A 72,089-nucleotide genomic window follows, 5' to 3' on the forward strand; every position below is an offset into this window, starting at 1 on the left:
ACTGTTGGCTTGAATTGTTTCAGCTCTGTAAGATAATGACGAATCTTTTTTTTTGTTTTTTGACGTTGAATCTTAAACGTGAGAAAAGTGGAGAAGAGTTAAAGGAGACATAAAAAAAGAGGTTAAAAGTTAAGAAAATGGTAACTGTGAGAAAGGTATATCAGTTAGTGCCACTTAACAAACTCCAAAACTCCATGACATAAAATGGCAACCATTTTTTTAACTCCTGTATTTGTAAGTCAGCTGAGGTTGAGCTGATCTGGTCTGGGGTTAGTGAGGCTTGATTGCAAGCTATAGTGAGGCTTGATTGCAAGTTCATGCCTCTTCTGTGTATTTCTCATCCTTTTTGGATTGGCTGCCTAGCTTAGGTATGTTCTCATGATGACACCAGAAGCTTAGCATGTAAAAGAGAATTGTCACTTCTACCCACGTTCCATTGGCCAAAGCAAGTCATATGACTGAGCTCAAAGTCATAAAGTATGAAAATACTGTGCCTTTAGTGGGAGCAGCTGCAAAGTTGCATGCCAAAGTGTGTCAATTAGGGAGGTCAGAAATATTGGGGCCAATAATTCATCTACCATTAAATGTTAACTGGGAGTCTGATTATAAAGCTTGGGGAAGAAAGTGTCATGGGCAACTGAGTTCAAATTCAGCTAACCCTTAATCCTAGACAAATTTCTTAAAAATTTACTGAGAATTAGGTAAACTGACCAAGTCATATTTGATTATGTAGGTTACCATGGCAGACTTACATCCTTGAGCTTTCTTGTTGTTAGATGAAAGGTATCTAAACTTTCCAAAATTTTATCTAAGCAGAGGACTCATCTGGAAATGAGTATCTCATCTTTATATCTTGTCATCAGGGGAGTAGGAAGAGGGAGAATAAGAGTAGTAGGCAAGTAGAACTTTACAAAGTTAAATACATCAGCTTTTAAGGATCTTATTTCCAATTATAAGTGCTTGCCCTCAGGCCTGTCCTTTATAAGGGCCCAGAAAAAAATCTCATATTTCAAATAACTGCCAGTTATTAAGGTAAAATGCATTCTCTTGCTGTTTATGGTCTATTCATGTAACTACCATCACAGAAGGGCAGAACTGGGATCAAGGATTCTTCTCATATTCTGGAATATCTGCTGGTTGTGCCTCTTCCTCCCATTCTCAAGGCCCCAAAACTTGTACTGGTCACTCATTCAGTCTAAATCTGGAGCCCAGAAAAAAATCACCCATAGTCTCCAAAATTGCTTATTTTGGCCACTGAAAATCAGAATTGTGGATATGTGTAATAAACCAGAACTAATCTGGCTTGCAAATAAAGGGTTTTTATTGATATATCACATGCTTGAACATCTGGAGGAGAAAACAAAGGCAACCACAGAGGCAAAAGAAGTTAAGCTTCTATACTATCATCCAAGGCAGAATTCTTTTTCCTTTCATGATGCTTCAGTGCTTATTTTTACTTGGAAGTTGAGAATTGAAAACTTCTTTCTATATGTAACTTCACCAAGATTCTTTCTAATTATCCATTACTCATATTTTGAGTAAAGATAAAAAGAAGGAAGAGTAATAGTTGTAGTAACAGTAGTAGTTCTTACCTGAGATTAGCTTAGGCTTGGATTACACACTTGAGGTGCATTTCATTTTTCTGACATCTAAACCTGTATTTTAGGGGAAAAATTAAAATTAGTGATAAACATTATTCATGGTATCTAATGTTTTCTTGTGTTAAACTGGAATCTATAGTTTGGAGGAGAGATTAAATAGATTGATTGCATTTTAATTTGTTAATAGATAAGAATATTATATAGAAAGATGTGTTAGAATAGCCTCACTTTATCCATCAGTGACAAATACTCCTGTATTTATTATAGCAGTGCTACTTACTCAATTTCATTAGGTCAGGACCTATTTGTTTACATATCAGTAGTGTGTGACTGACTTCCCTAGTCATGCTTAAATGGAGCTGAGATGCTGTACTTAAAGATCCAGCCCCATTCAGTTCTTGAGATAAATCTAACCAGAGAAGAAAGGAATAGTAATAAAATAATAATAGTAATAACAACACATTTTGTTTATTATGTGACAGGAACTGTGCTGAGTGCTTTTCATTCATTCAGTCTTCATTATCATCCTGGGTTAGGCCTGGACATTATGCCCATTGTCCATTTTACAGATGAGAAGATTGGATCTCAGATAAATGATCTAATTTGCTCAACATCACATAGTTAACAGGTGGTGAGGCACTGAGCCTTCAGAATTATGCTCCCAACCATTACACTATCCTGCCTCCTAGAAGATAAGAGTCTTAGATTAGTTTTGCTAGAGTATAGGTTGTCTTCAGATATACTATTGCTCAGTGCATACAGCTGGATCCACACTTTAGTTTCATGGTAGGTGTTTACAGTTCCTTTTTTGTTCTAAACCTCAAACTAATATTTGAGATCTGAAAAGCTACCTATTCCAGACTACCTGTCCATTTGCCTTGGAGTCCCACTCTCAGTAGACGTTGCATTCCTGAGCACTGGCCTGAAAGGAGCTCAAGTTAGCCTCCTCTTCTCATATGCCACTCCCATAGGAGCAAGCTCTACATTCTGGCCTGTGTCCCATGGTTTCTTCCCTTTTCTAAGATAACCATTTAAGTTTCATAACATCTCACAACTGAGTCCATCTGAATTGTGAAAGAAATGTATCTGCCATGAGTCATGTACTTTCTTAATATAGCTTATCATCAGTAAGAAGCATCTTAACAGAGATGATTGGAATAACTGTCCTCAGTTCTATCCTGGACTGAATCTGTGACATCTTTCTTACCATGATAATATATCCCAAAGTTCTAAAATCATTACCCAAAACACTAGCAGGTCCTGATCATTTCTTAGGTGTCACAAGTTGTTACCCATAATAAAATACTGAACGTTGTGAACAACTTGCTTTTTATCTTATAAATTAGGACATAGTCAATATTTCAGTACACCAACATTATTTTTATTCATTTGAATTCCAATATGTTTTCTTAAATTGGAGGAAAAAATGATGGTGTGACAGCTAGCAGACCAGAAATTATATCTCACTGTTGCCTTCTTTATTGTATCTTCTGAAGAACACTGTCATTCATATTATATGGTATATTATCTCTAGGTTAGGTGCACATTTCTATCAGTTGATCATGTCTGCTTATTTTCCCTTGGAAAATGGATCAAGGAGATAGTGTATTAGCTGATACACTAAATTGGAAATTTAGTAAATTTACAATTTAGAAATTGATAAATTTCCCAACATTTTGCAAAGTAGTTGACCAACTTTTCTTTGTGATGCTAGATGGCACTACTAGTCAAGACTTTGTTTTGTTTAAGAAAGCTGACTTTCTTATTCTAAAACTTGTAAATAGGCATACAAAATAAAATTTCAATGAGTAAATATTATGATATTGAAATTTGATGAGTAAATATTATGATAAAATTTCAGAGTAAAATTTCCCTTTAAAGTTAAAAGTGTTTCAAATGAAGGAAATCACAAAGTCACATGTAAAAGAAAATAAGAGGAAAAGAGCAATAGAATAAACATTTTGGGTTTCATAATTCAATCTAAAAATTAAGGTGCATTTACTTGATTGGCAGTTGACAAAAAAACCCTCAATGTCCAGGAAGCAGTTATTAGTCTGTAGAATTCAATGCTCTTAGACACAATGCTAGTATTGCTAGTATTTTAACAACACTGAAATTATTTCTTAAAAGAGTGTTGTCAAGTACCCTTTCTCCTAAATCCTTTAGTTGGTAATAAAAGCTGCAACTTTCTCTTATTTTATTGAGATTTCCCTGTATGAAAGAATTACCATGTTTTCAGGTAACTTATATTGTTAGATATTTCTGTATATGAGTATGATTTTTGGTAAATGGTGATAGGTTTACAACCAAGGACAATGAAAAATCTGTGCTAAAGAAATGTAGGACCCTGAAGTTTTTCCTATGCCACATAAAGATTTGTGTCTTGAATACATTCATCCAGTGTTATCGTCTGTTCCTTCTCTATGTTTAGTTAGTATCAAATACCAGTCTTTTGTTTATTGTATAGTAAGCTTACAAAGAAAAGGCAAATTCTCAGCCATTTATGCAGACATTTGAATACCATGTCTGAATGTTTGGATCATCCAAACGGAACCTACGGCATTCTGACCATTAGCTGGGTGACTAGTTACGGGCTGAGGGCCTCACCTGAGTAACTCGAGAATCCCTTCAATCTGGCTCTTTGATTTGGCTTTCACAGGCCAGTACTTTTTATTTCTTCTCATCTGTCTGCTATCATGTTAACAAGACAAGGCAAATCTCTGCAGCTCATTGACAACGTAATAAGATGAGATTAGAATTTCACCAGCGAAAGAATGGCTTCTTTTAGGGCTTTAGGCTTGAGGCTAATGTTTGTATGTGCCTTGGTGATCAAAAAAGAAAAAAAAAAGCAAGCCAAACAAACAAACAAGTAAAACCATAACAGCTGCCTACAAGGGCTTCTTAGTCAAATCTGCTGAGCCTGATTGAAACACAGATAAGTTCCAAACCAAAACGGTGCAGCATCTTTCATGTCACTGACATAACACTGTCAGGAAGCTTACCCCAATGTTGTTTTTGTACCGCTACTAACTGTTATCCCATTTACATTTTGTTAATATAAACCCTGGTTCAAGGAGAGTCAATTGGTGCTGGAAGCTACTGGAAAACGGCTACTTCATTTAAGGCGTTTAGAACAAATAGGTGGAATGTGTGATATTGTATTAAATACTGAAGATTTTGGCAACTTCTAAAGGCATTTTGAACTAACATAAATAAAACTTTCCAAAACATTGGGAGGGAGACAGTGTTGTTTATTGTGCAAGAACAATCAAGCACACTTAATGGAATATTGTGACAAAGAGCCACAAATTAATATCTAATCTCAATATATGCAAGGCTTTTATCTTCCTAAGGCTGACCAAAAAGACTAAAACAAATTGTCTTGTGTTTATATTTTCAAGCCACATTTTCCACATACAATTAAGTTATTTAAAACTCTGCAATGGAAGTACTTGTCTTTAATAATAAGGTCTGGGTTTATTTGATTAACATGTGATTTAGCATGGTTACACATCTAACATTTTAATTAAGGAAATTGCATTTGCTTTTTTGATATTGGTCTATACTCTAACCAGTTGTTTTATCAGTTACACATGACATATAAACACATTTTGCAAATTAGTTCACTGGTTATTCCATATCCTGTGAAATTTAGATAGTGGAAAGATATATAGAATATGTAAATAATATGTGTGTATTAGCTTGCATGCAATAGAAAGTTAGGTAAATAAAACTACTTTAGGGCTTCCCTGTTGACGCAGTTGTTAAGAATCCGCCTGCCAATGCAGGGGACACGGGTTCGAGCCCTGGTCCAGGAAGATCCCACATTCCGTAGAGCGTGTGCCACTACTGAGCCTGCACTCTAGAGCCCTTGAGCCACAACTACTGAGCCTGTGTGCCACAACTACTGAAGCCTGCACGCCTAGAGCCCCTGTTTCACAACAGGGGAAGCCACCGCAATGAGAAGCCCACCACTGCAACTAAGGGTAACCCCCGCTCGCTGCAACTAGAGAAAGCCTGCCCGTAGGAACAAAGACCCAACGCAGCCATAAACAAACAAACAAACAAACAAATAAATAAAACTAATATGCTCTATTCATTATTAAATGGGGCAACTCAAGAACTTAAATAGCCCTGGCCATTTTAGCAAGATTAAAGATGTTTTTAAAAGAGCAGCAGTCCTGTAACAAATCCTGTTTCTCAGCTCTACTAATTGCTTTCTTTGCATTAAAATCCTTGCTAGTGCTGAAAGGTAAAAGCAAGCTAGGAAGCTGCAAGACTGAGAAACCCAAACAACTCTTTAAAAAATTTTCTTTTCCAGTCCTGTGCCTTGAGAATTTGCCATCTGGATTGCATACCGTATTCAATGATTTAGCTCTAGACGTTTTTAAACAATAGCCCTGTAGCATTTCAGCATGTTGTCTCATGATAAAATAAATGTTCTGTGCATCAAATTATACTGGTATATATTTAACACTCCCCATGTGACCAACGGACAGTGAGGACAGGTACTTACCAATTTGGTTTTGATATATCAAAATTTTGATAATGTATTATGCATGTATTATCAGCTCTGCATTCATTGATATTTAGGGGAAAATATTTCAGAGATAAATTCATCTAATTTTGTATTGCTTTGGGCTTTCTCAAGGTTAATTAGTATCCAAGTGACTAAAATATTTTATTCTTCTTTAGTACTTTCATCCCAGGGTGATATTTGCCTGAGGTTGCACTGTTTTTGATTAACTGTATGTGATAATGAAAACCATGAGAATGGCCTCGTGTAGGAGTTCCTTTTTTTCTGATGTTACATATAAAACTGCGGAAGTCTTCCGATATTTAACACTAAACTTTTGTCCCTTTCTGCACCTAGACCTCAAACTAATTATGAAAGTGTGAGGAATGATTTTGTCTAAAGTCATTACTGTTTTCTAAGGTATGCCTAAGTGAAGAGTTCAACTATTTTTATTGGGGGGAAAAAACCACGTACTAATGAGGGCTCGAAGCAATTTTTGTGCTCTCCAAGGACAGACAGGGAGTCAGATCGGCAACTGTACATAGAAGATAGAGACACATGGACTGATGCCTTTTCTATTGTGATAAAGAGTGTATTTTGAGCTAATCTGCAATGACTACTGGTATTTCCTCCATGACCTGAATTGAAAATAGAAAAACAACCAACTAGATAAAATTGTCAAAGTTGTTCGAGGAAAAACCTAAAAATGTAATAATTTTTTTCTTCCAGCAACTATACAGGTTGTGAAAAAAGGAAATTCCCTTCTCTTTTATCTTACTCCTGTTTTGGTGAGCACATTTTGGTGCTGCTTTTTATTAAATGAAATATGTAATGGGCTCAGTGTGCATTGTTAATCTACAGACATAATTACAATGAGAAATGGACTTATTTAGAGACAACTGTAATCTCTCCACCTTTCAGTTTACTCTTTACCAAGTTATGTCTGAATCCAAAAGGGAAAGATAATTCATAAACCAAGTTGTACCATTATTACACTTTCAAGAAGTCAACACTTTATACTACACCTTTGCTTCTACTCAATTTTCTTCACCATTAACTGAAACAATTAAAAAATTTAATTGAGATATAATTGACATAGAACATTATGCTATTAGTTTTAGGTGTACAATATAACAATGATTCGATATCTGTATATATGTATTATGAAATGATTACCACAAGAAGTCTAGTTAACATCCATCACCACAGAGTTACAAAAAAGCAATTTTAATTGATGAAAATATTTATATCCAATGGGCTTGGGTTAATAACCTATGTGTTGTTTGATGTTTTTCAGGTTGTAAGAATAAATTCAATTTGCCTCAGTAAATGGAGGGTTTGTTGGAAAGTTAGCTAGGGAAGATGCAGAAAAATGTCTCAACTGTCTCAATGAGGTATCACAAACATCTTTCTGTGCCATTTAGTTAAAAAAATTAGGTTTCATAGCTTAGGAGCAGGTCTAATGACTCAGTGGCAATTCTGGTAGCTATTGCACAAGCACTGGGTCACTTTTCCATCTTTATTCATTCTGTTCACTCTATTGCCAACTAACTGATATGTCTCTCTTTTTCTCTCTGTCTTTTATAAATGGGAAAAAAGAGGTTCCAGTTGGTCTGGCTAGTCACCTCCAGAGTAGGTACACATCGGTCAGAGTCTACCTCACAGCCTCCTTGCAGGATGATTGCTTTATTTCCCATGTCCATTCCAATTAGCTCTCATCCAGGCAGGCCACACATGGTAAATTAAAAAAAAAAAAAAGCAATTCAAGTATAACAAACACATAAGACTGGGGTTATGAACATGGCAGTGAGTCTGAGGCTTCTCGCAAGACTGCTATATAACTAGCAGATAATTGGTGTGGCCTGGCCATGCATTTATATCCAGAGAAAAGAAATGCTTGTTTTATATTATTAAAAATTTACTATTTGAGTAGCTCAAAGTACATAAGTTTATTAACTGATAACTTTAAAAAAGAGCTATTTGAAAGAGAAATGATATGTAATAAATGAAAGTATATAAGAAATGCTAAACTGGTTTCATATTGAAAGGCAATTGAAATAGTCAGCCACCTCTTCTCATCAGCTGAGTGCTGTTCAGTACTTATTCATTAATTGCTAAGAGCTTCTAATGAATATTGACATAGGCCTGCATGGTTAGATCTTTTAATTTCCTTAAAGAAATACATTTGAAAGAAATTGAATCATGATTGAAGGAGCTAATTCTAGCAATTAAGTGGTTATTTAATGGACTATTTCCTACATAGCACAACAAATGGAACATTTTTCAAAGGGAAGAAAAGTCATGAAAATGCTTGCAGGCACAAAAGAATAATAAATTTTTAAACTACAAAGCTAATAAACTAGATAAACTGGTGTCATGCTAAGGAAACCCATCCTGGTTCATTAAAGTGTAACATCTGAAACCACTAAGCGATCTGTCCCTTTCCACTATCGCAGTACAAAGGTGCTAAATTACAGGCATCAGATTAACTCCTCATACATTTAGGTTAAGCTTTGCTTGAAATGCTACCATACATGTTCAAAAAAAGAGTGTTTTTTTTAACAGTGTTTATGAGGACTCTGATTTTATGTATAGGTATATATGTATGCATATAAACTTATGTACAGATTTTCTCTTTTTTAAATTGAAATATAGTTGATTTATACTATATTGTGTTAGTTTCAGGTATACAGTAAAGTGATTCAGATATATATATATATATATATATATATATATATACAGATTCTTTTCCATTATAGATTATTACAAGATATTGAATATAGTTCCATAGAGTTTCTTTTAATAAGGCTATCCTAAGAGAGAAATCAGACCTACTAGCCTTTGACAAATAAAAGTTGCACTTACTGAAATCATTCATGAAACCAGGATTCAGTAAATGTATTACTGCTAATACTTTTGTTAGTGATACTGAAAACTCTTAATTCTTAGAGATCAAATTGACTAGTTTATCTTTGGCTTCTTCTATGTAAGAACACATTGTAAGAATTAGTTTTTTGAGACATCTGCCTTCAATTTAGTACTGATATTAAAAAAATTGAAATACTCAAAACAATACTTTAGTACATATTCAATTTTTCCATAATATCAATCATGTGATTAATAAGTGGCTGCTTCTATTTTATACACATAGCATAGGTAATTTAATCTTATTATTATAAAAACATTACACTTTAGAATAGTCTGGCTAAAGAGTCTGAGCTTTTGTTGCATTGTTGAATTTAAATGTTACTTTAAAGCTGTACTGGATGTGTCATTTTACATGAATTGATTACTTTATATTTTAATCTTTGGACCATAAGCATATAAAATGAAGAAGCTACACAGATAGTATAGTATACAATGTTATTAACATAGTATACAATGTTAATCTGGGGAATACTCTCTTTAAAGAATACTTATTGTTTAAAAAAAATCTTTGAAAATAATGACAAAGAGAAGAAGTGTGTTTTTCTATTTATTGGAATTATTTTTTTTCTACAAATATAGTTCTCTGAGCTGTTTTGACTTGCTATACAGCATTGCCCAATAGAATTTTTTGCAGTGATGGAAATGCTTCATGTCTACATGGCCCTAAACATTAGCTACTAGCCACATGTGGCTTTGGGGCACTTCAAATAGGACTAGTTCCACTGAGGAACTGAATTTTTCATTTCTTTATTTTAATTAATTTAAATTTGAATGATATGTGGCTAGTGGCTACCCTATTGGACATTATAGTATAAAGTGTTTGCTTAATGAAATGCATAATGTCCTTAGCATTTACTTTGATTATCACCAGGAAAAGCGAGATTCTAAGTTATTTTCCAAATCAAAGAAACCTTTGGAAATCAAAAAATTAAGTGTGAGGAAACAGTTGTGTCTAGGTAATGTAAGAGACTCTTCAACCAACTATTTTGGCCATTTTGTGTCTTTTTGTCTCAAAGACAAAATCGTAAGTCCTGAAGAAGAAAATGATATCTGTAATTCCCATGGTGTTTCTCTAAGGTATTGCCATGTGCACTTTAATTTGCTCTTTGAATATGTGAGCAATGCCTTTGGAAACAAATAAATATGCAAAATAGGTTATTATGAGCTGACTGTGTAACTTGAAATCTGATACCCAGAGGAAGATTATTCAGTGACGCATGCACTTCTAAACAACAAACTATGTTTTGAAAAAGAAGAAACAAAACAGAAATCTACTTATATCTGTATAAAATCATGTGAAATTAAAGTAGGTGTTTCTAAGTGTTATGACTTTAATCTGGTGTGTTAATTCACTAACTTCAGAATAATAATTCAGTGTCATTACTTTACAGCCAGTTTTCAAATTGCTGTATTAATGCTAACTCCTATACTTGATTGCCTCTCTTTTTTTTTTTCTCTCTTTTCTTTCCAGAATGCTTATTTTGTGTGCAGGCCCTTATTAGCCTTTCTCTCTGAATACGTTATTGCTCCCTGGTTTCCAGTTAAGGCTCCTAGCTTCTGTGTTTCTAATCAGGGCCTCCATTAAACAGTCACAGAGGTTATTGTTTGGTTATGTTTGTAGTTAGTAGCTCTTAGCTTTATCTACTTGGTGGTGGTTTACAAATTCCTGCTAATGCTAAATTAAAACAGTAATTTCTGGTGGCTTCTACTCTTATTTTCCCTTTCTCCTGCCCCTGTTGCAAATCAGAGATGGAAGAGGAGGGGAAGACACTGCTAGATGTAAAGCTTTACCATATTCACACTGTAGGACGGTGGATAAGGAAGATCACAGTTGTTTGGCCTGGGATCTGGATCTTATTAATGTCACCAGGCTTCCCCAATACTCAGTGGCAGAAATCTGGATTCTCCCTGCTGTTAACAGGCCTTAACATGAACTGAAGTTCACTAAACTTTCTGTAACTAAATAAACTCAGGGCTGCTGAAACTTTCCTCCTTCCTTTAATAGACTAGCGAAGAGGATAGTGTTGGTATCACAACACCATGCAGTTGCCTGACATCCCCAAACTGACATGTGCTAAAACATGTCATTTGGGCTGCCCCTTCTTTCAGCCATAATCTGCCTTCCTAAATTTGGAGTTTAAAATGTGCGGCTTTTAAAGCACTGGAAGAGAATGTGCAGGAATATATTTTCTGCATTGCGCTCTCCCTTGCAGTCTGAAATAGAGCAAATTTCTGCTTCTGCAATATAGCTGATACCCCATATATTCCAAGGACAAATAAATCAGAAGAAAAAGATAGAAGGAATGTTAAATATTGCATACGAGGAATGAACTTTTAGTTATTCTCTCATAAAGCATTTAGAGTATTAATAAAAATACAGTTGACCCTTAAATATCCTGGGAGTTAGGGTTCCAACCCTCCAGGCTGTGGAAATCCCTGTTCAATTTATAGTCCGCCCTCAGTCTCCATGATTACTCTGTATCTGAGGTTCTGCATCCTCAGAGTCAACCAATGCAAATTGTGTAGTACTGCAGTATTTACTATTATATTTATACATTTTATTTACTTTATGTTTATTTATTTATTTTTCTTATTTTTCTTTTTTTTTTTTGCGGTACGCGGGTCTCTCACTGTTGTGGCCTATCCCATTGCGGAGCACAGGCTCCAGACGTGCAAGCTCAGCAGCCATGGCTCACGGGCCTAGCCACTCCGTGGCACATGGGATCTTCCAGGACCGGGGCACGAACCCGTGTCCCCTGCATTGGCAGGCAGACTCACAACCACTGCACCACCAGGGAAGCCCAATATATTTATATTTATATTACATTTATAGCCCAGAGCTGAAATAGCATCCAAACTGGGTTTGTATACACACACACACACACACACACACACACACACACACACACACAATGGAATGCAATATATTATGATCTCAAGCAGTACTTATGGGAAATGAGCAATTTGAATCAATCCTTTTAAGTGAGAAACTAGAACAAAGTGTAGGCAGAGAAAAATTATTAAATGCTCTGTTGGTTACTGAAATTCCATTGCCATAGCAGATTTGGGGCCTTAGAGAATTATTGTTCATACTGTTTTAGTGTGTTACTGCAACTGATAACAATTACTTAAAGAAAAAAAATCTGCCTTGCTATTTGCCAATTTGGCCCTAATCCAGTCTTGTGAAAATGCTGGCTCTACAAAAACATAAGTTTAGGGAAGAAGGGTCAATCTATCTTTCTCCCTTTTTAAATGATCCTTGATAAAAAAAGAGTTGGCTCCCTAAATTCACAAAAATGTAAACGAGGATAAAGTACCTCATGTTCCTGGAGCATCAAATTGCGAGAGGCCAGCAGCCATGTAGCTGATAAGGTCTTGGTGCTCCAGCCAGGTGTCAGGCCTGTGCGTCTGAGGTGGGAGAGCTGAGTTCAGGACACTGGTCCACCAGAGACTTCCCGGCTCCATGTAATATCAAACGGCAAAAGCTCTCCCAGTGATCTCCATCTCAACGCTAAGACCCAGCTCCACTCAACAACCAGCAAGCTACAGTGCTGGACACCCTATGCCAAATAACTACAAAGACAGGAAGACAACCTCACCCATTAGCAGAGAGGCTGCCTAAAATCATAATCAGGTCACATACACCCCAAAACACAACACCGGATACGGTCCTGCCCACCAGAAAGACAAGATCCAGCCTCATCCACCAGAACACAGGCACCAGTCACCTCCACCAAGAAGCCTACACAACCCACTGAACCGACCTTAACCACTGAGGGCAGACACCAAAAACTACAGGAACTAGGAACCTGCAGCCAGCAAAAAGGAGACCTCAAACAGAGTAAGTTAAGCAAAATGAGAAGATGGAGGAACACACAGCAAATGAAGGAGCAAGGTAAAAACCCACCAGACCAAACAAATGAAGAAGAAATAAGCAGTCTACCTGAAAAAGATTTCAGAATAATGATAATAAACATGATCCAAAATCTTGGAAATAAAATGGAGAATATACAAGAAACGTTTAACAAGGACCTAGAAGAACTAAAGAGCAAGAAAACAATGATGGACAACACAATAAATGAAATTAAAAATTCTCTAGAAGGGGTCAGTAGTAGAATAACTGAGGCAGAAGAACTAATAAGTGACCTGGAAGATAAAATAGTGGAAATAACTACTGTAGAGCAGAATAAAGAAAAAAGAATGAAAGGAATTGAGGACAGTCTCAGATACATCTGGGACAACATTAATCATACCAACGTTCTAATTATAGGGGTCCCAGAAGAAGAAGAGAAAAAGAAAGGGACTGAGAAAATATTTGAAGAGATTATAGTTGAAAACTTCCCTAATATGGGAAGGGAAATAATCAGTCAAGTCCAGGAAGCACAGAGAGTCCCATACAGGATAAATCCAAGGAGAAACATACCAAGACACATATTAATCAAACTATCAAAAATAAATACAAAGAAAAAATATTAAAAGCAGCAAGGGAAAAACAACAAATAGCACACAAGGGAATCTCCATAAGGTTAACAGCTGATCTTTCAGCAGAAACTCTGCAAGCCAGAAGGGAAAGGTAGGACATAAGGGAAAAACCTACAACCAAGATTACTCTACCCAGCAAGGATCTCATTCAGATTCAACAGAGAAATTAAAACTTTTACAGACAAGCAAAAGTTAAGAGAATTCAGCACCACCAAACCAGGCCTACAACAAATGCTGAAGGAACCTTCCTAGGCAAGAAACACAAGAGAAGGAAAAGACCTATGATAATAAACCCAAAACAATTAAGAAAATGGTAATAGGAACATACGTATTGATAATTACCTTAAATGTAAATGGATTAAATGCTCGCACCAAAAAACACAGACTGGCTGAATGGATACAAAACCAAGACCCATATATATGCTGTCTACAAGAGACCCACTTCAGACCTAGGGACACATACAGACTAAAAGGGAGGGGATGGAAAAAGATATTCCATGCAAATGGAAATCAAAAGAAAGCTTGAGTAGCAATTCTCATATCAGACAAAATAGACTTTAAAATAAAGACTATTACAAGACACAAAGAAGGACACTACATAATGATCAAGGGATCAATCTAAGAAGAAGATATAACATTTGTAAATATTTAAGCACCCAACGTAGAAGCACCACAATACATAAGGCAAATGCTAACAGCCATAAAAGGGGAAATCAACAGTACCACATTCATAGTAGGGGACTTTAACACCCCACTTTGACCAATGGAGATCATCCAAAATGAAAATAAATAAGGAAACACAAGCTTTAAATGATACATTAAACAAGATGGACTTAATTGATATTTATAGGACATTCCATCCAAAAACAACAGAATACACTTCTCAAGTGCTCATGGAACATTCACTAGGATAGATCATATCTTGGGTCACAAATCAAGCCTTGGTTAATTTAAGAAAGTTGAAATTGTATCAAGTATCTTTTCCAACCACAATGTTATGGGACTAGATATCAATTACAGGAAAAAATCTGTAAAAAATACAAACACATGGAGGCTGAACAACACACTACTTAATAATGAACAGATCACTGAGGAAATCAAGAGGAAATCAAAAAATACCAAGAAAAAAATGACAATGAAAACACCATGCCTCAAAACCTATGGAATGCATCAAAAGCAGTTCTAAGAGGGAAGTTTATAACAATACAGTCCTACCTCAAGAAGCAAGAAATATCGCAAATAAACAACCTAACCTTACACCTAAAGCAATTAGAGAAAGAAGAACAAAAAAACCCCTAAAGTTAGCAGAAGCAAAGAAATGATAAACATCAGATCAGAAATAAATGAAAAAGAAATGCAGGAAACAATAGCAAAGATCAATAAAACTAAAAGTTCGTTCCTTGAGAAGATAAAAAAAATTGATAAACCATTATCCAGCCTCATCAAAAAAAAAAAGGGGGGCGGGGGAGAAGACTCAATAGAATTAGAAATAAAAAAGGAGAAGTAACAACCGACACTGAAGAAATACAAAGGATCATGAGAGGTTACTACAAGCAACTATATACCAATAAAATGGACAAACTAGAGAAATGGACAAATTCTTAGAAAAGCACAGCCTGCCAATACTGAACCGGGAAGAAATAAAAAGTAAGAACCATCCAATCACAAGCACTGAAATTGAAACTGTGATTAAAAATCTTCCAACAAACAAAAGCCCAGGACCAGATGGCTTCACAGGCGAATTCTATCAAACATTTAGAGAAGAGCTAACACCTATCCTTCTCAAACTCTTCCAAAATGCAGCACAGGGAGGAATACTCCCAAACTCATGCTACGAGGACACCAACACCCTGATACCAAAACCAGACAAAGATGTCACAAAGAAAGAAAACTACAAGCCAGTATCACTGATGAATATAGATGCAAAAATCTTCAACAAAATCCTAGCAAACAGAATCCAACAGCACGGTAAAAGGAAGGTGATCGTACACCATGATCAAGTGGGGTTTATCCCAGGAATGCAAGGATTTTTCAATATGTGCAAATCAATAAATGTGATACACCATATTAACAAACTGAAGGAGAAAAGCCATATGATCATCTCAATAGATGCAGCAAAAGCTTTTGACAAAATTCAACACCTATTTATGATAAAAACCCTCCAGAAAGTAGGTATAGAGGGAACTTACCTCAACATAATAAAGGCCATATATGACAAACCCACAGCCAACGTCATTCTAAATGGTGAAAAACTGAAACCATTTCCTCCAAGATCAGGAACAAGACAAGGTTGCCCATTCTCACCACTCTTATTCAACTTAGTTTTGGAAGTTTTAGCCACAGCGATCAGAGAAGAAGAAGAAATAAAAGGAATCCAAATCGGAAAAGAAGTAAAGCTGTCACTGTTTGCAGATGACATGGTACTATACATAGAGAATCCTAAAGATGCTACCAGAAAACTACTAGAGCTAATCAATGAATTTGGTAAAGTAGCAGGATACAAAATTAATGCACAGAAATCTCTGGCATTCCTATACACTAATGATGAAAAATCTGAAAGTGAAATTAAGAAAACACTCCCATTTACTGTTGCAACAAAAAGAATAAAATATCTAGGAATAAACCTACCTACGGAGACAAAAGACCTGTATGCAGAAAATTATAAGACACTGATGAAAGAAATTAAGAATGATACAAACAGACGGAGAGATATACAATGTCTTGGATAGGAAGAATCATCAGTGTGAAAATGACTCTACTACCCAAAGCAATCTACAGATTCAATGCAATCCTTATCAAACCACTGGAATTTGTCACAGAACTAGAACAAAAATATTTCACAATTTGTATAGAAACACAAAAGACCCTGAATAGCCAAAGCAATCTTTTTTTTTTTTTGCCGTACACGGGCCTCTCACTATTGCGGCCTCTCCCATTGTGGAGCACAGGCTCCGGACACGCAGGCTCAGCAGCCATGGCTCATGGGCCTAGCTGCTCCGTGGCATGTGGGATCTGGACTGGGGCACGAGCCTGTGTCCCCTGCATCAGCAGATGGACTCTCAACCACTGTGCCACCAGGGAAGCCCAACCAAAGCAATCTTGAGAAAGAAAAATGGAACTGGAGGAGTCAGGCTCCCAGACTTCAGGCTATACTACAAAGTGACAATATCAAGACAGTATGGTACTGGCACAAAAACAGAAATATAGATCAATGGAACAGGGTAGAAAGCCCAGAGATAAACCCACGCACATATGGTCACCTTATTTTTGATAAAGGAGGCAAGAATATACAATGGAGAAAAGATAGCCTCTTCAATAAGTGGTGCTGGGTATACTGGGCAGCTACATGTAAAAGAATGAAATTAGAAAACTCCTTAACACCATACACAAAAATAAACTCAAAATGGATTAAAGACCGAAATGTAAGGCCAGACACTACAAAACTCTTAGAGGAAAACATAGACAGAACACTCTATGACATAAATCACAGCAAGATCCTTTTTGACCCACCTCCTACAGAAATGGAAATAAAAACGAAAATAAACAAATGGGACCTAATGAATCTTAAAAGCTTTTGCACAGCAAAGGAAACCATAAACAAGACCAAAAGACAACCCTCAGAATGGGAGAAAATATTTGCAAATGAAGCAACTGACAAAGGATTAATCTCCAAAATTTACAAACAGCTCATGCAGCTCAACATCAAAAAAACAAACAACCCAATCCAAAAATGGGCACAAGACCTAAATAGACATTTCTCCAAAGAAGATATACAGATTGCCCACAAACACATGAAAGAATGCTCAACATCACTAATCATTAGAGAATTGCAAATCAAAACTACAATGAGGTATCACCTCACACCAGTCAGAATGGCCATCATCAAAAAATCTACAAACAATAAATGCTGGAGAGAGTGTGGAGAAAAGGGAACCCTCTTGCACTTTTGGTGGGAATGTAAATTGATACAGCCACTATGGAGAGCAGTATGGATGTTCCTTAAAAAACTAAAAGTAGAACTACAATATGACCCAGCAATCCCACTACTGGGCATATATACTGAGAAAACAATATCTCAGAAAGAGACATGTACCACAATGTTTATTGCAGCTCTATTTACGGTAGCCAGGACATGAAAGCAACCTAAGTGTCCATCAACAGATGAATGGATAAAGAAGATGTGGCACATATATACAATGGAATATTACTCATCCATAAAAAGAAACGAAATTGAGTTATTTGTAGTGAGGTGGATGGACCTAGAGACTGTCGTATAGAGTGAGGTAAGTCAGAAAGAGGAAAACAAATGCCATATACTAACACATATATATGGAATCTTAAAAAAAAAAAAAGGTTCTGTAGAAGCTATGGGCAGGACACGAATAAAGACACAGAAGTAGAGAATGGACTTGAGAACACGGGGAGGGGGAAGGGTAAGCTGGGACAAAGTGAGAGAGTGGCATGGACATATATACACTACCAAATATAAAACAGATAGCTAGTGGGAAGCAGCCGCAGAGCACAGGGAGCTCAGCTCGATGCTTTGTGACCTCCTAGAGGGGTGGGATAGGGAGTGTGGGAGGGAGATGCAAGAGGGAGAAGATATGGGGATATATGAATATGTATAGCTGTTTCACTTTGTTATAAAGCAGAAACTAACACACCGTTGTAAAGCAATTATACTCCAATAAAGATGTTAAAAAAAAAACTCTATTTGATGGCAAGCATCACTTCCTGTTATCAAAACAAAACAATCCTGATTTCTTTCACTCAGTTTAGGTAAGCCCCATTATATAAAATAAATCATTTTAACATTTTAAGGTACAGTTCAGTGAATTTAAGTGCATTCACTTTGTTGTGTAGTCATCATCACCATCCATCCCCAGAACTTATTTTATCTTCCCAACTGGAACACTGTACTGATTAAACACTAACTTTCCATGCAGCCCTCCCTCCAGCCCCTGGCAAGCACCATTCTTCTTTCTGTTTCTATGAATTTGACTTCTCTAGGTATCTGATATAAGTGGAATTGTACAGTTTTTGTCTTTTTGTGAATGGATATTTCACTTAGCACAGTATCTTTCTTTTTTTTTTTTAGCTGTGCTGTGAGGCACGTGGGATCTCAGTTCCCTGACCGGGGATCCCGCATTCCCTGCAGTGGACGCACAGAGTCTTAACCACTGGATCACCAGGGAATTCCCTAGCATAGTATCTTTAAGGTTCATCCATATTGTAGCATGTGTCAGAATTTCCTTCCTTTTTAAAGGATGAATAATATTCCATTGGAGGTCTATACCACATTTTGTTTTTCCATTCATTAGTTGATGGACACTTCTGTTGCTTGCATCTTTTGGCTAATGTCAATGATGCTGCTATGAAATGGGTGTACACATACCTGTTTACATTCTTGTTTTCAATTCTTTTACATATATACCCAAATGTGGAATTGCTGGATCTTATGATAATTCTATTCTTAAATTTTTTCAGGAATTACCATGCTGTTTCTGTAGCAGCTGCACCATTTTGCATTCCACTAGCAATCCACAAATATTTCAGTTTCTTCACAGCTTCATCAATATTTGTTAATTTTATTGTAGCCATCCTAATGGAAGTGGTATCTTCTTATGGTTTTGATTTATATTTTCCTAATTATTAGTGATGTTGAGTATCTTTTCATGTTGATTGGCCATTTGTATATCTTTTTATGAAGAAATGTATATTCAAGTCCTTTGTCCATTTTTAAATTGGTTTACTTGTTTCTTCTTGTTGTTGAGTTGTAGGAGTTTATATATTCTGGACATTAACCCCTCATCAGGTATATGATTTTCAAATATATTCTCCCATTCCATGGGTTGCCTTTTCACTCTGTCAGTAGTGTTCTTTAATACACAAAGATTTTTTATTAATTTTAATGAAGTCAAATTTATCAATTTTTTTCTTTTGTTGCCCATGCTTTTGGTGTCATATCCAAGAAATCATTGCCATATCCGAAGCCATTAAGTTTTCCCCTTGTTTTCTTCTAAGAGTTTGTATAGTTTTAGTTCTTGGTTTTAAGTCTTTGATACATTTTGAGTTAATTTTTGTATATGGTATAAGGTAAGTGTCCAACTATTTTCTTTCACCTATGGATATCCAGTTTTCCCAACATCATTTTTTGAAAAGATCGTCCTTTACCCATTGGTTTGTAGTTTGAAGTGCACAAATTAGGCTTGAGGTATACAAAGTGTACCTACTTGGTTAAGTTTATTGCTAAGTATTAATACTTTATTCTTTTTGATGCTATTGTAAATTGAATTGTTTTCTTAATTTTTATGTTGTTCATTGTTAGTGTATAGAAATGCAGATGATTTTTGTGTGTGGATTTTGTATGCTGCAACTTTGCTGAATTCATTTTAGTTCTAATGGTTTTTTTGCATGTGGAATTTTGAGAGTTTTCTACATATCACTGGAACAGTGAAAATTTCTCTTCTTCCTTTTCAATTTGGATGCCTTTTACTTGTTTATCTTGACTAATTGCTAGGACTTCTAATACTATGTTGAATGGAAATGACAGAAGTGGGTATCCTTGCCTTGATCGTGATCTTAGAGGAAAAGCTTTTAGTCTTTCACCACTGAATATAGTGTTAGCTGAAACCTTTAGTTATTTTTAAATATTATTATTTCATGGCTCAATTTCCTTCAAATATGAGATCATGCTGTGGTATTTTCATTTCCATTAAGACATTCTTCTGTTCAAAAAGTGACTTGTTAGAATGTATTCTCTCTCTTGGTTAGTAGATATCTAACAAGATATGGTATGAGTGCATCCGACTGTGTGCACTTCATTGCTATTCCTCTTGTTGTTGTCTTGTTGTTGATATTCCCTATACTACCTTCCCAAGCTTAATTCATCCCCAGATACCCTTGGTTTACCAACATTCCCTCCACTTGGGCTCAAATGGGAGTCTCATTTTCCTCCTTTGGATTATTTCACTCTGTTATTTGGCCACACTTCAGACCTAAATACTCAGTTTATGTGGCATTAATTTGTTCCCATTGGTAGGCAGTAAAAGTAACTTAGCACCTAAGTTCTCTCTCTTCAGTTAGATTAAGTTTTGTTTGTGTGGTGAATCCAGTACTTTGCAAGCAGTAGGTTCCAATAAATGTTGACTGAAGACTGGCTGAGGCCTGCGAAGTAATTTCATTATCACAGCAATCACATCACAACAGTCACCAACAAATGCTGCTACTTAAGACAGTAGCATTTCACAGCTGCTAATAAGTCCTGTGAGAAAGTACAGCTGTTGACTATCATTGAGGATAACAAAAACATTCTGGTAAGAGCTGGAGGCAGGAAAAAGAACAAGTGCACGGAAAAGGAAATATAGATCTGCTTGTAATTTTAGAAGTATTTTAAAGAAGATATAACTGTATAGCACTCTACTATTTTTTTTAAAAAGTAGCTATTGCAACCAAATTGAATTAAAATATAAAAAGTGAATTTTACTTATTTTAATGTCTGAAATTATCTCTCATATATTTATTTTTTAAATCTAAGTTATAAAAATGTCATAAAATGATTTAAGCTAGAACTGAAAAAAAAAGAATTTAAGTGGAACTGAAGTTATATGTTACCTAAGGCTCTAGGACAACCTCAACATATTTTCTAAAAGAAGTCAAAGTTTTTTCAAGTCACCACTGAAAATTAACTCACAGTGGTATATAAAAACTATAGTCTGGATTTCCTTTTGATAATATAGTAACTGATATAATGAATATTTAATTTCTTTAAAAAATAAACTAGCACCTACTTTCAGCCAATTCATTCTAATTTAAAGAAAATCAAGAATCAGTAGCTGTAAAACAATGGCAATTACTTTCTGATATTATTATTGATTTCAGTAAAAACTCCAAACCACATGTTTCTAAGGAAAATAAAAGAAAAAACAGTCTGGAACTAGTAGGCAGGGAGAAATCTAGGGGACCTGAACATTTTTTTCTTCTAGTTTTATTAAGATATAATTGACATACAGTACTGTATAAGTTTAAGGTGTACAGCATAATGATTTGACTTACATCATGAAATGATTATCACAATGTTCAGTGAACATCCATCATCTTATATAGATACAAAGTTAAAGAAATAGAAAACAATTTTTTCCTTGTGATGAGAACTCAAGATTTACTCTCTTAACAACTTTCACATAAAATATACAGAAGTGTTAATTATATTTATCATGTTGTACATCATATCCCTAGTACCTATTTATCTTAAACCTGGGAGTTTGTACCTTTTGGATGCCTTCATCCAATTCACCCTCCCCCCATCCCTCGTCTCTGGTAAAGACAAATCTGATCACTTTTTCTATGGGTTTGTTTGTTTGTTTTTGAAGTATAATCACTCAGTGTAGTGATTTGGTATTTCTATATATTTCAAAATGATTACCACAGTAAGTCTAGTTACAATATGTCACCATACAAAGATGTTACATAGTTATTGACTATATTCCCCATACTGTACTATGCATACTTATGACTCATTTATTTTGCACCTGGAAGCTTGTACCTCTTAATCCCCATTCACCTATTTCTCCCATTCCCTCACATCCCTCTGCTTTAGCAACTACTGGTTTGTTTTCTATATCTATGAGTCCGTTACTGTTTTGTTATGTTTATTTGTTCCTTTTGTTGTTTAGATTCCACATATAATTGGAATCATACAGTATTTGTCTTGTTATGTCTAATTTCACTTAGCATAATGTCCTCTAGGTCCATCCATGTTGTTGCAAATGGCAAGATTTCATTCTTTTTGATGGCTGAGTAGTATTCTATCATTTATACAACATCTTTATTCATTCGTTTGTTAATGGGCACTTAGGTTGCTTCCATATCTTGTCTATTGTAAATAATGCTTCAATGAACATACATATTTTTGAATTAGTGTTTTTATTCTCTTCAAATAAATACCCAGGAGTGGAGTTGCTGGATCATACAGTACTTATATATTTTTTGCGGCATGCAGGCCTCTCACTGTTGTGGCCTGTCCCATTGTGGAGCACAGGCTCTGGACGCACAGGCTAAGCGGCCATGGCTCACGGGCCTAGCTGCTCCGTGGCATATGGGATCTTCCCGGACCGGGTCACGAACCCGCGTCCCCTGCATCAGCAAGAGGACTCTCGACCACTGTGCCACCAGGGAAGCCCAGTAGCTATATTTTTAATTTTTTGAGGAATCTCTGTACTGTTTTCCTTAGTAGATGCACCACTTTACATTTTCAGCAATAATGCAGTTGGTTTCCTTTTCTCCACATTTTCGCCAGCACTTGTTTTTTGTTATCATTTTGATAATAGCCATTTTGACAGGTATGAATTTATATCTCATTGTGGTCTTGATTTTCATTTCCCTGATAAGTAGTGATGTTGAGGATGTTTTCATGTGCCTGTAGGCCATCTGTGTGTCTCTGCCCATTTTTTAATTGGGTTGTTTGCTTTTTGGATGTTGAGTTGTATGAGTTCTTTGTATATTTGGGATATTAACCCCTTGTCAGATATATTCTTTGAAAATATCTTCTCCCATTCTGTAGATGGCCATTTTGTTTTGTTGATTTCCTTCACTGTGCAGAACCTTTTTAGTTTGATGTAGTCCCATTTGTTTAGTTTTTCTTTTGTTTCCCTTGCCTGAGGAGACATATCCAAAAAAATAATTTCTAAGACCGATGTCAAAGAGCTTACTGAACATTTTAATTTACAGTGCATTGTTCTAAAGCAATGGTTTTTAATGTATTTATAGAAATATTTGAGAATGTGTTTGATAATATGTTAAGCTGTAGGACATTTTAAGAGCTTTTTATGTAGCTAAAAAGAGAAATTTGGAAATGTAAGCCCTTTTTATAGTAACATAGGTCATGGATTTCAACATTCTTAGTATTTTTTAAATGGAGCTACGTTATTAACTTTGCCTAGATTTAGAAAGGATATGCTCCATGTCAAACAGGTTGGGGAAAGAGGAATGGAATTTGATGCCTATTAATAGATGGCCATATAAGGGAATATTCCTTAGAGAAGGGGAAGTCGTTCATTCAGCCACATTTCACAGAAAATTCCAAAATGGCCCCAATATTTTTTTCATTATGTCCAGAAAGAAACCAAATAAACAAAGTTGAACTTCATGAGTTGTCACAAAGGTGGAATTCATCTCAACTCTTGTGGTGCCTGGAAAGAGGATATTTGTGAAATGTGATTAAATTATTCACAGCCTAAAATTGGTCACTTATATGATGATCCTCAGAGCATCCTGTACATAAGCAAATGCTTTATTAAGATTTAGCAATTTTAGTCAGTGAGCATTTCAGTCATTTAGAGGCAATTTTTCGGTTTCCTGTTCACTTTCTAAGAATAAATATGGCATGTAAAATGACCACAGGGAGTTTTATTTTTCTGTGTTAGTTTCTTGGGGCACTATCTTTTTGGTCTTTATTTTTAAAAAGGGTGAAAAACAAGGCATAATCTGATTATGAGAGGAACATTGGGCTTTGATTTGTACTCCACCATGTTCCTGTAGGGGTTTCCTTGGACAAGTCACTTAAACTTTCCTGCCTCAGATTTCCTACATAAAAAACAAAGATAAAACCATTTGCTCTGCTTTTTGAAAGCAAAAAATGAGATCACTCTGTAATACCATAAATTAGCATGTAATTACATAGCTTCTTTTTTAAATTTCAAAGATATTGTTTCGGGGTAGAATGGTATATGAACAACAATAATTGCAATTTACACATTTATTATGTATTAGATACCCTACTAAGCACACGATACTAACTACATGAATTGGGGCTATTATCTCTGTTTCTTAGAGGCAGAACTGGGACATAAAAGGCTGAGGAATGTGCTCATAAATGCCTCCTATTACACTATTATGACAATTCTTAATGCTAAATGTACTGTGTGGCCTCATTTTTGGATAAGATAGAAAATATCTGTAACTTGGCTGAACCAGACAGGGGCCGTAACATTTACTTGTCTTGGTTAAGTGAGGGTTTTACTGTGTCACATAAGTGGTAAATCAGAAATGTACAGCTTTTGTCTTCCATAGATATCGTCACAGCAGGCTGTGACAGCCTAATATTCCAGCTCTATTCTTGTCTGTTCATTAATTATCTGCTGTATCTAGGTTTTTTTCCTTCTCCCAAGAATACATGTATGAACAACTACGTAATGGCTTAATACCAGATCTGAATGTTTCATTCTGCTGCCAGTGTGCTTTTTCATAGTTCATTGTGGTTCTCCTCTTGCTGTTGAAGCTTTTACAGGACAGCTCTGGACTACCATTGGATGTTTTGAAAGTTCCATGGAACTTTCTAGATATTTGGGAAAAATATATAAATATCCCTACAGTGCACCTGAGGTATATCCTCTAGAGGAAAGAGAATGGGAACTGCTATCTTGATCCTGGCTTTGCAGGCTGTTCAGCTGCTTATTACTCCAGTTTGATTTTAAAGAGATACCTGAGTACATTCCCTCTAAATGTCCACTCGTTTTTTTCTCACTAGGATGTCTGTCCTAAATTTCTAACTGCTTTTAGTGAGCTATTCTAAATGGCAATAGAAAGTAACATTTTCCTTCAAAACCTAGATTAAGACCAGCTAATCTTTTCACTAGTCCACACAGGTAGCCCATCTAAATTTAAAGTACTTAGAAAAACCCTGAGGGGTCTCATCTATCTACTCAGAGAAGGGATTAGAGGGGAGGATATGAGGGAAGCAAGCTGCCTTTTACAAATTTTTTTTTCTGCAAATCTTCCCCTGATTAGTCATCTCCCAGCCTGACCCAGGTGTTCTCTTGAGGGGTCCTCCCCAATGACACCTGTCCTCCCCGTGGAGACTTGAGCAAATGGAGGCTTTTTTCAGGGTTTTGGGGTTGCAAATGCCATACTCTGCAAGATGGTAGCATGCATGCATGGGTATAAGTACATCTGAAAGCACTGAATGAGTTTGGTGGAGACCTTAGTGATTGAGGTCAAGTTTAAAGGAAGCGGCAGCAACTATTCAGTCCCAGTAGATTTGTGGTAAGGAAATGCAGACTCAGTTATAGAAAATCTGCAGGATTTTTCAGGAGGAAACAGAGATGCAGATTTTTTTTTTAAATTATGAAATCCTCCACTTTTTAAAAACTGTTTCATGTGTTATGTAAAGAAAAAGATGTGGCTAAAGAAAATATGTCTAAGCCCTTAATTTGCCCAGTGGGCTCCAAACTTGTGGCCTCTGCAATAAGAAGTAACAATTATTATGTCTGATGACAGGTCAAGCACAGTGCTCAGTGGTTTACATAACTTGTCTTAAAAAATGTCTTTTCTGTTTGTGTGTATGTGTGTATCCATGCGTCCATGCATCCATGCATGTAGGATGTTACTATATATTTCCCTGAAAACTCTTCCCTTGGCTTAGGCAATGATTCTTATTTTTCAATTTGAGCAATTTGCAATGACTTGGTTTAATTCTTACCTGCTCCACACAGACTTCTGTAACAGTGATCTCCTATTTCTGAATTGATTTACATATGTTTTCATGTAAATTTTCATATGTTTCATAGTGATACATTTATATCACTAAGCTGTAATTTAGCAAATACTATTTTATGGAATCGCTTATAACAACTACTTTATCATTCAGCTTTTCTTGAATCTTATGTCTTGTTTCCCAAGATACATTATAAGCTTTTTTAGGAAAAGGAATAGATAGACTTTTTTCTTTGTCTCTTCTAGTGACTAATAATTAATTGAAATATGTACAAGATAGACTTATTAAACATTTGGATGAGTATGTTCAAAGTCAATAACTCTATGCCAAAATATAACTAGATATTTAATTTCTTAATTAAAATGTAAAAACTTTGTTGGGTGCTTGTTAGGCACTGTGTTAAGTGCTTAAAAATCTTATTAGTTGAGTATTATTGGCTCTATTTTATAGAAGCAAGAAAATAAAAAACAAAAACCCAAAACCTTGAGGTTTTACAAAGCAAATATTTTGTCGTAGTCACGTACATTATAAGTTGCAGAGCTGGTATGTACTTTAATATTAAAAGCACTCATAATAGGCATCAACGTGGGTGTGAAATATGTAACCAAAAAAATAAAAGTGCTCCGAACCAGGAGAGTAATCATCCACAACTCAGCAAATAGTAGCATGAAAAGAATTTAAATACATGTGTTGCAAGTTTCCATCTCAGAGAACTGTAGATACTAATAAATATTTCTTATTCAGAGAACTGACACCAACACTATAGCTATTCTCAACTTTTTAAATAATAAAATGCTCTGTCTTCTCCAGCTATCTATCATGGAAAGATTAATACATTCCATCAAAAGCTAACAGCTTGAGTCATAAAAAATAGAATGTTGGAATTAGAAGGGATTTTAGAAACTGTCTAACCTATTCATTAGCAAATGAGGAATATAGACCCAGGAAGGGATGTACGCACTTGTATCCTACCTAGAAAATAGTAAAACCAGTGCTGTTTTCTTCATAGAAAATAAATTTTTAAAATTTCAATAACCTATATAAGAGTGCTTGGATCTCATCTACTGATTGACAGAGAACAAATGCAAATGAATTGTCAACAGCTAATTCCTTATCCTGATTGATAGCAGTTGTCCTCGATATTGATCTGAGCCAGCTGGATGGAAGAAGTTACTGTAGATGAAGCTTGTAGCAGATAATCAAATAATGCAGAAACTGTCTAGATCCTAGACTCTAATAAATATAACTTAGCTCTTCAAGACCAGGAATTCCATCTTGCCTGTTTCGACTTTCCAGGAAATAGCTGAATGCATAATACTTGTAGCTGAAAGGAATGGTAGATGCTTTCCTTCTGCTTCTGCTCCAATTAATGTTTAATGATTGCTTTCTGTGTGTTAGACATTGTGCCTTGAGCTTTCACCTATATTAATCTCACTTAATCCTCAGCAAAAACAGAGAGAAGGGGAGAGGGGCAAGATAGGAGTAGGGGATTAAGAGATACAAACTACTTTGTATAAAATAAATAAACAACAAGGATATATGTCCAGCACAGGGAAATATAGCCATTATTCTGTAATAACTGTAAATGGAATATAATCTATAAAAATATTGAATCATTATGCTGTATACATGAAACTAATATCGCAAAGCAACTATACTTCAATTAAAAAAAAAAAAAGCTTGTGAGATAAGTATCATCTCCATTTTACAAATAAGGACACAAGTTTAGAAATGGTAATTCTCCCAAAACCTATAATTAGTAAAACTGATGCTAAAACACTTGATTCCAAGTCTAGAGCTCTTTAAGCCATACTTCTCTTTCTCTCACACTGTCTCTTAAAAACATTTGTATCTGAAGCTGTCTGAGCAAACATACCATTTATCAGACTATTGAGTATTCATTACAATGTAAGTAGTGTTCTGAACATCTCAGCTGGAGGTGACTTGATGATGATAACAAGACTAAGAGCTGATTTTTGAACAGACACCCTAGACCTAAGCATCTAAACAAGTATTGCCCCTCACTCGGAGGTGGTACTGTTCAGTCAGGGAAGAGCCATAGAGTTTTTAAGACAGCAACAAGATAAAACATTGTTTTTTCCTTATGAAAAGCCATAGATATTTATAAAGCCCCATCCTAGGAGGACCAAGATACATAATATAACAAAAAACACTCAGGTCAATGTCTAAGGAATTATATAATGCGGAAAGGATAAAATGGTATTCTTGTCTTGACCCTGAACTCCTGGACAGCAGGGACCGAGTTTCCTTTATCACTATAAAACCAGATACATGACAGATGTTCAACATGTTGGTGGCTGAATCTGAAACTAATTGTAAAAATGGTAAAGATAATAATATAAGTTTCTATGTCCTCTCTTCCTGTTCTACAGGCTAAGTGGGTAAAGGTATAACCGGGTAAAAGTATATCAGATGGACAAAGGTTAAAAAAAAATTTAATCTTGGCTTGTAATTATCAGATTTAATGATTATTATGAAAATATCCTTGGTAGAAACAAACAAACTTAATTACAGTTTTATTTAAGAGTATCAGAAAGGTGCATAGAAAAAAAAATGCCTTCTCATCTTCAGTAACCAGTATTTCTAAGACTTTGCAGAAAGCAGTTTGATATTCATTAAAGTATATGGTTAATCTAGCTGTTCTGTCATTTACATTCCTGTGTTTGCAGTGATTACATTCCTGTGTTTGCAGTTAGTGTCATCTTTAAATCACCTAGATATTTAAATAAAATTTAAAAAGATGACTTCATTAGTTAGCTGTAGAGATCTACATGGCGTACTGTGCAGGCCTGACTTTTGAGAGCAGATATAAAAAGCAGCACAAACTGGGTTAATTTAAACTCAAACAAAAGGTCAGCTGGCAAAAAGTAAAGACCTCTCTGACCTCTTGTTCAAATCCTGGAAGCTATAAATCCCACTAAACTACTTAGGGCTTTATTAAGCAAGGCCAACAAAAGATAATCAACATTGTAATCATTGTTCAATTATAGGTGGAATAATAAGCCTGGTTTTTATTTGTCAAAGCAACAGGCCTTATGTCATTTGTAAAACCATTTTAATGAATAGTAGAAAGCTGTAGGTTACATAGCAATTAAAGAAAAATCATAAAACCAAACACTTAAAATTGGTTCAAACCTTGACAGTATCCATTAAGCTTTTTGAAAGTCAAGGTTACAAGGGTAACTAAAATGCAAAATTTAAGGACAAAATCTATTCAGGTTTCACAATCTCCAATGTCTCATTTTTATCAAAAAGTTCAGCCAAAGAGGGAAGGAAAATTGAAAAACCTGTAGGACTCCAAACCGCAAGTTAAGTGACCTTGGTTTTTCCTTGTCAAGTGTCTCAAAAACAAGAAGCAGGATGTTCTGTAAACCAAAAGTTGAAAATCTGGGTAACACTTTATGGTGTATTTTATAAGTACTTAAAACAAAAAAACAATTAATAAATGACTGGAAGAAAATTTTGTTCTTAATTATTTTAAGATGTATTTGTGTTTCATTGCTCATGCAACACATAATGCAATGTGTTTTATAAGGCCCTTAAAACTGATTACTAAATAATTTTAAAGCACTAATTTTCTTGAAAGCCTGCTAAGTTATTACCTCTAAATCATTGAGTGGAAATAATTTTGAAAATAAATTTTTATTGAATTCTTACATATAATATTTTGTAAGTATTGATAGTATGTGTTTCTTTTGTAAATAAAAATTATAGAGAAGTCTGTAGTTAACAATTTCCTTTTCTAAATATATTTCTGTTATTGATTAAGAAGTTAAAAATGGAAAAATAGAATGACACCTTTTGAAAACAATTGGATCTTTCTTGATATATAACTGCTTATTTTTCTGTCAGAATATATGTTTTAAATTTCAAAAATCTGTGTTTTTAGATTTGCATTATAATTGAACAGCTTTTAAGTGAGTAATCCCCAAGGTTATAGAAACCTTGTATAATCAACCTATTGGAGAAACTTCATAAACACAAAGCAAAACTTCAAACCCTTCAGTACATTCCTACATCCTAAATTGAAGAGAAAAAGCATGTCATGATAAAGTGAGAATAGTGTCCTCTGGTCTCTGGGATTTGGGTTGGTTTTGTGTTGGTTGAGAGAAAGAGGAAGCTTTCTGTGGCAAATATGGAAGCCACTGAAACTTCCTGGTTTTGGCATTTCAACCAGGACTCAAACCTCTGGCAAAACATAACATTCTGTTTCTAAGAAAAGAGGTTTACAAAGCTCAGAAAACCTTGGGAATCAAATGGTTCTTACAAAACAACATTTTGATGATTTAACTGTAAATGAATCAGAAACATATGGATTATATTTCTATGAAAATACACATGGGTTGAAAAATTAACAGTGAAAGTGCTTGGCAAGATGAGTTTTTAGTTTTACTGAATCCAAAAGTTTTGAAAATAACTGCTAAGGTGATAACTTAGCAGGCTTTCAAGAAAATTAGTGCTTTAAAATTATTTAATAATCAGTTTTAAGGGCCTTGCAAAACACATTGCATTATGTGTTGCATGAGCAATGAAGCACAAATACATCTTAAAATAATTAAGAACAAAATTTCAAGTTGACAAACCCAAGGCACAGATGGATTCTTCAGCGTTTCATTGGTAGTACCAACCAACTCTGACCTCAGATACTGTGGATATCTACCCCATTCAAAAGGTGAGTCAGATACTGCCTCAGTCTCTTCTGGTTGCTATAACAAAATACCATAGACTGGGTGGCTTATAAACAGCAAACATTTATTTCTCACAGTTCCAAAGGCTAGAACATCCAAGATCCAAGTGTCAGAAGATTCGGTGTCTGGTGAAGGCCTGCTTTCTCATTTATAGACAGCCATTTTCTTGCTGTGTCCTCACATGACAGAAGGCGCAAGGAAGCCCTCTGGGGTCTCTTTTACAAGGGCACTAATACCGTTCATGACAGCTCCACCCATGACTTAATCACCCCCAAAGACCCCACAGCCAAATGCCATCTCATTGGGCGGTAGGATTTAACATATGAACGGAGGGTACACCAACAAGGTACACAGCAAGAGGGTACACCAACAACTCAGGTATAATAGTTTTAATTAAAAATTAAGTTATAGAATGTTCTACTTATTTCTAAATCTTAAAATCATTGTATAATCATTCCAGAAATATAGAAAGAGCTTCCAGGAATTCAAAACCATGTCTAATATCTTCCTACTTATGCAAAACTCAGAAATCCTGGTTATGACAAATGCAAGTGTTTTCTAAACTGTGGAATATAGATCAGCTGTGTCAGAAATACCTAGGTTTTTATTTAAAATGTAGACTCCTGGTTCTTTTTTCAGATCCACCCTATCAAAGGCTTTGGAGGCAGGGCTGGGCATCTCCATATTATTACAAGCTCTGATTTATATGCCCTCCAAACGTTGAGAATCACATCAGTAATACATGAGGCAGGTACTCCTAGGTCTCATGAGGGAAGGGTACCATCATTTTCTGAGTGGCTAACCTGAGTGTCACATTGGTTTGATTTCTATACTGAAAGATCCCCATGGGCAGGAACTGTCGACTCACACTCACCATTGCACGCTCAACACAGTGCCAGTCATAAGGTAGAAAAAAACAAACGTGTCCTAATAAATTCAATGAACCAAAATGTATAATTTTTTCTTTAAAACTTTTGCATGCAAGAATATACTTTGAGGGTTCCCTAGTGGCACAGTGGTTAAGAATTGCCTGCCAATACAGGGGACATTGGTTTGAGCCCTGGTCTGGGAAGATCCCACATGCTGTGGAGCAACTAAGCCCATGTGCCACAACTACTGAACCTGCACTCTAGAGCCCGCGAGCCACAACTACTGAACCCACGTGCTACAACTACTGAAGCCCACGTGCCTAGAGCCCATGAGCAATGAGAAGCTCGTGCACCACAAGGAAGAGTAGCCCCTGCTCACTGCAACTAGAGAAAGCCCGTGTACAGCAACAAAGACCCAATGCAGCCACAAATAAATAAATAAAATAAAAAAATTTAAAGAAAGAAAGAATATGCTTTGAGATAATTCTGAAGGGTCATGATAGTTATTAAATACTCCTCTATTCAGCATTTTATTTTCTATTTTTACTATTGGATCTTAAAATGTAAATGCAAGAATGTGTAGGTAGCTTTGTTTATATACCAGAATTACAGAGAAATGGCTTAAAACATATTGTAGCTTTTCTCTGGGTAATATCAATCCACCTAAATTGATCCTCCTCTGCTAAATCTCATGAATAATTCTGTCAAGGGAGTAAATGTTAAATCCAGGATACAGTATCTTTACAAAGTTACTTGCTTAATGACTCTCTGTCTGTATCTGGTATCGCAGGAACAAGCAGAAAGTTTATCCCTGTAAGGTGATACTATGAAAGAAAAATAAGTGATGAATCACAACCAGTTAAAATATTTATGCCAAAAGGTACAAAGAAATGTAATGACAGGCAAGAAAATATTTTAATACCTGTGATTATTAAAAGCATTATTTTTAGGTACAATAGTTGCAGATATGTTTTTCTCTGTTTATAAAATGAGTCACGTTTATTAATGTTTGGGGGGAAAAAAACCCAATGTATGAATAAGAAATCCTCTCACAACCCAGAATCAATACAAATGCTAACAGTCTGATAACTATCCCCCCATCACACTACCTTGATGTACAAATACATCAAATGTATTTGTATGTCTGTTCACACACACAGATACACACACACACACACATTTTAATTTATTTTAATTTTATATTGGACTATAGTTTATTTACAATGTTGTGTTAGTTTCAGGTGTGCAGCAAGGTGATTCAGTTATACATATACATATGTCTATTCTTTTTCAAATTCATTTCCCATTTAGGTTATTACAGAATATTGAGCAGAGTTCCCTGTGCTATACAGTAGGTCCTTGTTGGTTATCTACTTTAGTGTGTATATGTCCATCCCAAACTCCCAATTTATCCCTCCCCCTCACCTTTCCCCTTTGGTAACCATAGTTTGTTTTCTATGTTTGTGAGTCTGTTCCTGTTTTGTAAAGAAGTTCATTTGTATCATTTTTTTTTTAGATTCCGCATATAAGAGATATCATATGATATTTGTCTTTCTCTGACTTACTTCACTTAGTATGATGATCTCCAGGTCCACCCATGTTGCTGCAAATGGCATTATTTCATTCTTTTTAATGGCTGAGTAATAGTCCATCTTTCTTTATCCATTCCTCTCCTCTGTCAATGGACATTTAGGTTGCTTCCATGTCTTGGCCACAGATTTGTAAAATATCCTAAAATATGGACTTATAATTACAAATGTATTTTAAAATTAATCCAACAGTGATATTTTCCTGCATTCATAAGTATTCCTTATTTTAATGATTACACAATAGCTCATCTAAGTTATTTAACTGTTCCCGGTTTTTGATACATCTAAGTCTCTTGGCAGTTTTACTATTTTAAATATATTCTCTGTTCACTGTTAAAGTGCATTTTAAGGCACATCCTTGATGATCCTAAGATGAACTCAATTTAGAATTGGTAACAATAGTGACTTAAAGCACTTTCTATAGGTCTGACTCTGAGCTTGTAAACATCAGATCATTTATCTCTCACAAGATAGATGTGAGGTAGGTATTAACTTCCAATTTTACATTCTCAGGGTCAAAAAGCTGGTAAGAGGTAAAGTCAGAATAAGAACACAGAACTGGTTTTTTTCCCAAAGCCTGTGTTCTTCATCTTGATAAAATTAATGTGTTAAAGAATGTGCAAAATATTTTTAGGTCAGTAACAAATTGCTCTGCAGAAAGGTGCAACCAGTTTATATATTCTATATATGTATCAACAGTGATAATTTGACACAAAAAATAGAAACATAAATTTTTTTTTAACTTCTGTTTTTTCTCATTAATGAAGCTAAATCTTTTTCTTGTGTTTATTTCCATTTACATTTCTGTGAAAACTGTTCTTTGCCCATTTTCTTACAGTTCTTCTGCAATAGATTTGTGAAAAAATCACTTATATTCTTTTTCTCATTTTAATTTTTATTTTATTTTTCATTTACAGAAGAATTGCATTTTTATGAAACAAAGGAATATTGATTTCCTCTATGCTATTGGTGATATTATGTTTAGCAAGCAGTTCTCTTTTCATATGCACATAAAGTTGTATTTCTATTTTGTTTGCAGTTTTCATATTTAATTTTCTAATTCATCTTGAATTTGTTTTGATATCTAAATACCATTTGTTAAATATTAATTTATTCCTCATTATTTTGGATTAATCCATATATTTTATGAGTTTTCTATGTGAAAGAATATATAACCTGCAAATAAAGAGAGCTTTATTTCCTTCCTTCTAAGTTTTATGGTTTTAATTTCTTTTCCTTTTCAGATTGCACTTGCTAAGACCTCCTCTTATACGATGTACAATTGAAGAAATAGTAGTGAGTATTTTCATCTTATTCCTCAGTTTAATGCTTCTTATTGGGGAGTACTTCTAACAGCAGCAGGCTTCTAATTCTCAATTTATTTGTTTATTCTTTTAATAAATATTTATTGAACACCAATTATTTGCTAGCCCCTATTTTAGATGCTTGGGATACAACTGTGAACATAATTCCTAGTCTTGAGGAACTCATTGGACAATTATTATAGATTATCTTTTTTAGGTTAAGGACATTCTCTTGTATTGTCGGTTTACTAATTTTTTTTTCATGAATGTGTTGCATTTTGTCAAGAGTTTTTTTCTTTTTTCTGTTCTGATTTTATTGAGATGACTTTTTTCCCCCAATCAGTTAAGGCAGTGATCAACATTTATAGATTTTTCTAATATTAAACCTTCCTTGCATTTCGAGGATAAACACAACTTGATTACAATATATTGCTTTATTACACCCAATTTTTTTTTTTTTTTCACGGTACGCGGGCCTGTCACTGTTGTGGCCTCTCCCGTTGCGGAGCACAGGCTCCGGACGTGCAGGCTCAGTGGCCATGGCTCACGGGCCCAGCTGCTCCGTGACATGTGGGATCTTCCCGGACCAGGGCACGAACCCATGTCCCCTGCATCAGCAGGCGGACTCTCAACCACTATGCCACCAGGGAAGCCCTACACACAATTTTTTGGATAATAGTATATTGATGACATTTATTCATGAGTGAAATGGATCCATAATTTTCTTTTCATATTTTAGTTTAGATTCTAATTTTGTTATCAGAATTATATTGACTTTATATAATTGAATAGAGATGATTCCTTCTTATTTTCCATAGACAGTTATGTTAGATTAGAATAATCTGTTTTTGAAAGTTTGCTAGCACTCAATTGTAAAACCATCTGGAAATGATGTTTACTCTGTGAGCAGACTTATAATTATGTTTGTGAGTCTGTTATAATTATACCTATATACTTTTATAGGTATAGGACTACTCAGGGTTTCTGTATTTTTTTAAATCAGTTTTATCCACTTCCTGTGTTTTCAAATCTATTGTTATAGCCTATTAATTTTCAGGAGTTTAATTTATTTTCAAATATACGTATTTGAAGCCATATGATTTTCTTAAAGCACTTATCTTTAATACATCTCATAATTTTCATATGTAGGTTTTTATTACTATTTAGTTCTAATATTTTGAAATGTCTATATAATTTCTTCTTTGAACTGTAGGTATATAGAAGAGTGTTTATCAGTCTCATTGAATTGTGACTAGAAAAAAGTATCTGTAGGCTACCTCCATTAAATTTTTTTGAAAATTTCTTTAATGTCCATTGTGAAATAAATTTTTATAACTCTTCTATATATGCTTGAGATTAATGTATATTTTATACTTGTTAGATGTAGAACTTTCTATATGACCAGCAGATCATTTTAAAATTTATTATTCAAATATTCTATATCTTTGTTGACTTTATCCATTTGACACATAAATGATTAAGAAAAGTTTTTTTTAACCCAGCACTATGAAGATGAATGTATTTGTTTTTCATTATAATTCTATCAATTTTGTTTCATATTTGGATGATATATTATTATGTGGACACATTTAAAATTATTTTATCTTCCTGATGATTGGTTCTTTACTTATATGGAAAGAACCTCCTCTCTACTCCTAATAATGCTTTTTAATACTTTACCTGATAATAATAGTGTATAGTAAAGAATTTGGCTGTGGTCAAGGAGAAGTCTGGCCTTTGTCACCAGCTCCTGTAAGGAAACCTCTAAAACCTTGGAATTTCCCTAATAGTAACAGTGTCTTTGTTGTTAATGAGGGCCCCTTGAGCAGTACTTCATAGTTTATGCTTATGAGGTGAGTTATGGTGGGTCCCTTGGGCCATGTGGTATTAGCTAGATCTGAGGAGTGGGGCAGGGGTGACAAGATTAATTCAGGCACTTGTGAATTCAATCAACTAATCATGCCTAGGTAATGAAGCCCCAGTAAAAACTCTGGACACTGAAGATGGGGTGAACTTGGGTTGGCAATACTCCATGTGTATTGTCACACAGGAATACTGCAGGCTAACATGCCCTGATGACAATGAAAGCTTTACATTTGGAACTTGCCCAAATTCTGTCCTATGACTGGTTATGATATATCCTTTCCCTGTAATAAACCATACATGTGAGCATGAAAGCTCTCAGTGAATCATATGAGTTCTTCTAGCAAATTATGGAAACTGAGTGTGGTTTTGGGAACCCTCAAACTTGTAGTGTTTAGAAATCTTGGGCAGACTTCATACTCCAGAGGACTGTATCCTCAAATCTTGTTGTTTGGCTAACTCTGGGTAAATAGCTATACCAACTTTATTTATTTTCAGTGCCCTAAAAGTACTCTGTGCTTTGCCTATTCATCCCTTGTCCCCTACAATTCCTGGCAACCACTGGTATTTTTACTGTCTCTATAGTTTTGCCTTTTACAGAATATCATATACTTGAAATCATACCATATGTAGCCTTTTCAGATTAACATCTTTTGCTTAGTAATATGCATTTAAGGTTCCTCCATGTCTTTTCATAGCTTGATAGCCCATTTCATTTTAGTGCTGAATAATATTACATTGGCTGGGGGTACCACAGTTTATTCATCCATTCACCTTGGAAGGACAATTAGGTTGCTGTCAAGTTTTGGCAGTTATAAATAAAGCTGCTAAAAACATCTGTGTGCAAGTTTTTCTGTGGACATAATTTTTCAGCTCCTTTGGGTAAGTACCAAAGAGTGTGACTGCTGGATCATATGGTAAGAGTAGGTTTAGTTTTGTAAGAAACCACCAAACTCTCATCCAGAGTGGCTGTACTGTTTTGCATTTTCACCAGCAGTGAATGAGAGTTCCTGTACTCCACATATTTGTCAGCACTTGGTGTTGTCAGTGTCCTGGATTTTGGCCATTTGCATAGGTGTGTAGTGGTATATCTTCTTTGGTGAGGTATCTGTTAAGGTTTGGGGCCTATTTTTTAATCAGGTTGTCTTTTTTCTTATTGTTGCATGTCAAGGGTTCTTTGCACATTTTGGATAATAATGTTTTTTGCAAATATTTTCTCAAAGTCTGTACTTGTCTTCTAATTCTTTGGACACTGTCTTTCACAAAGCAGAAGTTTTTAAGTCTTCATTAAGTCCAACTTTCAGTTATTCTTTTATGGATTTTGCCTTGGTGTTGTGTTTAAAAGGGCATCAACCTACCCATGGTCATCTAGGTTTCCTCCTAAGCTATCCTCTAGGAGTTTTATAGTTTTGTGTTTCACATTTAGGTCTATGATTTATTTTGAGCTAATTTTTATGAAGGTTGTAAGGTCTAGATTTATTTCTTTTTGCATGTGAATATCCAGTTGTTCCAGCACCATTTGTTGAACAGACTGTCTTTAGTCCATTGTATTGCCTTTGCTCCCTTGTCAATGATCAGTTGACGATATTTATAGGGTGTATTTCTGGGCTCTCTTTTGTGCCATTTATCTATTTGTTTATTCTTCACAAATACTGTACTGTCTTGATTACTGCAGCTTTATAGGTTTTTTAGTGTCAGTCCTCCCACTTTGTTTTTCTCTTTCAATATTGTGTGGGCTCTTCTGGGTCTTTTGTCTCTCAATATAAACATTAGAATCAGTTTGTTGGTGTCCATAAAGTAACTTGCTGGGATATTGACTGGGATTGTATTGAATTGAATCTATAGACCAGATTGAGAAGAACTGACATCTTTGCAATATTGAGTCTTCCTACCCATGAACATGGAATATTGTTCCATTTATTTAGTTCTTCTTTGATTTTGTTCATCAGTTTTGTAGTTTTCCTCATACCTATTACTTATTTTGTTAGATTTATAGCTTAAGTATTTTATTTTTGTGATGCTAATATAAATGATACTGCGTTTTCAATTTCAAATTCTACTTGCTCATTGCTGGTATATAGAAAAGTGATTGACTTTTGTATATTAACCTTGTATCCTGCAAACTTGCTCTAATTGCTTATTAGTTCCAGGAGGTTTTCTGTTAATTCCTTCAAACTTTTTTCATAGATTATCATGTCATTTACCAAAAAAAACATTCTTATTTCTTCTTTCCTAATATGTATACTTTTTTTCCTTTTTTTGTATGATTGCAATAGCTAGGACTCTCCTACACTTTCAAAGGATAATCCAGGATACTGGATATAGAATTCTAGCTTTTTTTCCCCCAACAGTTTAACTATTTCACTCCATTCTCTTCTTGCTTGTTTGCATGGTTTCTGACCAGAAATCTGCCATGATTCTTATCTTTATTCCTCTATAGAAACGAATCTCCCGCTCCCTGGCTTCTTTCAAGATTTTCATTTTGTCTTAGTGTTTTTGCAGTTTGAATATGATTTACACCTACACCTAAGGGTGTAGATTTTTGTTATTTATCCTGTTTAGTATTATCTGAGCATCCCAAATCTGTGATTTGGTATTTGTCATAAATTTGGAAATTTCTAAGCCATTATTATTTTAAATATTTCTTTGCCCTATTTTCTCTTTCTGGTATTCCAGTTATGTATGTAATACACCTTTTTAAATGATCCCACAGTTCTTAGATGTTTTGTCATTGTGGTTTTTTTTTTTCTATTTTTTTCTCTTTTCATTTGTGTTAGTTTCCTAGGGCTGCTGTAACAAATTATCACAAACTTGGTGGCTTAAATCAACAGAACTTTATTTGCTCAGAGCTATGGGGTCCAAAATTACCGTGTCACCAGGGCTGCATTCTTTCTGAAGTCTCTAGGGAAGAACCTTCACTTGCCTCTTTTAGCTTCTGGGGGCTGATTGCAATTTTTGCTGTATTTTAGCTTATAGGTACATTATTCTAATCTCTGCTTCCATTTTCACATCCCTTTCTCCCCCATCTATGTGTCTTAAATCTGTTGCCTTTTTCTTATAAGGAAAAGATTTAGGGCCCACTCTAAATCCAGGATGATCTCATCTTATGATCCTTGATTCCATCTGCAAAGACCTTTTTACCACATAAGGTCACATTCACAAGTTCTAGAAGTTAGGGCTTAAACCTCTCTTTTGGGGCAATGACCTTCAACTCACTACTGCATTTCATTTTGGGAGGTTTCTATTGGCCTATCGCCAAGCTCACTGATTCTTTTTTTGGCTGTGTGTTTTTCTTTTAATACAATTTTTAATTCCTGTGTTTTTATATGTTAACTTTTAATTGCTTCCTTAATTTTTAAAAGTATGTAATATATATTATATCCATATTCTGTAACTCTCACTTTCAACATCTGTGTAGCTTGGGTGTTGTATTAGTCTTTTGGGGCTGCCATTACAAAATACCATAGACTAGGTGATTTAAACAGCAAAAATTAGTTTTCTGACAATTCTAGAGTCAAGAAGTCTGAGATCAGGCTGCCAGCACAACTGAGTTCTGGTGAGAACTCTCTTCCTGGCTTGTAGAAGGCCACTTTCTCACTGTGATCTCACATGGCACAGAAAGAGCACTGGTGTCTCTTTCTTTCCTTTAAGAGACTGGTGTCTCTTCCTTTTCTTATGGGCACTAATTCTATCATGATGGCCCCACCCTCATGATCTCGTCTGAATCTAATCACTTTACAAAGGTCTCACCTTCAAATACCATTACACTGGGGGGTGGGTAGGGCTTCAAATATGAGTTTTGAGAGGACTCAATTCAGTTCACAGCAGGTGTCTAAATAACTTGCATTTATTTCTGTCCTTTCTTACTCACAGTAGCTACTTTGGGAGTATGCTGATAGGAACACTCCTTACCCAGAATCACTTCAGTGCTCCTCGAGGCAAGATCAGCTTTTCCACCTTCCTGTCATTCTTAAGTTCACTCTCCCCACAACAGGGGAGAATCTGAATGTAGGACACCTCCAACTCCTGGCTGCCTACCGCTCCAAGTAGGCTTCCTGCTGCTCTGGTTCCTTGGACTTCAACCCCTTGCTCACATCCAGGCTGCCAGCCTCTGAAGCCCTGGATTGAGCTCCTCCAGCCTATTTTGGTGTTATCATTCAAAAAAAATTATGGGGCTTCCCTGGTGGTGCAGTGGTTGAGAGTCCGCCTGCCGATGCAGGGGATATGGGTTTGTGCCCCGGTCCGGGAAGATCCCACATGCCGTGGAGCGGCTGGGCCCGTGAGCCATGGCTGCTGAGCCTGCGCGTCCGTAGCCTGTGCTCCGCAACGGGAGAGGCCACAACAGTGAGAGGCCTGCGTACAGCAAAAAAAAAAAAAAAAAAAAAAAAAATTATGGAGTTACTTAAAATATATATGCTAAATTATCACTTGTGTGTACATTATATTTATAAAAGTAATCTGGATGATCCAGACTCTGGATCATTACATTAATTCTACATCACTCATTTCTTATATAATGGTAAATTGAAATAGAAGAATTCAAAATAGTAAATTATTCTTTCATAACCTTTATTTTACAAAGCTTCTGTTGCAGGGGGCTATGAATAAACTATCAGGTAATTCTGACCATAAAATAGAGGAAATTAGGTTTCAGTAGGAAAGGTAGTTTTATGCTGCCTTTCAGGCCTACAGTGCAGCCAGGGAATTACATGACTCTGACTTTTTTTTAACTAAACAACATTTTCCCTCTCTGAAATATAAGCATATCATGTTTAGTCTGAAATGAGCTTAGAAATTTGTTCATGATTTGGCACACATGGCTAAAGGGAGAGAATCCAAAGTTATATAGGAACTACAGACATGATACAATGGTTAATTTACAGCTTACTTTCAGTGCCTTTTCTCTTTAATGACCTGAAGTTAAACAGGAACTTCTGGTGTTTTTGTATCATTTTATTTACTTATATGGATGTTTATTTTTTTACCTGTACCTTATTATTTTCCCTTACATTGGATTTTATTTATTGATGTATAGTTGATTTAAAATATTGTGATAGTTTCAGGTATACAGGAAAGTGATTCAGTTTTATATATATTCTTTTTTCAGATTTGTTTCCATTATAGGTTATTACAAGATACTGAGTATAGTTTCCTGTGCTATATAGTAGGTCCTTACCTGTACATTCTTTATGCTTATAATAGGATTTTTAAAACAGGTGGGAAATACTTATAGCATAATAGTAATTGAATAAAAAGGAGTATAAAATTATAAAACTAGTTAAGTTCTAACACATTTTTCATTTAATTTTCCCCAATATGTTATTTTGAAAAAACATTGGAGATATATAAGAATTGAAAGAGTAATACAATAAACACTAGTATGCATTTCACCTAAATTCAATAATTGTTAACATTCTGTCACATTTAATTCATCTATCTCTCCTCTGCCCCCCACACACATTTATTAATGTGGAATCACTTGAAAGAAGTAGCAGACATCATGACATGTCACTCCTAAAGAGTTTAATATGCATCTTCTAAAAGTAAGGACGTTCTCCTAAGAAAAGAAATAATTTCCTAATAAAGTATTCAGTTTATATTGGGTATTTAAATAATCAGAGACAATGAGGAGGGGGGAAGGGGGAGGGGGGAAAGGGGGAGGAGGACAGGAGGGAAAAGAAATAAGTCAATGGCCTATTAGAAAAGATTCTTGGGGGAATTCCCTGGTGGTGCAGTGGTTGAGAGTCCGCCTGCCGATGCAGGGGACACGGGTTCGTGCCCCGGTCTGGGAAGATCCCACATGACGTGGAGCGCCTGGGCCCATGAGCCATGGCCGCTGAGCCTGTGCGTCTGGAGCCTGTGCTCCGCAACGGGAGAAGCCACAACCATGAGAGGCCCACATACCGCAAAAAAGAAAAAAAGAAAAAAGAAAGGATTCTTGGACAGTAGCAATTTATCCTTTGCAGTGTTTGTATACCTCCTGTTGTTTTTGGCCATAACAAGGCTACTTCTCCACTGGTAAATTCGGTTTCTAGAGGCAGAAAGGTATGCTGTGCTTATGTGGAAAGCAGCTGATTGGGTGAGGAGGATTAGTGAAAAGGAGAATTCGAGAGTGACTCTCAGACTTCTGCCTTTGTAAACTGGAACTAACTCATATTGAAATGATTAGTTCTTTTAATAGGAGTCATGACTATGAAAAATGAGATTTTTTATTTTAATAAATTCAATGGAAATGATTTATATAAATGAGTTTTGATTTCTCTACTGTTTCAAATCTCTTCAATGTGGAAAGATTTTCCTTTTCTGGAGATAAACTTGAGTTTTGAAAACAGTTGGAACTTGTGAACTAACCCTGGTGACTAAGAACTCTGAAATAAACAAAGTTAATACCAATTTGGCAACGTCAAAAATATTTTCACTGAAAATACACAAAATATCGGAATGGATAAGGAGCCAATTATTGTGCCATAGTTCACACCTATTTATGAGTATCATATGCTGACGATACATAAATTTTATTGATTTACTGTTAGTTTAATAACCACATAAACACCTTCTATTTCATTATAATTATTGAAAATCTATAATAGCTTTTTTTAGTCATTTTGTAATTGAGAGCTAAATAGATTACTTTTCTTTCCTCACTCTCTCTCTCTGCTACCCTTTCTCTTTCTGCCAGCTTTATCTCTTTCATTGTGCCATTCTTGGTTACAAACTTTTTATGCTTGATACAGCCATTGGTTGAAGATCAAGAGCCAGCACTCAGGGCCCTGTGGAATCCAGTCCTGTTGTACCAACCTAACATAATTTTATATTCTCCCTTCCATCAGTCTAGCCAGCGTCCCTCACTTTTCCATTCTGAACATCATAGTTATTAATTTACTGATCACACATTTATGAAATACCTATTATACATTCGGCACTGCACTAAAATCTGGAAATACAAAGATGAATAAGACATCTTTCTTCACCTCAAGGAGCTCACATCATAGTGAAGTTGCCAGGTAACAAATAATTTAACACACTGTGAGAAGTACAAGTGCATTCTGTCGATCAGACAAGTTTATGACAGATCGTGCTTCCATCCATTATTGTTTGCTATGTTAGTTTTCCTTCCAGTCTAAAACAAAAGAAAAGAGTAAAAGTTCAATGGCACTTTACAGCATATATAACCCAATCCCCTCATTTTTCAAATGAGCAAAACTAAGTCTCAGAGCAGACACACGCTTAGGGAACAGGATTAGAATTCAACTTCTCAACGCATAGCCCTGTGCCTATTCAAGGTATTAAACTAGATTAATCGGCAACTGATGAGAGGCTAACACAAGGAATATCAGACAGACACCTGAAATATCATAGCTTGGTTTTCCCTCAAAATGAGATCCTGTGACAAGGACTTGAATGCAGGTAGCTTTTTGAGGAGGTTCTCAGGGGAGGTGTAAGAACGTATAAGCAGAGGAGCCCCAAAAGGGTGTGATTATGAGTGAGTTACCACCGTGAGCACCTGAGGCTCGATCTACTGAGGATCCTCCAAATCACTGTGTAGAATATGCCTGAGAATTACACTAACGAAGGACAGGGAAGTTGGGGTATTTACCAGTGACTCACGTCCCTCATTATTTTGGAGGTTGCTCTTGGGACCGTTGAATCCCCAGTACTCCTCAGCTGTGGGCAGTGTGCACAACTTCTTAGGGAGCAAGAGAAAAGTCTCAGGCAGCAAAGCAGAGAGATTCCCCATCAGCAGTTATAGAAAATGCCCACCTTAGCTTCAAGTGAGTGCAGAGGTAAACCAGGCATATGGAGCAGGGCATCAGTGACATCTGCTACATAGACAGATAAAGATTTTTTGAGGACTGAAATAGAGGTTAATGTCACTTTCTTAATAATTCTGCCAGTGCCAGATCAACCATGGTCACCCATATCATTTCTCAGGTCAACACTGGCTGTTATTCTTGTTCTGGATAATTACTGCAGTGTAAGGGTTTTGCTCTATCCATCAGAGAGAGATATTCAGTGCACACTGCAGAACAAAATGGGAAAGAGTTATAGTAATTCTCCTTAACCAACATTTTTTCACATAGAGAGTCTTTCTTTATATTTCTCTATATTTTCCATAATTTGTTTTAAAAAGTATGTGCCTTGGACTCTAATATAGAAACAGTAATATTTTTCAAATTAAATTCTCATTTTCATTTTGCTCTAGTATCTTTGAAAGGACAAACTGAGGATGTTGCTTACAGGATTAAATAATCTATAAGAATTCAGTTACTAACTGTTCAGGTAACTGTTTAAGCATTCAGAAATAAATCTAAATTTCTTTTGTCTGGAAGTTGTCCTCGAAAAGTTTATTTATTTGTGGATACAATTTGAGTTAGAAGTCCTGGGAGAACTGTTTGTTTTTTGTTTGCCTAGCTTTGTTGTTGTTGTTATGTGTTTGTTTTTTTTTGTTTGTTTGTTATTAGAGTATATTTTTATACTTCTAACGTGTGGTTTGGGTGGATTCCATGACATTAGAAGGCATGTGCACTTGTTTTTCCTTTTTGGTAAAAAGTTAACCAGAGTATTTGAAACATTGGGAACATGATTTGTGTTTAAGATTTCTTTAGAAATTTGGATTGATTCTTGTACTGTGTTAATATGTAATGGTCTCTGATCTACCCTGCATTTCATTTTCTTTGCTATGTGTTAAAAGAATACGAAGGATTTTGGTGATGACTTTCCAAACCTATCTGATTCATTGAGGTTTGAAAAGAACTCAAGTAAAGCAAAAAAAAAAAAAAAAAAGAAAGAAAAAAAATTGTAGCCAATTCTTCATCTGGCTCTTGCTGTCCTGTGCATGACTGTGTATAAACAACAAGGAGTGAAACTTCTGAGGCTTCAGTTTCTGCATCTATTAAACATAAAAATTTAGCAATAGATGATCTCATAGATCGTTTTATTCTTCACAATTCTGTGACTTTTTATAGGTGTTGGAGACTTTTGCCATTTCATATGTTTCTAGCAATGCTTATCAGCTAGTTTCCTCAAAGTGATCAGGGCAGATCCAGTTCAATATAATGAGCAAGCTATCTTTAGACACTCTTTATTTTTTATTATTTTATTTTATTTTATTTTTTTACATCTTTATTGGAGTGTAATTGTTTTACAATGGTGTGTTAGTTTCTGCTTTATAACAAAGTGAATCAGTTGTACATACTCTGGTCATTTCCATTGTAGAGAGTCAACCTTAGCCATCTAAATTTTACGAACAATTAATCTCATGATAACACAAAGGGATTAGGGATTGGTTCCTGTCTCTAGCTAACACCCCACAACCTGTGGTCTTCTACGGGATGGGAAAGGAGAGAAAAAAACAGTGAAGGGAAGACAGGGTAGGAATTGCAAGAAACCATGTTCCTGGTATTCTCCTGGCCCAGGAAACTGAGTCAAGGAAACAGAGGCCATTATCATACTGGAGTCACTGACCATGACCTAGAAGTCTCAGCCACCACAAGAATCAGAATCTTCCCGGTGGGTATATAAATCCAATCAGACACTGGCCACCAGGTGGCACCAAACTGCAGCTATGATACAGGTGAATTTGAATCATTTAGTTTTTAGGAGGAAGCAGTCCTCCTGGGTCATTTCACAAAACTTGCAATAATTGGACATTGGAATGCTAATGAGCTTACTTTTTTTTTTAACATTTCTATAATCCCATTATTGATAACTCCTCCTCACTGCTTATAGGTAAAGTTGAAAACCTTTATCTTTGTCTAAAACAAAGTCTGCCTTATTTTTCATTATCACCTCTCCCTCTTTCCCCTGAACTCTTACACAGTACAGTTTAGTCACATGGGAACAGCAACCGTTTACTAAATTTCCATTTCCTCATGCCTTTGAAAATACCATTCTTCTTTGTGAGTTGCCTTTCCCACCACACTTCTTGTGCTCTAGATCTAATTAACAGCTTTTGCTCTAGAAAAGGTCAAGCTTCTAAGATGTCCTCTTCTGTGAAGTCTCTTAGATTACGTCCATCCTTACAAAAGGCAGAGTTATTAATCCCTACTTCTCTGGTCTTCCAAAGAGCTTTGTTCATATTTGTTACTATCATTTCTCACATTAAAATATCATTATTGGTATTTGTCAGTTTGCCACTTAGAATGTGAACAATTCAAGTATAGAAACAAACCAAACTTTTCATCTTTGTGTCAACAGCATCTAGCACTACATTTATCACATACTATACCTTTAATAGTTGTATCTTGAATAACTAAAGCAGTATTTGAATAAAATATATGTATATCTAAATTTGTAAGTTGGATTAAGTTTAAACACATATGAGCAGCTAAGTATATAAAAGAGGCAAGTGGAGCTCTTCCTGTAAAGCAAACAATCCTTTTCTAATGTAGGTGAGCACAGGATCCTTGTTTTTTTAGTCCTTTTTCTGCTGTCTTAGAGCAAATATTCATGAGTATTATATCATGTTATGCTATTAATGGCCTGAAAATATTTATATGTATTGCACTTCCCAGAGTTAGTTGGTTTATAGGACAGAGTAAATTTACTTGACGGGCAAAATTCCTTTCACTGTGGTCTTCTCAGAAGAGAGACTGACATACCATGTATTCCCTAATTCTGACTTTCTTACTGCAACTCTTAGCTACAGTGATGATCATTGAATGGTCATTGGCATATGTCTTTTTACTGATGCCTAAAATACTCCTGCTGCGTTCAAAATCAGAAGGTAGTTTATTTCAAGAATTGGAGAGGATCTTAGTCCGTATGTCTTATTCTCACAGCTGAGGGAACTATGACATAGGAAAGTTAGATGGATTCCCACACAGCTTATTAAAGAGAGAATTGCAGCAGGAAACCCATGTACTTCCACCCTGTTGCTTTCCTTTGACCCACAGAGTTAATAGGTCATCATGATTTACTTAGTTTATGACTTGGATAAACAAACAAGTCTGCAATGCACAGTGATAGAAGAAAAGCCTACGAATGGCAACTTAGTTACAAACCATGGGCTAAACTCCTTCTTATAACATCCTTTCTCCAGAATCAAATCTCAGTACTCCAGGCTACTCCAATGTTTTGGTTTTTAATCACCTCTCTGGTTCTGAGAAGCACTTTTAGATACTCTAGAATTCTTTATACTTTTGATCTAGTCAGGGGTCTTATTTTGGCAGTTAAAGGACTTGGAGTGTCCCACAAAGGACTGTTTGCTTTCTTATCTAATCTTTAGTGCATCTAGCAGCAAAACAGACCATTTCATGGTATCATTCTGTCAGCAGAAGGTTGTTTAAGGATACACAACTCCTGTCACTTTTATTGTGTGGTCAAGTAAATAATCTGAGGCATTTCCAGCTCCTGACTACGTCATGTATTTGTAATTTTCTTTTTGCAGCCCCAGTTTGCTTCCCTTCTTTGGGGCCAGCTTCCAACTCAGAAGATCCGGCAAATGTTTTCTGAATAGGTGCGGTGTTCCAGTGTTTAGGCAACACAGATTAAGAAGCCTCGAAAAAGCAATTTGATGTTGTTTTCTGAATTCTCTTCTACCTCCCGAGTTGGGAAATATTTGGAACAGCAGTTCACTTGGCCCAAACTTTTCACCTGTTTCCTCTGTTTTCATCTCCTCAGTGAATTGTAAAACCAGTTTTAAAGAACAGGATCCTATTGCCATGTTGGATCCTCTTTCAATCACACGTGAGGTGTTTGGATGAAGCTTAATACCCTATGGGCCTGTCTGCCCTGTGTGAACGCTGAAGTACCCATGAGGCTCTGTAATATGTATCAGGGCTGATATCAATTTTGGAACCTAGATAAACCCTGGGGGTAATCCAAGACTGTGAGTTGTTTCTTGGCAGGTCAGGCCACCTGCTAACAAACCAGAAATATGCAGGGAGTTTGCAATCCCTAGTCAGAAAGAAAATAAAGTTGTTGATGCCAGAAGCTTCATAAATTACAGCACAATCTCAGGAAAGGGGGAATTAAAGGGGTAGAAAGTAGATAACTGCAGGAACACCTGAATGTAATAACAAACTGGAGTGTTTTCAATTGGCAGAAAACTTGGATGTGGAAAAAGAACAATTCTGTTTGTCTCTGGCCAATGAATAAATGATACTCTCTGGTACCACTAATCGGTCTGATCCTGACCTCGCCTAAGTGCAAGTTATGCCCTTTGATGACTGCAGTTGTGTCTCTCGAGCCTTCTTTTCCTACTTCCAGAGTGATTCCTGGATACAGATCCTTGGCAGATGACAGTTTAGTGTTAGGGCTTTTTCAGTCAGTGGCAAAGTGAGAAATCCAGTTAGGTTTTCATAACATTAAATTCATTCAATTTAGACTGTCCATTCTTTTGAGAAATTGATTTTTCTACTTTCACTTACTATTAGAATGTCCACTCCTTTATGAAATGATGGGGAAAGTAGAGAGTAGATAGTACATTTTTAATTTAAATGTCTCTGTTGGCAAAATTACAAGTTGGCCAACCTGAGTCATTCTTCACAGTTTAATGGTTCTTTAAAAAAAAAAAAAAGAGCCAAGGAATTGTTAAAGTTCATTTTAGCAGATTCAGTTCAATTAGCAGATTTCTTCATTGACCAAAGAGTTTGGATACTTTGGTCTCTTCTGCAGCAGATTTGGTTTGATCTAATTGCCTCCAAGAAAGGGAAGGTGGGTGTCAGAAGGAAGGCAACACTGGGTTATATCTCATCTAGATGACTAACAAGATTATCGCCATTCCTGTAGGACTATTTCTCTCTCCTTGGATGTCTGCACAGCTAAAATTAACTGTATTACAAACTACGCTCACAGATCCCCCAGGTCCGGACTTCATGCGTACTCTCCTATCACATTTATGAGTACCGGGGCCAGCGCTGGCCTGACCTTCCCCTACTAGGCAACACAGATGAAGAAGGCTACGGTAGGCTGAGGATCGCTCCTCTTTTTCCACCTTCAGCTTCTCCCTACTTCTTCTTTTCTCCTCTGATGCTCTTCCCGCTGCCCCCCACCCCCGCCCCCCAGCCATTTTCTCTCTTTATGTTCAGAGCTCTAGTCTTGTATCGGCTGATCAAAATCCTCTCTTGTGAAAGTGCCAAACAGATCTGTCTTGGGCACCCCACCATGGACAAGTCCTCATTAGACTCTCTGTCATGTGCTTTATCCTTGAAAGCCTGAAACCAAGTTTCCCTGTGACAGATAAAAAAATGAAACTAATTTGTGGCTGATTATGACCTAATATGAAAAACTGTTGGGAGTCTTCACTTCCAAACAGATAACAGTGCTTTAACCTGAAGGACTGATGGTAAGAGTACAATATTGCTGTGATGGGATTAAATGTACCCTGATTGCATGCCTGCTTTATATAGATGTAAGTATATATGCTATTCTTATGGTGTCTGAGGTTAGTAATATTGGACATTAAAAAACAAACAAAAAACTCTTCTTTCCCTTTTTTTCTCCTCCATCAATAATCCCTGCTAATTATCTTCTATTGACATCTTTCTCCATACTGCTCACGTTAATTCTCAGCTGAACCCCTCTGATGGGTTTCTGACTGTCTCCTTGTTTCGGGCTTAGCATCTACCCCTTCCTTACGCTTCACTCTCCTGGTCCACAATTAACTATCCCTCAATACAGCTATCAGAGCAATTTTTCTAAAATAGAATCCTTCAGTTACCCAGCTTGAAAGCCTCCAGTAATTCTCTTCGGCCTATCTTCTTATTCCCACTGGTCTCATGGTCAGTGAGAACCCCCAAAGGACTCAGGCCATTTAATAATATCCTGCTCTCCCAAATGGGATTCCCTCTTCCTGGAACAATCTTATCTCCAACATCTACTCATCTTGGAAGACAGTTCAAGGGTCACCCTCTACTGTTTTATATGTACACCTTTTACATTCTACTGAATACAGCACTCTGCATTATAATTATTGATTCATCTGCCTCCCTAACTAGATAGTGATTGCCTTGAGCCTTGGATCTCTGGTTATTTCCCTTGATATTCCCAATGCCTAACTCAATCCCTAGTGTTTAAGAAGTTGCTGGAAAAGTATGTGTCCAAAGTATGCAAGATTGTTCCCCTAGGAATAGAAGTTTCCTAACATGGTTTTCCTTTAAGTAAAGGCTCTTTTGGTTCTATTAGGGCTCTGTATTATGTGCTATCTGTAATAAAATCAAGAGATACTAGATACTAGGTGCTGGAGAGAATCTTAGAGGGAATGCACCCTTCCTTTCTTATTTATATGTGAGGCCCAGAGCACTGACATGCCTCTCTTCTTACCTCCTGCTTCATCTTCCAGGCTTGTGTTTCCAAAGTACTCTGGTCCCTCACCTTCAAGTTCCCCAAGTTAGGAGGTGGTGGAGATGGAAATTAACAACCAATGCTGGACAAAGTATGTTCCTTTTCCCTTTCCCCCCATATAGAATACAGGAAGCAAGAGAATAGATGCTATAGGGTTATAAAAACAGTAAAATCTACATTAGAACTTATAAAACACTGGAGGTTGAGACCTGGTTTCCAATTCCAACTATGTCACTATTTATAGCAAACATAAATGGAAATGCTACGAAGATGAATCCAATGGCGAGGAGCGTTAGAAGACATTTAAAGAAGAGGAAGGGACCTTAAGATCAAGTACTAAGCTACTGACATACTAACATTAAAGATGGGGAATTCTGAATACTTTCCAAAGATTATCGGGCAAAAATCTAAATGTCCTTGTTCCAAGTCCAATGACCTTTAATATTCTATTATGCAATGGTTGATAAACCAATAACATATAAGCAAGATATAAGATACAGTTCTCAAGACATAAAAAACTGTTTAAAAGCACTAAGTGGGAGAAGGTGGGAAAAGCACTGTCCTTTATCAAATGACAAGAAAAGCACTTAAAAAATGACAGTGACAGGAAGGTGCTTTTTATTTCATTCTTCTCTCACAAATGTCAACCATGATCTAATTATGTGAGCAAGAAAAGATATGATGGGAGGCAGAGAGCCTCACTAAAGTGGGAACAGATAAAAATGACTGACTCAGATTGGTTGAGTTAAATCCATAGATCTTGATAGCTTCCACCCTAAAGAACTTAAGAAATTGGCCACAGTCATTGCTGAGTCACAAGCAATTATCTTCAAGAACTCACAGAGAGCTTAAAGTGGCCCCAAACTGGAATATATCATATCAGTTCTTTCAGAAGAGGATTATGGACCACCCTGGACATTGCTGATTTACCAGAGAGGGGAAAGAGATTAACTCGAAATGTTGGTTTTTCAATGCCTAGAAGATAATAGGGTTGGAATCAATTGAACTTGTGGGAATGGAATCATAAAATTGGGGGCTAGGCATGATTTTCGGTATCATGTAATATGCTGTCTGTATTTATAGAGGAGTAAACTGAGCTTTAGAGAAGTTAAATCAGAAATCCTTAAGAGTTCATTTCCTAATTTAAGGACAGTGTGGCAAGTCTGGGAAGCTGAGGTGATGGATAAATGCAATATTTATTGGCTTTTTATCTCCTCTAAATGATTTTCTTCTTTTGAGATCATGAGTTCTTTTATACAACAGGAAAGGAGGCCATACATGGAAATTCTGGCTCCACACAAATACGAGAAAGAAGCTTTCAGTTACAATTTGTAAAATAAGCAAGATCTTGATACCTAGAGGTTATGCTGCAAGTTACACTTCAGAGAGAGAAAAATACTTCCTTAGTTCAGTAAGTTACTGCTACCTTTTCACTTTCCCTTTGTAACCCAAACTTCTTAAATCTTGAACTCTAAGTGAGCTGGGTCACTGAGCAAGAGGACTAGTCCTACAAAATCAGAGAACTTACTTGAAGTGAACATTGAGTATAAAAATATGGCTTTACCAAATATTCTTTCCAGATTCTGAACAGGTCTTGTCAAAGTAGAGGAACTTTAAGTAAGTAAAAGAATGGCACTGGATTCCTTTCGTTTATCTTTTAGGTCATTTATTTGAACTCCTATCAGGCTTTGGAGCCCCTTCCCCCAAGTTTTTCTGAAGTATTTGTTGAAAATCATTGGTAGGGTCATGCTTGAGAGGGAGGGAAATAAACTGCAGATAAAGTCTGTCATCACAGGTACCTGCTGCCACTCTGAAGATACAGTCATCCCTCAGTATTCGGGGAGGGGGAGAGGAGGAGTGGTTCCATGATACCAAAATCCACTGATGCTCAAGTCATTTAGATAAAATGGTAGAGTACGGTTCACGCTCCACATCTGCAGATTCTGCATCCGGGTATTTAACTAATCTATATATTAGAATGATTAACCAAGTCTTTCCTCTATGGGCAGCACTTCTTTGTGCTTTTTGTCTCTCCAAACTGCCTTCCCTGATCATAATTTTATTGTCCTGTATTTTACTTCCTTAGGGCCTTTTGAGTGACAGGTCTTTTGTATAATAGATGAATTCTGGCTAATAAGTTAATTTATATTTATATTCAATTATGTTTAATATGTTGTTGGTAAGTTCTCTCTTTAAACACATTTATTTGGAGAATACTTTAAAGATATCCTCCATTTCTGGTAGAACTCACCTTCTGTTGCCAGCTGAGGGAGGCGAGTGCTATAAATTACTATGGGAGAAAGACAAGAAATCGGGCAACCCAAGAGGTCATGAAATGTGAATACAGAGGTAGTTTAAGTCATGAGAGAGACTGCTTGAAGAAAAAAAAAAAAAGAATACCTACTAACACCCTTGCTAGCATCTGCAATAGTCAGATTTGTAGGAAACAGCATTTGAGTCTAACTTCTCTCATCTGACTCTGCACTTCCATTTTTGCTTAGATATTTTCAGGGACCTGAAGGTTCAAAGATAGTCATTCTGTTTTCTGAGAGCACTAAAGCTTAATAGTCCATAGAACAAAATTGTATTATGCCCCAAATAGTTCTACCTATATTTTTTTAACCTATGGCCCCTACTTCTATCTTCCGGGTCAGTGTAGAACAATTTTTTGCATGTAACATCTATTCAAATAGATTTGTGTATAACTTCCATATCCCTCAGATATGCTTGCTAGAGGTTTCAAATATATTTGATAATTTTTAGCCCGGAAAGTTTTCCTGTATTCTGAAACGCCTACTTACTAATGCTCTGTTAGCAGCTATAGTCTGATAAAAGTAAATATTGTACAGTATTGCAAAGACTTTAAATTTTCTGTTAATGTCATATGAGTGTAAGAAGCTAACTTCAGAAGCTTTCTGGTTAGAGATATTGGTTCTCTGACTCAATATGTGGAAGTCTTCACTTACATACACCTGCTTGGATAGATTGTGGGAAGACCACAGACAAGTGATTAAACTCGAGATGTTTCAGGCAAAGCACGCTATTTCTTCTTACTGTAAAAAATAAAGAACATTTCTGAGTCATTGCAGTCTCGGAATGTAATGCCAAACAAATGAGAACCAGACCACAAACAGTGAGGCCAAGTACATCATTACCGAGTGACTAATGTGAACAACTTACATAAACTGTGGCTGAAGCTGAGTTTTTAGCAGATGACCATAACCTTTTGATTGCATCAAGAACAGTTAAAAGCTCTTTAATCTGCATGTCGTCCTTCAGGAAAGAAAAACTCATCAATCGTATTCATAATCTCTGAGACCTGTAATTTTTCATTAAGATTTAATTCTACCTTTCTCTGATTCTTCTTCTCCTAGAGAGCATCAGAGGCTACTAAAGAGAATTAGCTGGGGTCCAAATATGTTGCTTATACTGATAACAGGGGAAGGATGCTACAGGTTAATACAATCTTCTTCCTTCCTTTAAAGTACTGTGGAATGGCCTTTTTCAAAAATTTAGCTAATGGAATAGTTCATGTATTTCTTTTGAATACCTGTGTCATATACTGAGTTCCCAATCCTTTAGAAAGTGGATTTTCTTTTGTATCAGGATCATTTCTTCTTAATCATTATGAACCACTGTCTGCCCACAATCCCATTTCGTTGAGGTTTATTTTCTTTAAACACACAAATGAAAGGCAACACAAATTTTCACCAGGGACTCTCTTTAAAATGGAAGCAAAGAACAATGTAACTCCTTCTGGGAGGGAAAATTTTCTCCTTCTTGTTTTACTCCCTAAATAAAAGCACTAATTTTTAGACATATGTTCAAAACACCTAGTTCAGGTATCACTAATAACTATGATATTCTCTAAACTTAAATGTTAATCCAAAGTCTCTATCTCTCTCTCTCTTTTATTCCACTTTCTGTACTGTTGTTGCAGAATCTCAGCCCTTACCACAGACCAACTAAATCAAAAGCTTCATTTTAGTAAAAGTCCTAGGTTATCCATATGGACATAAAATGTATCAAAAATTACTCACTGAATGTCTAAAATTATGAGTAACATCAAATATTCTCATCTGAAAACTCCTATTGCCCTATTCCATCTACATCTTCCTCTTGTTTTTCCCTCAAACATCCTCAGTATTAACTTTCTTCTATGCTCAACTCTTGGGAAAAACTCTATGTAATTTCAGTATCCATGCATAGAATCCTTTTAATATCCTGGCTCTTCAACATCTTAACCTTGTCTCTTCCAAACTTCTTCTCCTCCTGTCTTAGCATTTGGTCCCATTGTCTTAAAACCTGAAACCCTACCACTAATGAAAATTGCTAATTCACCATAACTTTAGTTTTGATTATCCTACTCATAGGTTACCATCCATTCCCTTTCAATTTCACTCCCTCTGGTGCTCAACCTTTAATGTATTTCTGATCCCACTGGGATCTACAGTGTATTTGACTTTCCCACTTTATCTTTGTCATTACTCTCACCATATCCTGGTGTCCCTTCTTTCCTGTCCTAAATCCCATGGCCCATCTATAATCACTCCTTTGAATCTATCTTCTATATCCTTGCACTTTGTCTAGCTATCTTACACTCATCTTCCAAAAGCTCATCACTGGCTAAATTAAACTCTTCATTTAATCCTTTTAAGGCTTAGCCCAGCTCAACTGGCTGAAGAAAAACAAAAAATCATGCTAATGGTCTTACCTTAATTAAGGACCATTAATTTCAAGTAGGATCTTAGGGCTGCCTGACAATTCTGTGTTATTCTCTCCTTTCAGACAATTACTCTTCTCTCTTTCTCTACTCAAATCTCCAAAGTCTCCAGCACATCCTCTCTTCAACGATCATGTCTTCCCTCCTTCTCACTCTCAGTTGATGACCTTACTGTCTATTTCACAGATAAAATATAGAGGTAATAAGAAAAGATCTCTCCTCCATACACATAAATCCATATACCTACATCTGCCTGCCTTTTTGCCTATCAGGAAGTACAAACTGTACTTATTCCTAGTAAGTCCAACCTCTTTATTTGGGCCCTAGATGGCATTTTTCTGATAAAGACTTAGTTCTGGAAATTCTCCTCTCTCACACATGATCAGATTTTCTCTCTGTATTGGATTCATCAATATACAACATAGTGTAATTTCTCCTGTTGAGAAATTTCTTCCATTTCACTCTTGAGGCTCATACCTTGAAATCTATTGTCCTATTTTTCTCTTTCCTTTTATAGGAAAACGCCTTGAAGGAGTTTTCTCTATATTTGTCTCTAATTTCTTTCCTCCTCTTTATTAAGTCCACTCCAATAAGGCTTTTGCCTCTATCTCTCCACTAAAACTTTTTTCCTCAAAGCCACCAATTATCTTGGTGTTTCTAACTGCAATGGTCAATGGTTAGTGCCTATTTTGCTTGATCTACCGGTAGGATTTGACCCAACTGACAATTTGATCTCTTTTTTGAAACAATTTCTTTACTTGGTTTTCTGGATATTACACGCTCTTGGTTTTCTTATAATTGGCAGTTCGTTCTCAGTCTGCTCTATTGGTGTCTCATCGTTTCCCTGAATTCTAAATATTGGTGTATCCCAGGGCTCAGTCCTTGATCCATTCTTTATCTGTGCTGTCTTGGTGATTTCATTCATTCCTGATTTTCTATCTCCAGCCTTGGACCCTTTCCTGATCTCTCTTTCGCCTACTTGGTATCTTCCACTGGATGCTGAATAGGCACTTCGTACATAACACGCCCAAAACTGAATTCTCAATCTTCATCCCCAAACCTACTTCCACCTACAGTCTTCCACATCTCATTAAATGACAATTGCATTTGTCCAGTTGCTCAAGCCAAAGACTAAGTCATTCTTGGCTTCTCCTCTAGCAAATCCTGTCAGCGCTACCATCAGTATTTATCTTAAATCTGACCACTTTTTCACGATTACCTCCTACATCCACGCCTCCACCATTTCTCACTTGTAATATTGCAAAAGCCTCCTGATGGGGTTGCTTATCTGCCCTTGTCAACCCACCCTCCAGTCTCTAATATGGCAGCCACAGTGATTCCTTTTTTTTTTCTTTTTTAAAGAAGGTATTAGGTCTTTTTTTTTTTTTAATTTTATTTATTTAGTTTTGGCTGCATTGGGTCTTCGTTGCTGAGTGTGGGCTTTCTCTAGTTGCGGTTAGCAGGGGCTGCTCTTTGTTGCGGTGCGAGGGCTTCTCATTGTGGTGGCTTCTCTTATTGCAGAGCATGGACTCTAGGCACCCAGGCTTCAGTAGTTGTGGCACGTGAGCTCAGTAGTTGTGGCTTGCAGTCTCTAGAGCACAGGCTCTGTAGTTGTGGCACACGGGCTTAGTTGCTCCACAGCATGTGGGATCTTCCTGGACCAGGGCTCGAACCTGTGTCCCCTGCATTGGCAAGCAGATTCTTAACCACTGTGCCACCAGGGAAGCCCCACAGTGATTCCTTAAAATCATGTCAGAGACTATCTCGCCTCTCTTCAAAACCCTCCAACATGTCTATTACACTCAGAAAAAAGCCAAACTCATGTCAATGGCCCTAGTGATCTACATCTTGACATTTTCCACCTCATTTCTCTGGCTCCTTCTCTTTTTTATTCTAATCTAGTCACAGATGCTCCTGCCTCAGGGCCTTTGCTCCTGCTATTTCTTCCACCTGAGATATTTTTCTCTCAAGTTCCTCCAACTTTTTGGAAGCCCCTATTTACTCTGCCTAATTTCTCACATTGTATTTATCACACTGACATATATGTCTGTATCCATATCTCTGTCTATGTCCGTATCAGTATCTATTCTTATTTCATTTGTTTAAGATCTCTCTCCATTGACAGAATTCAACCTCCACAAGGGTAATGATTTGAGGCAATTTTGTTCACTTCTGTATCCTCAATGCCTTGTTCAGTGCCAGACACATATTTGTGCTCAATATATATTTTCCAACTGACTGAGTGAATACATGAATTTTCTATTAGCCCACTTATAAGGTGCTAGAATTGCTTGTGGCCCAGACTTTCTGAGTTATCCTAAGTTTTCCACCTAATCATAGACATATATAATTTGAAACTTTGTAAATTATCTAATTCAATACCCTCTCCACTGATGGAATTTAGAGGTCGATTTTGTTTGACTGGACTCTGAGCACACATGTTTAATGGGTGCTCACTGACGACTGTCCTCCTCTGTATACACCCCACCTCGATGAGCCACAGGGAGCCCTGCTTTCATCCAAACTCCAGGACCAATTACATATTATTGTGGTGGAAAAAGTCTCTGTTATTAATATCTTTATGGATTTTTACAAGAACTTAATAAAGTGCTGTACACCCTATGGTTACTTAATAAATAGTTGGGAAGTGACTGACTACAGTAATTGAATCCATCTGAACTTAATTATTTTATCTTGATCATTGTTTCTCCAGCTTGACAACAAGGCAAGGCTGTTGCAATTTGTTTTTGGTTTTTATATACATGCACAGTGCCCCCTGGAGATCCCAAATATATGTTAATTGATGACAAAGTGAATAGTGCTCTTGCTGGCATCTGTTATGGATTTTCAAAGAAATCTCCCTGGTATATTATCACAGAATTTATTAAACTTAGAAACATTTCCAAAGCATATGTTTATAGTTTCATATTTTGAACTGTTCCAAGAATGAATTCCCCTCACTGGTGTTCTAGCCTCCTGCCTGTCTCCCCTCCAGTCCATCCTTATATCCTTGTTGAGTTACTTTCCTGAGTCACAGCTCCAATCAAGCCATTTTCCTGCTGGAACAGTGTTGATGGCTCCCTACTGAATGCCAAATAATGTCCAAATTCATCAACATATATGCAAAGTGATGAGCCTGGTAGCTATTCCATTGCTAAGTCCAATATCGCCCAAACTTTGATTTGTGAAACACTTGAGTCACATGGGATTTTAACAGTTACTCTGTGAAAAAATGGTTAGAAGCCAAATAAGTTTGGAGAATTCTGGGTTAACATGACTTCAGGACTTCTCATAGCTTTTAAAATTCTCAACATGAATCTCTGAAAGAGAGATTCTTTTGACTATACAACTATAATTTTTTCAAGAGAAACTGCTATATTCTGCAAGATTCTAGTCTTTTCCTGTAACAGTTTGGGAGATGCTAAACATAACTTAACTCTCAGCTTATTATCATGCAATTCAAGATTCTGTTCACCACCTAACTGGCTGGCCCCAATTCCTGGTACTCCCCACGACTTTTTAGTATTTCTAAAAGTCTCACCATAGACTGGTACTTTACCCCTCTGTCTGAAATGCCTTACTGACAATCATCTGGCTTACTTCTACTCACCCTTTAAGCATTTGGCCAGGGGTGAGCTTATCATGGAAGCCTTTCCTGAAACCAAAGTGTACCATCTTATCAGAGATCTTACCACATTATATTGACATTATCTCTTTAGATGTTTATTTCCTCCACTGCCTGCAGTCCACTTGGAACAGGAATTGTGTTTTATTCATCTCCACACACTTATTGCCTACTACAGAATCTGGAAAGTGGCAGGCGCTTGATAATTATTTGTTGAACTAAACTAAAGTGAGCAGTTTAGTTTATGATTTATGAACTAAATCATGAACTAAATATATGATTTACATATTTGGAAAAGAGGACTATGGCAACTCTTTGTAATTATATTTTACATACACAAGATATTCTGCAGTTTAGATGGTAATAAATGTCTTTGTAAAAATGGAGGGAGTCAGGATAAATGAAATCATTGCTGACAAATGTCATCCTGTGTAAGGTAGGCACACTGTATTTCAATAATCTACTATACTCCTTGCCTGTTCTGATATGCATTGTGGGCATTGATAAAAGAGTATTAAAAGTTACTGGAAAATGTTTTGAAATGTTTTAGAAACCATGTTTGTGGACTAAGGCTGCTAATAAGTTTAGAAGGCAGTGATTTCATTAGTTCTTTTGCAGCGTGTCCTGAGATGATTTGGCAAAAGGCAGTAGGAAAAGAGATAGTGTTAGCTACAGAGGCTACTCTTTTATTGTTTCTTGGATCTTGGTTGAAGCTGTTAATGCAGAGCATGGATATAGAAGACCCCCAAGTGGCAATCTTTTCTCCCTATTAGCCCATGGTGGATTGATTCCCAGTATGTATACCCAAAACAAGGGTACCAGCTGTGTGCTAAGAATGTTCCTCCTACCCTAAGAAGGGATCACGATCTCATATCAGAAAACCAAAAAGTAATTGCTTAACTTTATGACAGTTGATTTTGACTGTTATATTCCTGAAACATATTAGTTTCCATAATGTTTTCTAAATAATCCTGTGTTTAGTGATGTGGGAGATTCAAAGATGGGTTAAATAATATCTGACCTCAGGCTTCCCTGGTGGCGCAGTGGTTGAGAGTCCGCCTGCCGATGCAGGGGACACGGGTTCGTGCCCCGGTCCGGGAAGATCCCACATGCCGCGGAGCGGCTGGGCCCATTAGCCACGGCCGCTGAGCCTGCGCGTCCGGAGCCTGTGCCCCGCAACGGGAGAGGCCACAGCAGTGAGAGGCCCGTGTACCGCAAAACAAACAAACAAACAAAATAATATCTGCCCTCAAAGAACTTACAATGTAACGGGGGAAATAGGATAAAACCTCAAATAACTGCAAAGCAACGCAGCATAAGATACCTGCATTTTGAATGATACAAAATGCTTAAGAATTCAGTGCCTGGGAATTGCTTCCATATGGGCTTCTCAGGGAGATCTTTGTGGAAGAAGGGACTTTGTACCAGACTGTGGTTCAAGTTGGTTACAGAAATTTGAAGACTGAGAAGGGAATTCAAGGCTGAAGTAGAGAATAGACACAGGCATAGAGATGGTAAATGATGAAACATGTCTAGGAAGCATCCTGTAGTCTAGTTCAGTTGAAATATATTTTCAGTAGGCATAGTGGAAAATTAGACTGGAAAATGCGTTGAATTAACATTGATTAAATGTTAGACTAAGTTCGTGATTTTTTTTTTAAAGGAACTGTGAAGCCATTAAATGTGTAAGGGGAGAAAATTTTATTATCTGAACAGCAGTTACCAAAGTTTATTTTAAGCAAGAACTGTCATTGGAAAAAATATCATGGCTTCTGAAAAAGAATGACAGAATAAACATATGCTAAAATTCTACCACCCGCAGCAAGCATAAGAATGCTGAACGCGGGTGCTGTGAGAAATGGGAGAGCAGCTAGCATATGTTAAGTAGTAAAACAGTGCAAAATTCTCCACACTTATGTAAGGAAAAAAAAAAAATAGGAACACTGATTCTTTTTAAAGAAATATATTCAGATAATCTTTTATATAAGAGTGACAATTAGTATTTTTAGAAATAGATTGGTAAAGTATGGTAAATTCCATAAATGTTAGGAAAAGTAAAATAAGTGTTTATTAGTACCTTTAAAAATAACAGTAAAACATTAGTGTGAAAAGTTGCATTAATATGCATTTTTGCAAATCTTTACTGTCTTGGTTAATAGAGGACAGCTGAATTCTCACATCTGTGTCTACATTCAATTTGTTGCCATATCACTTGCCATGTAATCTCTGGAACTCTCCACTGTTACCTGTGAGACGTTGAGGATGAAATACAAAGAACATCTTAGTATTATTAAGAAAATAGTTTTGCTCTGCAGAACCTCTGAAAGAGTCTCAGTGATTCTCAGAGATCCCAGGATCACACTTTGATGTGAGAGAGCTGGAGGGCAATATTATTAGGCAAAATCAAATTTAATGAGAAAAACATTAAAAAGGACAAAGCGGGAGAACTTTTGTGCATAAATGAAGTAATCCACCAAGAAGATGTAATCATTACAGATCTTCATGGACCTAACATCAGAACCTGGAAATATATCAAGCATAATTTAACAGAATCACAGAGAATTAATTAGAACTTCAAAATCACTCCAGGACATTACACTCTTACAGAATCAGCAGACAAGAAACAATTAATGACATAAATGGTTTAGTGATATAATTGGTAATTCTGAGCTAATAGATACACATAGATATTGCAGGACTGAAACAGAGCAGACATTGTTTAAAAACAGACATGAAAAATATTTTATGCTTATACATTTGAAAACCTAGGTGAAATTGACAATTTTCTAGAAACATGTACTTTACTAAATTGATCAACATGCTTAAAAAAATACAAAACTTGATGGTATAGTAGGCAATAAAGGGAATCTCAACAAATTCAAAATACTAACATTTTGTAGATTACATTTTCTGAACGTGATGCTTTAAAATTAAACACTAACAACCATGAAATAGTGACAAAATTTCCCATGTATTTGAAACTCTGGAAACAGACTTCTCAGTAATGCATGGTTTAAATGGAAAATCATTAGAACAATTACGTGATTTTCATACACTTCAGAATAAAATTATAACTTTAAGTTTATTTCTTAGAAGACAAGAAACACTGATGGTAATAAGTAAGATAAACAATCAGCTAAGAAGTTGGTGTGACTGAAAGAAAAATGATTAAATAGAAAGAAGAAAATAAGGAGGATAAATATTAGAATTTAATGAACTTGAAAAAAAACTAACAAATAAAAAAGCAAATGTTAAAACCAAAATTCCCTGTTTCCCCTTTTTTCCCCTTAAACAATGAGAGAGAAAACTCTGGCAAGATTGAAGAGAGAGGAGAGAGGGGAGAGAGAGAGAGAGAGAGAGGAAGGGAGAAAACAAATAACATTAAGAATAAAATGAATTGCATAGGCAAGATAATGCAGAAATTAAGAAAAAAGAATGTTATGAACAAATCTATGTTTATACATGTGAAAAACAAGATGAAATCAACAATTTTTTGAAACATGTAAATTATCAAAATTGATAAACATACTTAAAAAAATATCCTGAATGGACAAAGCACCAGATAAGAATTGAATCAGTAGCTAAAAATCTTTCGATATTTTTGGCTTGCCAAGACCAAATGGTGTTACATCTAAGTTTTGGTAAAATTTCAGGAATGGAACTTCTCTACTATATGCAACTTGTTTTCTACATATGAAAAGAAAAGAGAGCTACAAAAGTTAACTAAGCGGGACAATGTAACCTTGATATCCAAATCAGACAACAAAATTATTGGCCAGTTTCATTTAACATAAATCCTAACTAAAATGTGAAATTAAATCCAACCACATGTTAACACACACATAGACTCATACACACACATGCACACATACAGCATTACCTAGCAGACTATCTCCTAGGAGTTCATGGATGATTCAGTATTATAAAAAAAAATCTACCAGTATAATTCACTACGTTCAAAGTTGGTTGGAGAAAACCAGATGATCATAATAGACCAAGACTTTGGAAATTCAATAATTATTTATTGTAAAAACGCTTAACAAGAGCTATAAGGGAACTACTTTAGTATTATAAAAGGTAGCAACAAATAACCTGCAGTAAAAGCCACACTTTCTGGTAAAATTCTAGAAGCATTTCTATTAAAGTCGGGAACAAGATAAAATTACACCTTTGTTGGAACCACATCAATAATAATATAAAGTAGAGAAAAAAAGGTGAAGACTATGAAAGAAATAGGTAAAACTGATACCATTTTAGATAACTTTATCTACATAGAGACTGTAAGATACTGAATGATTGAAATCAGAAATTATAAGAGAATTTCGAAAAGTGACCAGCTACAAAATCACCATAAAAATAAAAATAATAGCACATCTATGTAGACATAACTAGTGCTCACTGCTTTTCTTTTCCTTCCCAGTTAACACAGAGAACTATATTTCCCCAGCTTTTTAAAACAGAGGCATGTGACTAGATCTTTCAGGTGTTATTTCCCCAGAAATGCTTCTCAGAAGCAGAACTTGTTTTAGTTTTGAAAGACAAGTGCCACACTGTACTCAATATCCCTACTCTGCCTTGGAAATAAAGGCCATCTTACATACCTGGCTCATCCCTTTAGGAACAATTCTCTCTGGGAAGGCTCTTCAGCTCAAAACAAAAGAAATTTTGTAGGACTTTTGTAAGTCCTACCAGGCAATGTCTAGACATATTTAATCCCAGCAGTGGATATGGTTTAAATTCCATCTGGTAAACATAGTACTGACCCATTTCAACATTTCCACCTAAATAGAGTTAAAGATTCTAAATTCAAGGAAGAAATCAATAGTTAAACTGGGTGTTCCCACTAAGAACCTTTCCAATAAAAGTACTTATAAATTTGAATTTAAAAATCTATTGTGAGGTCCGGCATTCTGCATATACCCTTAAATGACAAACACATGTTTCCCTTTGATGGCTATAAAGGGCCACAGCACAGTGTAAACCACAACCAAAAGTTTAAAATCTCAGCATTATTAAACTTCAGAATATTTATAATATTTGGTGTGCCATATGTTTTGTTTCTCTCCTAATTCTACTTCTAATTTTAGTTTGCTTTCTTTCTATATCCTCTAGCTTTTCAAGATGTTTGGTTGTACAAGTTAGTTGCTATTCCTTATAGGAGCAAAGGCAAGGTTAAAGTTTATTTTCTTAATCACTGTGGAAAAGAAGACTACTGGTTTTAAAAAATGTTTCCTATGGCTGTATTTGAGCCATTTGTGATGAGACCATTAGTCAGTGTATGGGCAGAATGCTATAGATGTCCCTCCAAGATTCCTGTCCCCTGGTGATTCAGTCAAAATCTATGTTCTGCTGTGAAAGAGACTTTGTGGATGTGATTAAGTTTACCAATGAATTGACTTTAAAATAGAGAGATTATCTCTAATTATCTGGGTGGGCCCAGTGTCTCATAGGAGCCCTTAAAAGCAGAAGAGGAAGGCAGTCAATGAAATGGGCAAAAGTGGAATTCAAAGAGATTCCAGGGCTTCCCTGGTGGCACAGTGGCTGAGAGTCCGCCTGCCGATGCAGGGGACACGGGTTCGTGCCCCGGTCCGGGAGGATCCCGCATGCTGCGGAGCGGCTGGCCCCGTGAGCCATGGCCGCTGGGCCTGCGCGTCCGAAGCCTGTGCTCCACAATGGGAGAGGCCACAACAGTGAGGGGCCCGCGTACCGCAAAAAAAAACACAAAAAAAAAACCCCAAAAACAAACAAAAAAAGAGATTCCAAGCATGAGAAGGACTTGATGAACTGTTGCTGTCTCTGAGATGAAAGGACCCAGGTGCAAGAAATGAAGAGAAGCTTCTAGGAGTTGAGGGTGGCCCCCAGCTAACAGCCAGCAAAGAAATGGGACCTCAGTCCTACAACTGCAAGGAACTCGATTCTTCCAATGACCTAAATGAGGCTGAAAGCAGATTCTTCTCAGAGCCTCTCACTAAGAGGCTAATGAGCTGACAACTTGGTGATGTCCTCGTGGGATCCAGAGCAGAGAAATTAGTGAAGCCATTCCAGACTTCTGACCTACTGAACCATGAGATAATTGATGCGTGTTGTATAAGCCCCTACTTTTGTGGTAATTTGTTACAGCAGCAATAAGAAACTAAAACAACCATCATGGTATCACATTGAGGCAGAGTGTGGGAAAAGTTCATAGGTCAATGTGATGTCATTTCAGGAGAGGTTATAATAAACTTTTACTGAATAAAACTATAAGTGAGCATGTAGTTAATTTAATAAATATCATTTGACTAAGTACCTAAGTATAGCTCAATTTTGAGTATCAATTTGATAAATGAAACCCCACATACAAAAAAGAAAATTTGGAGTATCTTTTTGTACGTTTATTTATGTAAAATATCTATTCACTTTAAGAGTCACCTTGGAGTCCCTATACCACTGGATACCCTTAAAACATTTAATATGACTCCTTTTTCAAAATTTAAATTTGCTCGCAGCTTTTTTGAAACATATCTATTGAATATAATTTGCCACGTTATAAAGTAGCTAGTTCCAAAAAAAAAAAAAAAAAAAAAAAAAAAATAAAGTAGCTAGTTCCAATATTTCATTATTTTTCAAAGTACTTGACTTTTGAATATTAGTTGCTTATTAGTACCAGTTCCAGAAATTAAATTATAAAGGAGGAAGAAAGCAAATATACTAATTTTACTGATTGCTGAATGCTGTAAGAATATATCTTGAATTATTGGTTGAAATAAAATTCAAATATCTATGCTTTTATTTTATCTAAAGGAGAAAGTTTTTGCTTTACCTACATTTCTGTAAAGTATAAACTATTTATGAATTGATTGTATAAACAGATTAAAGACCCTACATGAATCTATTCTGATAAAAATACAAATAAGGGGAGGTTGTTTGCCCATATAGCTTAGTGACTATTTCAGTTAGGTAAAGTCGACGTGACCGAAGCAAATGCTTGTGTCACTAATAATTATATGGTGGACTCTTTCAATTGTGCTGGACTACCCTGGGGAGTAATTGGCATAGTTGTTTGTTGGCCTGTGGGGTAACCTGCACTTTCTGACTTTTCTCCATTTCCTGTAACTCTAAAGGAAATATGACCTGACGTGCTTGGAAACTGTCTACTGACTATGACCTTGTAAAATGCGAATTTGCTGGGCCTGCTTTGAAGAAGTGGTCTGACTCTGAGCAGATCCCCCTGATTTAAAAAAGAAAGCTAATTAAGCACTAAGAAAAGTCCCATTCTTTTGAGACTGAAAGCATTCCATTTGTTCACATTCAAATGGTCTGAAAGACTTTATACTTAAAAAAAAAGTCTCCTTGAAAACTAATAAAGGATTTGCATTTATTTGGGTTATTATTAGAAGAAATAAATTTAAATTCTATTTTCTTAGTACATGCTCAAATTGTAGGGTAATCTACTCTATCAGGATAGCTATCTTGACATCAATTACTTTCTTAGTAAATGCATCAGGTTTTCTCATTTGAAATAAAATGTGAATGAATCATTGATTAAATTAAGATGTGTAGCTTTGTTTTGCTTTGCATATTAAAACATTACTTTGAAAATAGGTAAAACTCTCTGCCTGAAGTCATGGAGGTAGAGGAGATTTTAAGAAATTGTTATAAAGCAGATCAACAACAAATAGTTTTTTAATGTTAATAAGGTCTTCTATTTCCTTCTGTTTTTCTTCAAAGGAACTTAACATATCACCGGAAGTACCTTATTAAAATGTCCCTATGAGAATTGTAAAGGAAAAAGACATTTACCTCATTTTAAAGCTAGAGAGACTTAAATATTGAGAAGTTTCTGTTATATAAAATATATATTAGGTATTGTTTTGGCCCACTCTCAGGACAGAAACTCTTTGTCCAATTGTAAATTTTAGGCTGTTTCTCCATGAGATGACCTAATGACATCTGATCAAAGATTCCCATTTGACCAGTCAGCCTGCCCTTCCTTTACAGCTCTCTGTTTACTTCCAATTAAAACTGGTGTCAAGCTCTCCCTGGCTGATGACACAGATATTTCGGCACTTAATCTTCTTGCCTGAAATGGATGAGGATGAAGTTTCTATTCTGTCCTTCTTGGCCATTTTCCTTGATCAGCAATGGACCCTGGTTCTAATTACCTGGAGGGCCTCCATCTTTATCCACATCAGAGATTCGGTGCCTGGAAAGACAAATAGAAGAAGGTTTCTTTCTTTTTTATTTGATTCATTTTTTTGCCTTTCTATAAAAGTTTTACTGCTATCACTTCCCACCCCACCCCCCAGTTTTACTGAAAAATAATTGACATACATCACTGTGTAAGTTGAAGGCATACAGCATGATAGTTTGATTTACATATATTGTGAAATGACTACCATAGTAAGTTCAGCTACCATCCATCTTCTCTTATAGATACAATAAAAAGAAAAGAAAGCAGAAAAAAGGAAAAAAATTCTCCTTGTGATGAGAACTCTTAGGATTTACTCTCAACAATTTTCCTGTATATCATACAGCAGCGTTAGCTATAGTCATCAGGTTGTACATTACATCCCTAGTACTTATTTATCTTATGGATTTAGCTATGGACTGAGGCTGAAATAAGAGTCACTTGGAAAAGTGACTTCTTGAAGTTTTGGGGACAGAAACTGAGCTGCTTGTAGTTATGAAGAGGCACACCCAGAATACAGACTGGTGATGGATTAGATCAAGGTAGCAACTATCATAGACTATGGAAATTTGCTGTAGAACATTAAGGCACTGTATAAGTTATCATCAAAGAAGGTAGGGGCTACTACAGCCAATTACAAAAGAGCCATACTGTTAGCTGGTCAAGCACACACATGGAATCCTGAAGAAGGGTTAGTCCTTCCTTCTCTCCACATTCAAGTGACATAGTCCAACTGATACAGAGACTCCCACTTAGTACAAGTTAATTAGAAACTTATTCATACTATACATCTTGCTCCAGAACCACATCAGGGCATGAGGGTTAGCCTTACTTTCTCCATAGGCAGCACATTGCCACCCTTGTAGGGCTAAAAGCATTGCTTCTTCGGGAACTTCTCCCCTTCAATCTCCCCACAGTTGCTATGGTTCAGCCTTTTTTCATTCAGCCTGCAGTGCATGCATTCTCTGCTCTGTATAAAGGCAAATGCTGAAGTGAGGAAGTGGGAGATGGGAGAAGGTGAGTCTAAAGGGAAGGATTCAGATTCTGAACAGTGAAGAGGGGAAGAAGAAGCCTTTGGGACAGTCTAACCTCAGACAGAGTACCGAAACACAATCTGATCTTCAACCCTGAGAAAATTAACATCGGGCTCAACCTGATTGCAAAACAAAAACCAAGTCTGTGGAGCACCTCTCCTTGATTTACATTAAATAACAAAAGGCATTGGGATTGTATATGGAGGAATAGTCATATAGGCAGTAGGAGAGAAAAGGACAATAGTGCCACCATATTTGCAGGTGGTTTGTATAATTTATATTGCTTATATTACATATTAATATAAATATTTTGAAGTAGGTCATATATTCATAGCGTACTCTTTACTCTCTGAATCACTAAGAGCTAAGTGATATACCTGTTTGATGAAAAAAACAAAGTAAAAAGAAGAACTGGGACTTCTGTATTAGTCTGCTAGGGTTGTCACAACAAAATACTACAGACTAGGTGGTTTAAACAACGGATTTTTATTTTATCACACTTCTGGGAACTGGAAGTGCAAGATCAAGGTGTCTGAAGGTTTGGTTTCTCCTGAGCTCTCTCTCCTTGGCTTGCAGATGTCCTCTTCCTTGCTGTGTCCTCAGGTGGCTTTTCCTCTGTGTGCCTGCATCCCTTGGGTCTCTCCCTCTCCTTATAGGGATACCAGTCATATTGGATTAGGTCCCACTCATATGACCTCATTTAACCTTAATTACCTCCTTAAAAACCTTATACCTAAATATGGTCACATTGAGTGTTAAGGCTTCAACATATGAATTTTGGGGGACACAATTCAGTCCAAAGGAACCCCTCACTCCCTACACTGCCAGATTACCTGTAACTGTGAAGCTCAGACTGATTTATACCTGTACCTCATTTCCTAAGTCTTGCCATCTAATATCTGTAAAAGGAATCCTCTGATTCCTACTGTTGACAATAGCAACCACAACTGGAGACAAATTCTACATGATCACTGGTTAACCTGAAAGAGGATTCTGCAGCCTTTGATAGGAGCTGACATGGGCCACACTGTGATGATGCAATATTTCCATTCATGAAATTTGTAAGCCTCTAAAAGAAACAATTAGTACCTAAATTCATATAAGGCACATTTGGACAGTCAAAATGTCAAAAGGAATCTTTTTATTGGAATTTTTCTCTCATTCTGTGGGAAGGTATCATAGAGGAGAAGCTCTTTTGGGCAGATGTGACTATTAACAAGAAAATACTATTATAGTATCATCATGTCTCACTACAAAGGACATCACTTTCAGAGATTAAGAAAAAAAATCTATCTGGATGTAATCAGAATAGGTTAAGATGGAAATCAATAGAAAGCCATATTTTATCATTCAGAAGTTGCTGAAAACTGAAATTTGTGTCAGGCCACCATATTGAAGAGTAAGCTGATTGGTTAAATCGTAACTTTGCTTTATTAGTATTGCTTCACATAGATAAAGCCTTGAAGTACATGTGGTTAAAAAGTACTGAATGACATTACCCATTTGTAAATGGTAAAATGAATATGGTTCTGTAAAGAGAGGTAAGATCCAGAGGAATGTTAAAGTTGTGTCTTATGATGGGGTGTTTAAGTTGAGATAGATACTGAATTGAAGGAACAGCAGAAATAGAATTCAGAACAATTCTCCTGCTTAAACTATGCTCTAGGAATAGGGAAAGAAATATTTTTAACAAACTACAGAAAATGTTTTCTAGGGGCTGTTGTGAGAGTTACCATCATGGTATCATTCAAGTTGTATTAACCTATTATTAAGTCTTTATTAACTTTTAACTGTTATAGTTTTATTAACAATATTAATAACCTTTCTGTGATCTCTGCCAGCTTTATCACCCTCATTTTGGAAGAGGAAGGAAGAGGGGAAGGTATTTATTAATGACAATTCAAGTTCTGCAGTGCCTGTGTCTTTTTTGGAAATCTCCCGTATCTTTCCTGAGATTCTGACCTAGATTTTAAAAACAAATAAAATAAAAGCCAGTCAAAACATTTATCTGTCAGGAGGGCACAGGCAATGCTCCGTCAGATGGGGCACCGAACAGCTAGACTGGATGCCAGCTCTAAGCAACCAGTGTGGCCAAGCTAAAGCTTGCTGGCTGAATGCCAGCTGGGCAACTGACACTTTATTTTGTTTCACTGTTTTACACTCTTCCAAGCAAATGAAATAGAAATTAATGTCAGATTCTGCCTTTATATGCCTTTTGATAGAAATCGGGGTTAGGGGAAAGCTTTCGTTAATTTCAGTAAAAATCGCCTCTGTCTTCACATAACAGAGGGTAGAATTTGGCATCAAGAGGCCTGACTGCCTATTTTTGCGTTATCAGCAGCTGTCTGCTACCAGTCTTGATGAATATTTGACATAGCAATACTCGTAAACAAGACATCCTTCCAACATGTAAAATGCTTTTGCTTCACAAATTTCAAAAGCAAGTTGAATAAGAAAATGTAAAAGAAATTAAAGTAATGGATAGCAAAGCAGTTTATATTTGAAGCAGAGAATAGTATAAAATTCTTATAATATTAAGAGCTGTGCCAGCTCTTAATAATAGAAACACACACACAAGCTAAAGGATGTCTTCTTTTTTAAGTTCTGGTCATCAAATATAGTCTCATGTTTGATTGAGAAGGATACTAATATCCTTCCAAATATTCAAAAAATAAATGAAAGAAAATCTTTTTAAAAAACTTCTGTATTGGGGCTTCCCTGGTGGCGCAGTGGTTGAGAGTCCGCCTGCCGATGCAGGGGACACGGGTTCGTGCCCCGGTCCGGGAGGATCCCACGTGCCGCGGAGCGGCTGGGCCTGTGGGCCATGGCCGCTGGGCCTGCGCGTCCGGAGCCTGTGCTCTGCAACGGGAGAGGCCACAGCAGTGAGAGGCCCGCGTGCCGCAAAAAAAAAAAAAAAAAAAAAACTTCTGTATTGCAAAATATATTGCTATTAAATATATCCACATTCATATCCACATCCACCTCTACATCTACAAGTACAGCTACATTTATACCTCCATCAGCTACATCTATCTATCTATCTATCTATTTATCTATCTATCTATCTATCTATATGTTGTGGCCTCTCCCGTTGCGGAGCGCAGGCTCCGGATGCACAGGCTCAGCGTCCATGGCTCACGGGCCTAGCCGCTCCGCGGCATGTGGGATCTTCCTGGACCGGGGCACGAACCCGCGTCCCCTGCATCGGCAGGCGGACTCTCAACCACTGCGCCACCAGGGAAGCCCATATCTATATATTTTTTAAAATAAATTTATTTATTTTTGGCTGCGCTGGGTCTTCGTTGCTGTGCGCGGGCTTTCTCTAGTTGTGGCGAGCGGGGGCTACTCTTCGTTGTGCTGCGCGGGCTTCTCATTGCGTTGACTTCTCTTGTTGCGGAACACGGGCTCTAGGCACGGGGGCTTCAGTAGCTGTGGCACATGGGCTCAGCAGTTGTGGCTTGCAGGCTCTAGAGTGCAGGCACAGTAGTTGTGGCGCACGGGCTTAGTTGTTCTGTGGCATGTGGGATCTTCCCGGACCAGAGCTCGAACCCATGTGCCCCGCATTGGCAGGCGGATTCTTAACCACCGCGCCACCAGGGAAGTCACTACATCTATCTATATATTAAAAGATAAGGTTTATTGAATCAACTCAATGAATGGAAATGGGTTTGTGAAATCTTATCCCTGCTTTACCCTAAACCCACTAAAAGACTCAACTCATTTTTCTTTCATCTTCAACCAAGAGAAAGAAACACCTAGAGACAGAGAAAATTGTGATAAGTACTGCTTTTATTTGCACGGTACATCTTAGAAAGTAAGTCAGGTCATGTCACTTCCCTGATCGCTTCCTCTAAGGGCTTCTCATCTCACTCAGAGTAAAAGACATATCCTATAGCC

Source organism: Tursiops truncatus, chromosome 3 (genome assembly GCF_011762595.2).
Source record: "Tursiops truncatus isolate mTurTru1 chromosome 3, mTurTru1.mat.Y, whole genome shotgun sequence".
Taxonomy (NCBI): Eukaryota; Metazoa; Chordata; class Mammalia; order Artiodactyla; family Delphinidae; genus Tursiops; species Tursiops truncatus.